The sequence below is a fragment of the Pyrgilauda ruficollis genome, unplaced genomic scaffold (genome assembly GCF_017590135.1).
Source record: "Pyrgilauda ruficollis isolate IOZ18807 unplaced genomic scaffold, ASM1759013v1 scaffold12, whole genome shotgun sequence".
NCBI classification, from domain to species: domain Eukaryota; kingdom Metazoa; phylum Chordata; class Aves; order Passeriformes; family Passeridae; genus Pyrgilauda; species Pyrgilauda ruficollis.
Window position 1 is genome coordinate 4,607,708 of NW_024510321.1, and position 71,912 is coordinate 4,679,619.

The 71,912-nt window shown below is 41.3% G+C and overlaps 1 protein-coding gene across 1 annotated transcript; it reads left to right on the top strand.

Annotated features, from left to right (window-relative positions):
• The first annotated feature begins 17,860 nt into the window (after positions 1–17,860).
• Positions 17,861–44,756, top strand: ACTR3B (actin related protein 3B). Its single transcript, XM_041489213.1, has 12 exons — positions 17,861–18,004; positions 25,407–25,462; positions 27,296–27,420; positions 28,348–28,458; positions 28,834–28,929; positions 29,084–29,191; positions 30,462–30,605; positions 31,198–31,371; positions 33,794–33,886; positions 42,635–42,760; positions 43,150–43,233; positions 43,816–44,756. Exons 1-12 carry the CDS (start codon positions 17,961–17,963, stop codon positions 43,909–43,911), a joined length of 1,257 nt encoding a protein of 418 aa, XP_041345147.1. The 5' UTR covers positions 17,861–17,960; the 3' UTR covers positions 43,912–44,756.
• The last annotated feature ends 27,156 nt before the right edge of the window (positions 44,757–71,912 follow it).

Below are 71,912 nucleotides of genomic sequence, written 5' to 3' on the forward strand. Positions count from 1 at the left end.
CTTAACACTTGTAAGTAATAAATAATTGATTGCCCAAGGAATTCTGGGAATATACTCAGCCTTAAATTGAGCACTAAACTATTTGCAAATGTGCTTAGGCACTAGCCCAAAAGATACATCAAAAGAATGTCAATGGATATTGGGAAGTGAAGTGCCATCATATGTTGGAATTAGGAAGCATAAAATATAAGTAGAGAGATAACACTGTCAGATCTGCTGCCAGTAGTAATAGAAAAAGGTATGTTTTTATAGAAGGCTATAAACTGTTTTTCAAGCCACACCAGACCTTTACCTCACTCCAGACCCTATTCAGGGAATGCCTGTTTTTGTCTGTTGTCTGTAAACTGGAACTTGACAGCGCTCTCATCCCAGAGATACCTAAAGCTGAGCCTGAACAGCCTGTGAGCTCCATCTGCCAGAGAGACCTGGGGTACACTTACTGCAGTGACTGCCCATCTTTGGCACTGCACATAGGTTTTCTGTGGCAGTCTGATTTCACCATGGCTCCAAGCCCCCACAGAATCTTGCTCAGTAAAGTGACCAAGTCTGTCCTACTGTGGGTAAACTCTAGGGTCTGAGCTAACCTCACTACCCCTGCACTGCTGTGCTTGCAGCAGAGTGATACCCCAATATCTGGATATCTGTGAATAAATTTAAGTGTTGTGTGATGTTGGCCTTGCCACTACCCCTGAAGCTCAAGTCTGTTCTTCATGGAGCACATCCTTTGGGAATCCACTTAGAAACACACAAATGATAAGATGGTAATGACAAGGAAGAGTGAGGATGGATTTATTTACCAAAGGTAAATTGTTCTTCACCAGCCTGATTGCTTTTTATGGTGAAATGACTGGCTAAAAAGATGAGAAAATGGATGTAATACATTATCTGTTCAGTAAGGCTTCTATAGCATCCTTATCTGGAAGATGAGGAACTACAGCTTGGATGAACAGACTGTTAGATCGGTTGAAAACTGACTGGACCATGAGGTTTGAAGAACAGTTATCAACAGCCCAAAACTCAGTAGTTGTGTACCCCAAGATTGGCGGTATTCAGTATTCTCATTGTGATCAGTGAGAATGCAAATTCTAAAAACCTGTGTATGATGCTAAACCAAGGGAAATGATTAGCACCCTGAACAACAGAGCTTCAGTCCAGAGGGACTGAATACACCTGTGGATTGGACTTTAAGACATTCAGTAAGGTGTGTGAAGCCTGGTACCTGAAGCAGAATAACCTCATGCAGCAACACAAACTGGAAACTTATTGTGAAATGTGGAAACTCAGAGCAAATTTGAGGGCAAGGGCCACAGTTTTCATCTTGAGAGATTGAAACTGGACATTAGCAGAATTTCTTCAGTAGGAGGACAGTATAGCACTGGAATACATTTTTTGGAAGAGTTGTGAAATCTTGGTCCTTGAAGGTTTTCAAGATTCAGCCAAATAAATCCATGTCTGGTTTGATTTATAGTTGGTGGCAGTCTGGCTTTCAGTGGGAGGTTGGTTCAAGTGGCCTTCAGCAGCTTATTCCTGTTTCTCTGATTCTGCAATCCTTGTTTCCACACAGCAGCCTGAGGAGTCTCAGGTGAGTTTGCCTGTGACCTGCCTGGGTCTGTAGGGTTTTCCTTAGAAGTTTCTCAGAAGTTCCAATCTGTGCAAACTGGACATCGGTGACCATGGCTGTGGATCAAATATGGCTTTACAATGGCTTTTTCAGAGTCTTTTCAGTCTCCTGGTACTGTGGAAAGCTGCATTGTCCATGATGGATGTTACATCAGCCACAGAGAGTCTCTTATGTAAGGCAACTGGGAGTACCTGCTGTGAAGTTGCACATGTGGAGAGTTGCAGAGAACATCCTGCACCCTGGCATGCTTGCAGTTCTTCTGTCACGAGGATGGAAGATGGTCATGGGAGCAACATAGAATTGAGTCAGCCAACAGTTTAACAATCTGTAGTTCTCCTATCAGAGAATAAAGTCTGGCAGAAAACAAAAATTCTCTTGTGGACTCTCTTGGCTGAATCAAAATGGGTTGAACGGATATCTCATCTTCAAAATCTCCAGGTAGAAGTGTTTTGGAAGTTGCTGAGACATCATAGGTTAACAATTCAAGTGTGAAAACTGACCCATGAAACTTTTTTTCTGCTCTTAATGTTAAATACACTAAGATATTTCAATGAAAGGAGGCCATAGTTAAAATTAAGGATTTAAAACATGTTCTTGTTAGCTCAGCTCACTGGTGAATTAGAGTACAAGACTTTGCTCTTTGGCTTTTGAAATACTGAAACTCCCCTAGGATGAGAAACCTCCTCCTACTGGTTGCTAAAGAAAATACCCATCTAATATTCTGATAGGTTAGATGGCTTGTCGTGGCCTGGGAATATTATTCTGTGTTTTGATTTCCTGTGTGCATTGTGTCCTGACACTACTGCAAAAATTCACTTTGGGATGAGTAGCATTTCTCTAATTTTTAAATGCGTTCACTTTGCTTGTGTTCATACCTATTTCAATGCATTTCTGCACATGCCCTCACAATTAACTGCTGATAGGAATGTTCACTGAAGCAGCAAATTTGTAAGGCAACATTCAAGTTTATCTGCAGAAAATTAATTCTCAATAAATAATTCCAAATAAGTATATATAAAAAATATATAAACCACATTTTTTTCCCATGAACTGTATGTTCTGTGTACTCACATACACAGTGATGGCCTGAGTCTTCTGTTGATGCATGTTGCTGAGGGACAGGTTACAAAAAGAGTTCCTCTTATAGAAACATTTGGAAAAAAAGTCAAAACTGTGATTTAGTAATTGTAGTCTCTGGAGGGAAAAGTGTGTGGTAACATCCTTTCTCTTCAAATGGGGTTTTCTGACATACTTTCTCAGCTTATGTAGATCATGAAAACACGTTCACCTCTTTCCCTGCCATAACCTGTGATAATCAGTGCAGCAGTGAACAGTGTTCTACCAAAACATTAAACACTTCACTGAGTCTTAAATTACCTGAGTAATTTGAAATTTTCAATGTGCAGGCTAAGGTTGCAATTGCCTGATTTCATTAAAACACAAACTCAAGCTGCTCCTGGAAGATGTGAACCCTCTTTGGGCTGCATGTTCTTGCTGTCTCCTTTGGGCTGTGCTGGGGTCGTGCACTGAACCAGGTCAGCCCTGAAATGCTGCTGGGACCTGATGGGGGTGAGAGGAAGGATGGTACCCCAGTTTTGGTGCTCAATTCCCTGGTGCAGAGATGGCATCATGAAACCAGAAGTGAGAGAGGCCAGGCCACACCTCTGTATGTAGGCTGGCAAAAAGTGACTACAGTTGCAGGGACATCTCAAAGCACTGTTAAATCTCAGAAATCAATTTATCCTTTGTGAGATTTAGTCTAAAAAAAAAGCTTGAAATTCTGAAGCATGCAGTGAAGTGTCCGGAAGAAAATACCCTGTTGCCAGACCACCTGGAGGTGATCCAAAATGGTTTTTGTGCCTGACCCAACACAGGTCATTTCTACCCTTTCATTTGTGAGGGAACTGTGATAGATCTGTAGGCTAAAATTATTTCTGGATAAAACCTCTGATGGCAGCAGAATTTCAACAAGAGTGATTTCATACATAACAACAGCAGCAACAAGTGTGCTACAGTGTTTCCCCCAAAGACCTGCACGCAAGCACTTGCTTGGATTGATTAAACAGATGGTCAATAACAAAGGAGATGATCTAGGACAACTTGGAAAGTTGGGAAGTGGTAGCAGACTTGTGGGAGCTGCACAACCCTTGACCATGGATTTCTGAGAACTTCTCCATGTCCAACAGGTATTTCAGAAGTTAACTGAAATATTAAAAATTACTACAAGGATCCTATGCAATAAGAGCAGGATTTCTGACACCTCACACCAATAAACAAAGGTCTTGGCTTTCTAAGAGACTTATCCGTATCTATGGTAACTGGAAAATCTGCTTCTCAGGATGCAGTTATAGAAGGAGAATGGGACATGGAAACATCTGTAAAATATGTGCATCACTTCAGTGGAATCACTGGTCTGACTGGTACTGAGGATGCTGAGAGCAAGGGACTAGGAAAGAATGGGGCTGGTTTGCAACAGAGGGGAAATGGGAGCTGCTGTGGTTAGGACTCTGAGATTAACACCACAGCTTCTAACTGAACATGACAGCCCCTAATATTGCTGGTTTTTTTCCTGAAATTAAGGATAACAGGGATTATTTAGAGAGTAACAGAGTTATTGGAGCCCAGCAAAGCTCTTCTACCCCATAATCTGGAGGCTTCAGCAGGCTATTGTGTTTGCCTGCTCTTCTAAAGTGAACCTAATTGTTCTTCAAAAATAAAATAAAATAGCCAGGATCTTTCTCTGTATTCTCTTTTCCCTCTTGCCCTTGGGAAAGCCTCAGCAGGCCAAAGCTTTCACTAAAGTAATACCCAACCCCACAAATTAATGTAAAGAGTAGCATGGAAATAAAAAATATAAAGGCATAATTTGGTTGATTTTACCCATTATTACAGCTGCAGGAGCAAGTGTTCTCCATGCTATCAAGAGATGAGGTGCCTCTGAGAAGTTAAATAAAGATGCCTTAGGAGCAGTAAAAGAGAGCACAAATAGGTCATTTGCTTCCTTTGGAGGCAACTCTGCTCATGCTTTAACACAGACATAAATGGGGGCCTGGAGAATGAACAGGAAACAGTGCTGATAAGTTTGAGTGATTGTGGAAGTATCTTTTGGAGGTAGAATTCAAACTTTATCTGTATCTTCAAGATTGCCCTCTTTCTCTTGGGATCCTGTCTTGGAAAAAAAAATCTCACTTCACATCCAAAGGAATTAGGAAAAAAAAAATTAATCATTAATTATAATTACATATGACTACGCATTGACCTCTATATGGCTAAATGGACTGTGCCACCACTTTCTTTTTTAATTTTATCACCTTTTATTTTCAGTCCCTTTTGTCCTTACGACATGTTTTCTTGCTGGGCTTTGCCTGTGGGATATTTCAGTCCAGGTAGCAGCCATGTGCTCCCCTCCTCACTGGCAGATCTTTCACTTGTGTCCTTTCCCACCACCCACTCGTCCCTCAGTGGCAGCAGTGACTTGGCACAGAAAATGATGCTTAGAGGATTACCAGAGCACTTTCTTTGCAGGGGCAGCCAGGTGTTGACCACAGGAGAAATAAATGCCCATTTTCTTTTTCTCAGGCTCACCCACTCCCTCTCAGTTGAAGAGGAGGTGAACCAGGCCCTGCCAATGCTTCAATGCCTGCTGACGTTCTCCAGCTGTGCATTCCTCATCTGCCTCTGTTCTTTATTTCCCCCCACCTCCGTTTTGAAGGATGAAAGTAATGACAATGTGGGATTCTAAATATAATCGAGCTGCTTGCAGGTTCTGTGATTGCGCTGTGGGCTGTGTGAAATCCGAGGCAACAGAACACCTGCTTAGAGCATTGCTTTAGGTCAGAATCTGTTCAGTGCCCTCAGACAAGGCTGGAGACATACAAAAGCCCAAAGGCCAACACACTGCCACAAGATGTTGGCAGTGGTTGCCTGAAACCCTCTGTCTGTTACAGGTAATGTCCCCCCTGGAAAACGTGTTCAGTGGCAGATCTCCATTACAGCAAATTAGGTATTTGCCAGCACATGAAGATTTGTCAAGTGAAGCATTTCAGGGAGTGAGCACATCCATCCTCACAAGGGCACCCCAAGAGTACTTGATCCCAGTGAGGGAGTTATTTTTTTAGGCTGCAGGCCTCAGAGCTGAAGAAGTCCCTTCTGCTCCCTCACCTCCTCCTACTTCCAGCCACTTCTTCCCACTCTCTTACTCCTCCTTCTGCTACTCTGGCACAAGCATTTGGGCATGTGGTGAAGTGCAAAGGGAGAGCTAATCTGACTTAAAAAAACTCTGGCTGAAAAAGAAGAGGTGGGGGGTTATCTAGCTCAGCTCCCTGATCTAATTTATTTGCATCAACCTAGGAGGTACAAGGAGAAACAATGTAGGAGCAGGGACTCCTTTAGCAGACAAAGCTGCTCAAAATATTGCTCATCAGCTATGATAGGATTTCCTTTTTGTGATGACTTCTTCCTGCCACCTGCAAGGAGACAAGACAGCCCTGTGGCAGTTTGCTTGATAAGGATGGGGAGGAAATAACCTGTACACAAGGGCTGGTTGCCAAACTGGGCATCAAAGGGGAATTTGGGAGAAACTGACAAGTGACAGTCAAGATCTATATTCTACTTTGACATATAGTTCAGTTTAAAATAAAAGTTTTGAACTAGTGAAGCTCTTCATGGTTCGAACCTCCGTACCTCAAAACAGAGGAACTATCATTTTTTTTCTAGCACCGATAAGAGAAACCACTGGACCATTAGAGAATCCTCTACTGAAAGGGAAATATATCCTTGGTTTATATTAAGGAGTTTTTCATCTGTACTCCAAAACTTAACAGTTTATGTAATTTGTAAGATATCTTTCTATGAATTTTTCTTGTGATGTTAAATGTTATCATTGTGTACACAGATATATTTATATATATCTTCTTGCCTCTGCTTTTCAGTCTTACTCACTTCTTGTCCTCTGGAGATAACTGGAGGCTGTAGAGAGTGTTTTCAATGAGTCAGTTTGAAAGTGACTCTGAGGATCTGAGGTTGCACAAGTGCTTTTGAAAACACAACCAAAGACTTGATATACCCAGTAGCTTCAGGCATTAGGTTAAAGTGAAATAATGCTTCAAAACTAATTCCTGGCCATCAGGCAGTGATTCCAAGTGAAGACAGATAGCTCAGAGGCCATGTCAGTGTGCTGGAGGCAGTAACTCTCCTTTTGTTTGTAATGAATCTATGGGATGATGAAGCCTGTGGGCTGAGGAAGAAGCTCCTGGGACAGATGATGAGAAGATGTGTCTGAGACCAGATGCCTGACTTGGGACTGCCTGGGGGTGTCTCTGTCCCTTGCAGATCAAGAATACTGAGCTCTAGGAAGGTAGGTAATGATAGGTGGACTCTTAAATGGAAAAATACAAGCAGTCACTGAGTGGGAACCAGATTCCTCCTTTCTGGAGGTGCTCATAATTAAGGAGTCAGATTGGTGCTTAGCTTCTCAGTGGCCCATTGAATGCTGTCCTCCTTGCAGCTCAGTGAGCCAGCTGTCACAGGAGATGCACAGGAGTGGGGCTGAGCAGTTCCTATTCTGATGGCTGGAAGATCTTGCTAGAGAAGTGGGAGCTGTGTGTGGGGAAAGAAGAGTAAAAGACCCAGGTCTTTTACACCCTGGGAGTGTGCTGCAGAGATTGAGTTGTGATCTCCACCCGTGTGCAGCAGTGAACTCCTGTGTAAGGCTCACTTGGATATACTAAGGTCATGTTTTATTTTACTTTTTTCCAGGGAGATCTTCAGAAAGCAAAATTATGAGGCAGCCTTTAAGGTCTCACTATGTTTCCTCTTTTTCAGACCTCAGGTAAGGTTTATTCCAAAGTGATGACAAAAGTTGATATTGATGTATATACATACATACACACACACATGTATATGTACACAGTAAGTTCCTCTGGGAGTTATTTGGTACTGCAAAAGTTGATATTGATACATACATACATACACACACACACATGTATATGTACACAATAAGTGCCTCTGGGAGTTATTTGGTACTGCAGTAAGTGGCCAGAATCACTATTTTGAGCTCCCTAAACTGGCTGATTTGCTGGTAATATAAATGGGGAGGATCTGACCTTCTGGCTACTAAATCAGCAGGCTTTTTTTTTATTTTTAAACTTAATTGTATTAGAGAAGTCAATATAGAACAAGCCCCCTGTATTTTGCTTTTTTCAAATCCCGCAGAAATGCTGGTGTCTGGGGTGTGGTGCACAGAGATGACCCATGACATTGTCATTAAAAAGTAAGTAAGGGTTCACAAAGTGATGATGCAGTGACTGTGTCCCTGCAGCGTGCCTGACAGACTGTGACTGCTGGATAATTTTTACTGCCTCATTCTATGGAACTCTCAGCTCCTGAATTACATTAGAATCTCATATTTCATCTACAAAACTGTGAAGCAGATACATTTTTCAAACAGTATGAACATTTTTCTTTCCTATTTTTTTCAGGCCAGTTCCATACCTTTCCTGAGGGAGCCACAGTGTCTGGCTAAGTGGAAAAGTAACAGTGCATCTGCAATGAATAGATAAGATAAAAACTTGCTCTATTGTAAGGGGTGCAGCTGCTTGATTGCATCTGCTTATTTTGTCAGTATGTGATTCCCACTTTCCTCTTGTCAGGTTTTGAGATTATTAGTACTGAATCTTCACCTCACTGCTTGCATCTGCTGATAGTCTTTCTTACTTTGAACCTCATGGTGTCATAGCCTGAGCTGCTGTAATGACAGTTTCTTATGTAAAAAAACTCCCCACAAACAACAAAACAAAACCAGCTGAGGAAAGGCATGGCACCCACACATGTCCCAAAGAACTCAGCTGCTCTGAAGAGTTGCTACAAGCCTTTCTCAGAGTGGGAGTGCAGGCAAGAGGAAATCTGATATGCAAGGATTTATGGTATAGTGGCCATGCATGTCTGCCTCAGCTGGGGGTCTGCTTGTAGTGTGGGTAAGTACATTTAATTTAACTTTGATCTGCTTTGCTTGGGCAACAGGCAGGGTGAGGAGATCAATGCAAGCGCCACCCACTCGGTTAATCACCCCCAGCCCACTCCGCGTGGCTGCGCCGTCACTGCTGCCCGTGGCTGAGATACAAAGATTAGCAATGCTTTGCATACGTTTACAGGTGCTGCAATTGTATTTTTATTTCCAGTTGCAGAACAGACCTGTTGCACTATGGTGTACATGAAGGTGGTGTGTGAAACCAGGTGTCCACAGACTCGAGTCTTTGTTTTCACAAACGCTGATGCCATGATACGGAGACTCGGGACACGGGGGTTGCCTCTGCACAGAATTTGTGTCAAAACGTTTTGTTATGCATTAGAAAAATTCTGTACTTTGTGGAAAAAGCCTAGGTTATCTGGTAGTTGATAGATCTTTCAGTGCCCAAAAACAAGTTTGGAGTTGAATGCAGGGAGGTATGAGTGGAGATACAGGAGCTGAGGGGGAAGCAGCAGCAAAACACTTGAAGAAAATTATCTTTGTCCATATAGGAGAAGATGAAAATACTGCTTTCGGAAGATGGGTTTCCCTTGATATATTATGTAGGGAAATAATAAGTTTTGAAAGTGACTGAGCTTATATAACTTTAAAATGCTGAGGCTCGCATAAACCTTGATGGTGCTTGAGGTAGAAAAGGAAAAAAAGGTGTAAATCAATGGACAATTACCACAGGTCTGAGCACTTTGCAGTGAGTGACAGCTGCTGGATGTTGGACCTGTGAACTCAGAGTCAAAACAACACCTCACACAGCATTTTTACTGCTAAATGGATGAATACTGTCAGTGAGTTAAGTCCAACTAGAGATTCTGGGGAATTTTAATATGCAAATGCCCAATAAAGATGTATTTGCCTGAGTTAGCAGTTAGGTCTAGCTTCAGTTTTTGAGAATATTTTTGTGGGAAGGCCTTGGAGAATGAAGCAGCCCATTTCACTTTTGGCAGAATGAATATCCCAGGATTTTCGTGTAACTGAAGAGAATTAGCCCCTGGCCTCCATGGAAGGCTGGGTTTCCACCTCCAATTACTGTATGCCAGTACCAGTCTCAGAGCCCTTCTGGTGTGTGACTTGTTGCAACCTGAAAAATTCACAAGTTTTTCCTCAAAAGCTTTTTTAAAAATAGTTCTGCTGCTTAGGAAAGTTACACACAGACTCAGAGAAATAGTTGGTCTAAATAGCAGAGGTTTAGGAGATGAGGAATGGCATGTTGCTTTTAATGGTGCTTCAGACCAGCTAGTGCCCTGCTCCTGCAGCAAAGCTGGGTCAGACCTCATTTTGTGCCTCTGGGGATGATCCTGTCACATGCAGTTTGGATGTCTGTGATTTTTGAACAGCTGTATTCAGCTACAATAAATGTTTTCTTAAAGCCTGATTAGATCAAAATGATGTTTGTGTTGTATGTGACAATGCTAAGGTGACTTCGAGAACCAAAGACTTCATCACAAAGAGGCTTCACTGTATCTCTGGTTTGGCTGATTAACAAATGCATTTAGCAACTGGAAAAAATATGTTGTTGCTTTGTTGATGTATCGACTCATTTGATGTATTTTAAAAGAAAACAAACAACAAACTGCTTGTCCAAACGAGTCTACTGACATGTCTGCAGAGGTAGGCTGGGCTGGAGGATATCGTCTCATCAGATTATTGTGATCTCTTGTTTGCTTCATGGGCTGTATGAAGAAATCACTTCTCTATTACCATCAGGTCTTCTGGGCCTCAGAGGAGGTTTCAGATGGCATCATTGTGACAAACACATCTATGCTTTATGAACAGCATGTCATGGGAAACTTAGCAAACCACGAAACTTGAGCAGGTTTGATATTGATAAAAACCACATTGCATAAAAGTTATTTGAATGGTATTTTAATGACTCAGCCAGTAATAGAAGAAAATATTCCATTCAGTGCACAGGAGACAAGATGTGCAGCTGTCAGTCTAGTGTAACAGAGGCTCAGGTCAGCTTGCAGGAGATTTTATTTAAGGATGGAACCATTGGACAAGAGGTTCAGCACACACGTATGGGTCATGCACTTCTCAGAGCCGGGGTGCTTCTGTATCATGTGGAGCTGGGTACCCTGAAGTACTCTGGGCACCCTGAAGTACTCCTGCATGAACTTAAATCTCTCTCTGTCTTGGTGTTTTTTATTTGGGTGGCCATACATGCTCCAATTTGTCGCTGTGTTGCTCTGTTCTGTGTCTTTCTGCTGGGTTTCTGTAGCTATTTCAGGCAAAATAAGCAAATAGTCCTTTAGAAGTGGCACCTGGGAAGTTGCCTCTGCCATGTTAATTTGTTAATGTGTTGTTGTCTAATAATAGAGCTGTGCTGATGCTGAATCTTTCTGTGAGGGTGATATTGGCCTTTCCCTGTAAGATTCTCAAGAATTTTCTTCACACAACTCCTGAAAATCTTTCAGGCCTCCACCCCTGACTCAAGTTTGGTTGAAATTGCCCAGTGAGTTTGTTGGAGGGAGGGAAGAAACTATCAGATAATATAAACTTTTTTCCTAAGAATACCAAACTGAAAACCCAAATGAGGAATTTGAAATGGAACACTACCTACAATTACTATAAAAACTTGACAAACACAACTGACTCTGTGCTATTCCCATGTTCAATATGGGCAGACCTATTTTTTCTTCCTTAAATTTACAATTCACAAGTGTATTGCTGGGATTGTTAAGCAAGATAGGATGAATGGAGTAGTTCAGACCTTCCCTAGGTACTGGCTAGACCTTCTGTTTTTCGCCAGAATTCTTCAGTAGTGCAGGTGTAAAATCCCCTGATGTAAAAATATGGCTTCTGGTGTACTCTTTTTAAAATTAGAGCTGCAATTTTTCACAAATTTCATGGTGCAGCATCACAAAGTACGCAGAACTGAGTATATGGAACAAAATTGGGTGTTCTGTTTTAAAACCATGTGACACAGCTATGTCATTATATATATACACCTCAATATATGCAGACTTAGACTGTACAATGAATAATCAGATTTTGAGGTAGATGGACACATTAACATAGGTGAAACTATGGAGGAACTGCTGCTTAATTAATTAACGATGAATGTTCTGTATGTTCCATAATATTTCTCTTTGAATATGAGAACTATAAGTGTAATATTTACATAGGTAAGAGTTGCTGCAGCTGATATTCTCAGCTAACACTGGGTCCCAAGTGTTGGACTGGCTTCAAATTACAGACAGTTCCTTGCAAAGTGCAAAAGGGCAATTTCTCAGTTGGGGTAAGATGAAGTTGAGAGAATTCAGTTTTAAAGGCAAAGAATCAGAGTGGTTTAAAATAAGCTTTGCATAGTCTCTACCTCAAAGGCACTTTCTAAGGCATTCAGCTACCATGGTGATGAATGTGATATAAATAGAAAATAGATTAGATAGAATCCAAAACGTTTCTGAGTAGATCTAAATTAACAGTGGCCATTCAGGAAAGGGAGGTAGGAAGTCACTGTGCAAAATTTAAGAAAATACACACCAATAGTAAATCTAGAGTGGCTTATAGAAAGAGGAAGGTAGGAAGTAGTTGATTATATCATGGCTGGTAGTACAATATCAACAGGAGTACTGGATTCTGATTCTGTTCAAACCTAGCACAGAAAAAGCAGACACAGGAGATGTTTTAGAAACTTGAGAAGCACTGAAAAATTTTTAGCTGGGAGACAAAAACTTCTTTTGAACAGACAGATGCCAGTAATGGCAATGTTCCCCCATGGATCTATGAAGCACACAAGGGATTCCATAACAGTGGGATACACAACTAGGAAAGACACTCAGAACTAAGACACTTATTCTGCAAAATGCATCTCTGTCCCCCATCAACCAAACCCTCTTTAACTTGTCTTGTATCATAAGACCCTGATATAATTTGAAGACAGCAAGTCCTTTTTTAGACCGTTTGCATAAGCAGCTTGTAGGTTTTTGCCACAGTATATTAAGGTCTGGTTGGCAGGAATTAAAGGCCTTGATTTGCAGACTTATTTAAAGGACATATAACTTCAGAGACATGGATGGTTCTGTTGTTTTCAGTGGGAGTACTCATGTACTTTAAATTACAGGTGGACTGAAGTACCCTGCTGAAGAATGGTCCTAGAAATAGCTGTGCACAGGTATAAATATGCAATAAGCTAATGTGTGCTTTACAGATTCATCTTTGTATGAATAGTTCACACCGTGTTACTGCTCTTTTTGGGGGGCTTTGCAACCAAGGGGAAGGTTTAGCTCCTCCATCCATTTACTTTCTAGTGACTGAGCAACACTCTGTGATTGCTGGTGTGTGAACATCATTACTTGGTAACCTTTCCTAAGTGATGACACTGTATGATGACAACTGTGTAACAGTTGCTTTTAAACCAGCCTCAAGTTTATGAAGATCAAGGGATTAAAGACCTGGTTTTTGTGCTGCTGCTTGCTGAGCTTCTGAAGTGAGTCTTTTTTGTTGTCATCACTTCAGACAGTTAGAGAACAAGGAGGGAATTCAATCCTGTATTTGTGACTGAAATGTCAACGCTGGTTTTGGCTGGTATGATGAACAAAATCAGAGGGGATAGTTTATCTAAGTCAAAAGTAATTCACTGAATATGATATAATAGTAGTTCTCCACATCAAAGTTTAAAGAAAGAACGCTGACTGGACATGTATCTAAAGATTGAAATTTTAGATTTGAAAGTAATTTTAAAAATACTCCAAAACATAATACTTTGGATGAAGCATGATAGCTGGACAGCACAGAAACTTCAGGGGACATGTGGTACTGTTTCCTCATTCTCAAGTTACACAATTCAAGATATTGGTGACCTCTCTGTGAAGAGGCAGAAGTGCAGGAAAAAGTTCTTGGGGCCTCTATGAAAGTGTCCACTAAATAAGAAGATGTACATACTCACAACTAATCCTTTCAACTAGAATTTACCATGAACATGTGGCCTGCAGGTAGGTTGTCTGGGCAATGTGAAGACCCACAGTGCCAGCAGCACAGTCCTTCAGCAGATTTTAGGTGTTATCAGTACCAGTGAGACAGCAGAGTGCTTTTACAGAGCAGCTCAGCAAGAAGGAAAAGCTGACTGAAGCGATCTCAAGCAGGGGAGAGGTTATGCAAACAAAGAAAACCTTTTTTGTAGTCTCATTGCTTTGAGGGTATGCAAACACTATGGGTTAACCTGCTAATTCATTTGGTGATGGCCCTGGACTCTGAGCTGCCACTAATCTTGTGCATTTGCTTTAAGAGCTCCTGTCTCCTCCTGGCAGATTAAGATGTAACCAAAGCTGGGTTTCCATTACCCCTTCCCTGAAACAGCAGCATGGCTGGGTATGGCACCATTACCTTTGGAGATGCACAATCTAGAACACAATGTGCAGTTCATCTTCACACAAAGCATCACAAGCATCCCCTTCTCACATGCTGGCTTCTCACAGCTAAGATGTGAATTTTCAAAGTTATCTGAGTTTCTTGGGACCTGCTTTGTTAGTGCTAAATACATTCTCATGGGAGTAAAGCCTTATCAAAGGTACACCACCTTCTACTCCCTTAGGTTGCTTTCTTTGTTGTAAACATACAGTAACATCAACACTTTAAGATAAAACCCCTAAAATAAAAAGTAAACCCCCAACCCTCTGCTGCCTACACAGTTCTGCCTTTGAGCCTGAAATGAAAGAGTGGCAGATATTCAGCCACATCACTTAACATATTCCTGGAAGGCATTTGGATGCTGTGGTGAAAAGGGGTGTAGACAAACCAACACAAGACAACAAAGCTTAAATTATGTAACTTGTGGTAGGCACTACAGAGATCCAAACCCAGAACTCCTTGGGTGTCCTTTTCCCTTCCAGCACAGCTTAAACTCAGCAACTGCAGTGACCTATACAGTGTTGACAGCAGAAGGAGATAATGGTATCTGTGGGCTTAAAGCATGAAATGACAATTACAAGGGCTGTGTTCCAAGGGAGAGGCCAGGGTATCCTCCAAACACTGCGTGATGATGAATTTGGAAGAATGCTACACCCTATATCTTAGATCAGGTGCCTCATTCTTCCTATTCTACCTGAGAATCTAGTTATTGTTATTGCCATTTAAATAATCATTACATACTGGGTTTCTAATATAGCACCAGGATGAATGAATGTTTTCACATTTCCCACTGCTCTAAGACCATCAGCTGGCATTTGTCATCACACTTTCATGGCACAATTTCTGTTCCACATACTCCATGGACTTGTCTCTATATTATTTAAACTACAGACAGATGTCATCTCCTGAAACAGCTTAAGATGTTGCTATGCTTTACCCCCTCACTTCTGCTAACAAAGCAACTTGTTTGAGTGCTCCCTAACCCACTTCAGGCACAATCAACACAGTTAGTGTATGGCTCCTATTTAAATTGTTTGAACTCAGCTGATTCTGCTTGAAGTGGGTTAGGGAGCACTCAAACAGCTGGGAGAGCTACCCGGGTAGTAATCAATGCCCAAGGGACTCTATAAACAGCTTGAAAAGAGAACAGCGGGGCACAAATGTTTGAAACCTCTGCAGCTGTGTGCAAATTGAATGTCTACAGAGAGCCTGTAAGCTGCACGTGAGCTATTGCAATATCCGTTTCCAGATGAGGTGTTCTCTCTCCTCAGCTGTAACAGCTAGGAGCTTCTTTAAAAAAATAAAATGAAATGAAAGTTGCAAATTATAAGAAAGTTTATGGTGATGTGCCCATATAGCATACGAGCAAATATTCTCTGAGCCCAGTGCAGCATATTGTGCAACAGCATGGGAGAGGGGAAATTTTGGCCAGGAAAGTCAAAGCATATTCTTTCTTTTATCTGTTGGATGCTAAAGCAGCGCCTTCCATGTGCTGTTTGATTTCACTGGCCAGACGAGGGGGGGCAGACAATTTCCATCTCGCTCCAATCCCCAGCTCTGGAGGTACTTATTAGAGTCTGAACATTCGCTGTTTCAACCCACCGATAAGGGAGCCCATCCAACAAGCAAATTGGGCTCCCTTCCATCATGCTCTGTATCTTCCAAAATCTCCAAGGGGAACAGAGTGAACAAATATGTTGAGCGAGTGTGCTCAGTTTGTGGCAAACAGCAGAACAACCCCCCCAGGACATATGCACAGTCTATAGCCATCACACCAACACTGGGTATGAGGACCAGAGGATGCATCTCATTAATTTTCTTCCACAGGCCTTCAGTCAGCACGAGCTGCTGGTGAAGTAATGTGGAGCTGGGAGTGGGGGATAGGAAACTGCCCCCTCATGGGAAACACGCTTGCTCTGTAGTTCATGCTCAGGCCAAGGCATCTGGAGGAGCTATTTCTGGCATCACCACGCACTGCACTCGCAGTGTGACCAGGGCTGAGTCACACATCATTATCCTGTATGCAAATTAGATGTCAACAACTTTGCAGGTGATGTTTGTTGCAGCCTATTTTTTTTTTTATTTTTTTTTTAATTTTATTTGAAGTGCTCAAGTGCACCAGTACATGGTATTCTGGGCTGACCTGGAGGATCTGTGGGCTGAAGGGCAGCCACCTGTGTCACATGTCCCGGCTCGATGGTGACGGGAGTGCGACAGAGCCCCCCTTTGAGCTCCGCTGAATCCCAGCTACCAGTGGAAGCACAGAGTGGAAACAAAAGAGCAGCACAGTCCTGGGGTGGAACTGGGGTAATTTTATTCAATGGCAAAACTCCCTCTCCCCAGCGTCCCAGGACCCTGAACTGAGGGCAGACAACGACTTATAAATGGGGGGAGGTCTCAGGGGACAATACGATCTTTAACTAATCAGGAGAACTAGGGGTGAAAAACAAGGTGGGGAATACAATGTATAAACCAATAAAAAATTTCAAGGGAGGAGAACAGCTTCAGTGAACTAATGGGGTTTGAAAAAATACAAAACTGTTAGGGAAGTTTCTAGGGGGAAGGCAGGTTCGGGGTGGGATTAACATTTAATAAAAGGTGGAGTAAGGAAGGTTCTGGGGAAAGGGCAGGTTAGCAACTGAGAAGGGGAGGGTGTTTAAAACTTGACAAGGAGTAGCTAGGTAACAAACAAAAAACCCCAACTCTTAACTAAAGCAAGTAACAATGAGAAAGCAAGTTTAGTTTTAAAAACATAAAATACAAAATGGGAAACCTGTGCCACTCTAAAGGCCTGGAAAGGACAGCATAAGGAAATTACAAATTACAAATCAAACAGTAAGCATACTAATAAAACAAAAAAACACATTACAACACACCTGCACCCAAAGAAAGAGTGTTTTGTGTTTTTACAAGTGATTGGTTCCACGTCGGTGTTTTTTTCCGGGGGCAAACCCCACCTTCACTGAGACGTGAAGCGAGGCAGGTCTTGCTCTGAGGGGCAGCTGCATCTGCAGCATTTGCTGGAGGGCAGTGAGCCTTTTATTCCCCCTGCAACCTGCGTTGTAGCCTTTGCCATCATGCGTGACTTGGAAGAACCACAGAATATCCTGAGTTGGAAGGGATTTACAAGAATCATCAAGTCAAACTCCTGGATCTTTACAGGACATCCCCAAGAGCCACACCACTTGCCTGCGAGCATTTCCCAAACATTTCTTGAGGTCTATCAGGCTGGTGCTGTGACCAGTTTTCCTGGGGACCCTGTTCCAGCACCCAACCACTCATTGAATGAGGAACCTCTGCCTAATATCCAACCTAAATTTTTTAATATCTGACTTAAGATGATTTTAAACTGATGAAATCCATCAGCAGCCTTAGCTGACATGGGTGAAGGAGTGTTCTCACAAGCAGGAGAGCAAGTATGGGAGCTGTGCACGATGTCAGTGGTGTGGAATAACGAGTGGAACATGTTGGCTTTAGCTGGGGTTATTTTCCTCACAGTATCTAGTGGCTGGCTGGGATGTGTGCTGAGCACAAGGTTCATAATACCCTGTCCATTTTAGAGATGTCCATTTTGGGGAACAGGACTCCAGCTCGGAATGGGCAACCCAAGCAGGTGGCAGAGTCACCTGGAGGTGTTTTAGAAAAGACTGGTCGTGCTGGGTGGTAAGCTGGACTCGAGGACATCCGAGCTCTTTCCCAACCACATTGACTCGTCAGTGCCGAGTCGATCACCGAACCCCTAGCACGGCTCTCCGCCACAGACACAGCCCCGCTCCGGCTTCTCCCTCACACCGTGCCCGCGGGTGGGCCCTGACCCGACATGGCGGCCCGGGCGCGGGCGGCGGCGCAGGCGCGGGGGGCGGCGCTGGCGGCGGCCGCTGCGGGCCCGCCCGCATGGAGCCCGCGCCGGGGGAGCCGGCGGCCGCCCGGATGGTGGCGTAGGGCCCGCACTGCCGGCCCCGCAGCATGGCGAGCTGCCTGCCGCCCTGCGTGATCGACGGCGGCACGGGGTGAGTGCGGGCAGGGGAGACCGGCTGCCGGTGCCCTTGTTGGGGACGGGGGGGTGTCTCCGCGCCGCGCCCCTCCGCCGCCTCCCGCTGCCGGCGAGCGCTCTTCGCACGGGGCCGCGCTGCTGCCGTATGTCCCGGTGGCCTCTCGGCTTGCTGAGGGCTTCTCTCCCCTCCGGCTTTCAGCGGGCTGGTGCCCATCGCTCTCGTCCTCCCTCTGCCCCTCCTGCCCTTCCATCCCGCCCGAGCGCGGAGCGGGGCAGCCCTGCCGCGTCCCCGCCGTGCGTGTTTCTGTGTGCCCTCTTCGCCTCTGGGGACCCGTTTTCGTTTGTGTGCTCCGGCTGTGAAGTACTGCATGATGCAAGTGCTAACATTGGGGTCGGCTGGTTTCAGAAGGGGAGAGGAGCCAGGAGCCCGCACTGGGAGCGGTGCAGGGGCGATAGCTGGGAAGGCTCTCGGAGGTGCCCGAGCCGGGGGCAGTCCTGTCGGTGCCGTGCCCGGACACAGAGCCCGGCGAGCCCAGCTCCCCGCCCCGGGCCGCTCTCAGTGCGGGCTCCTGCCTCCTCTCCCCGCTTGGAACCAGCCGTCCCCAATTTCAGCGTTTTCGGCTGAGGTGGGAGCGCGCTGCCTTGCTCCGGTGATGCGCTCGGTCATTGGCTCACCCCTTCACCTTTCTCTGATCGGTGTGGGGTTTATTCCATACTTAACCAAACCATAAGTTTTGTAACTCAAGTCTTTGAGGGCAGGAGTGACTCTGAATTTCAGAGGCTGTGCTTGGGAGGCATTTCAAGAGCGGCTCTGTCCTACCTCTCTGTGCTAGAGAAGACCTGAATGGATATTCAGCATCCAGTCCTGCTGTGCCTTAGCGGGGGTGGTATCAGAGGGAGCTGTAATTCAGCTGTAATACTGAATTTGTTGTGTGCTTTTGCTAATTAATACCTTTCCTTTGGCCCAACAGTTACAGACAGCTCTGAGGAGAGAAAGTGAAGCGCCGGTCCATGAGTAACTATTCGTGCAGTAGCTTTACTTGTCAGACTCGGTCTCACTGATTGCATTAATTTAGCCTTTCCTCTGCAGGGAATTTGCAACACTATTTTTATTTCTTTAGTACTTGGAAAGAAATCTTTAAAATTTCCTGAACTGAACAATCTTTAAAAAACCAAACCCAGACTAATCCAAAGAAATCAAGAAACCCCAATCCCAAGGTAACTGCAGGAAGCATTTTCCAGTGCTGTGGTGCCACGTTACCTTCTCCTGAAAAAGTGTGTCACATTTTGACATATGTCTGTATTAAACTGTCATGAAAGTTTTAGAAATCTCTGCCTGTTTCTACTTATACTTTAACTTACCAGAATCCAGCTCTGTTCCCTCAGTGGGGAATACTGGAGTTGACAGCTGGAGATGTTGGAAATAGAATAGAGACCAGGTTCTACCTTGTGTCTAATTCTGCTTGATCTTTAGATACTTCTTGGTAGTTTCCCAGGTTTCTTCTATGTATTTGCTGAAGATACTGTAAGTATCTGTTCTCCACAGATCTGTTGATATTACAGGATTACTACTTGATAGTTCAGAGAGAAATGGGAGGTCTAGGTGGATCCTTTAAAAAGAGTACAGTAGGAACTGTAAAACCCAGAAAATACATTAAATACCAAAGCTGCCTTTTGCAGGAGACCCCCCTTGGCTTTCAGTTTGTGGAGTAATTCCAGTGTTACATTAGCAGGAGATATTGCTGGCCAATAGTTACACAAAATAAATAAGGATAGGACATTGCTTATTGTGCCCTTTCAAAGAAATAATAATTGAAGTAGAATTTCTAAAATCTGTTTGGTGCTTGCATGGGTAAAGCTGATGGGTTTTGTGGAGGAGGGACATGTATATTGTTTTGTTTCAGGAAGAGTTTGGATAGTCCCCAAGTGATGCCCATTTGCTTTTCAATGCTTCCAAGTGATCTTGATTCACAGGAGACAACATGATATCTCTGCTCGTGGGACTTGTGCTTGACTATGTTGTAGGGCACTCAAAAATGGAAGACTTTTCAGCAAAGAGACTACTGAATGTGAAATAAGTTGTCTTGCAGAATTCAGGATGAAACAAGTTTGAACAAAAGCAGCCAGAAGAAGTAGCTTGACTCATTGATACACAGTCTCTGGAATTTTCCTCTGTGTGGGCTGAAAACCTTCTTATTGTTAGGATGAATCTGCTTTGGGTTTCCAGCTTCAAACAATTCATTCAAATTATTCATGAAAGGGTTTTCAGATGAAAAATTGGGAAGAGCATAGCAGAAAGGGAAAGGTATATGCAGACATGCACCGTGGGACATGGTGTAGATAAAATACACTTTTCTACTTAAATCTCTGGTACGGAATGGGATGTTCTGTCCAGCCACTAATCCATCTTTTTTCATGTAAGGGGTTTTTTAGAAGTTTGTTAAAAGAATGGTTTTGTTGTTGTTTTGTGCATAAGGAGGCTGGCTTAATTTACTGTAATTTGCAGGCGCATGGCTCAGTCCTGTAAATGCCAGAATTCCTCAAAAAAAGTAAGAACAGGGGTGTAAAAAATAGTTACAGACCTTCAGTGAGAAACATTTTTATATCAGGACAGGATAATATTCCTTTAGTCTCTTGGATGTAGGTGACTTGAATTTCATTCGCCATAAGCTGTTCACTCTTTATTCACAAATCTTGCAGAAATAGTTAATAATTTGCTATCATCTTTTCCATTAGTATTTGCAAATGACTTGACATAATGCAATTTTGATGCACTACGTCTTGATTTTCTCTGTGTGAGATTCTCCTCGTGATCAGTTTACACATTGCTGTCACTCTTTTTGTGGAGAAGGGCATGCTATTTTTAGTTTCTTAGGACTACCAGGCCTTTTTGTGTTGCTGTTTTAAATAGGTTTAGACTTCATAACTAGTTTTATTAATTGGCATTTAGCTGTGGGACATCAGAACAGTAGTAGGTGGGTGAGCGAAACAAAGGTATCTTAAAATACCCCTATTCAGTGTATTTGTAGATGCTGAGGAGTGCATCTGGTTTGGGTGTATTTTATTGAAGCCATTCCTTTCTAGTAAAGAGAAAGTACTTTGGCAAAGTCTTACAGCTGAGTTTAGAGGTAAATACTTAATTTCTGGGGGAAGTGAGCTGGACTGGGTCTTAAAACTTGAAGCTTAAGGTGTTTTTGATGATGTTGCTAATTGAAGATAGCTGGAGCCTCAGAACATGCTAAGTTTTCCCTCTCTTGCTATATTTCTGATGCCTAGTGAGTTGCTTTAGCCAAGTATTACCTCTGCTCTTCTCATGTGAGACATGTGAACAGGCATTATTGTAATTGCTGTTCTGGGTCTAAGGAGCTTGAGTTAATTAACTGTTGTTTATAATCACAGGCTTCAGTCTTGCAAAGTGCTAGACTTTCTCAAGAAACCCAATGGCTCTACTGTACTCTTTATTATAGTGGCTGATGCTCTTGGGTAAATTGTGCAGACAAAATAGATTTTTTTTTTCTTTCTATTTGATATTTTCTCCTTCATGTCTTCTTCATTCCCATCCCTTGATTTCAAAAGTGCTTTTCCAAATCTTCATGAAGAGCTCGTGTTGCAAGTTCCTCAGACATGTCTGTAATAATGATAATAGAGTCTGCTGTGGCAGCCTGGCATCACAGGTGTTCTGGCAGCAGTAGCCTGGTTATTCAGCCTCTTAGCTGTCAGGGAAAGTGTTCTATTTACAGAGGCTATTTGTTTGTTTACAGGACTTTCTCAAAGCATTCTGCTATTTTTAGTCACTTCATATTTATATTTTCGGAGGGTTTTTGTGCAAATGTAACACATTGTTTTAAAGATGTGGACCAAAAAAGCAATAGAGAGTGATCAAATGCTAAAATAGTTGCATTTGGGCTTTGCTCTTTTGCATACTTGTACAGAGAAAAATTGGATGTCTTGTGTTTTCAGATGGATAAAGCAACTGCTTGAGTTTGTGATTTGTTCTCCTGCTTTGGGAAGAATCTTCCTAAACACATCTCTTCTCTCTAAAGTGGTTGAGGGTGCAGCATCTGCTTCCAAGTGCAGTGCATTTGTATATCTTTGGAGTTGATTCTTGATGTAAGTTTTTCCATCTTGGTGGGACCTCAGAAGAGAACAGGGTTAGGATCACCCATCCTCATGCAGATGTTTGTGAAACTGGTTTGTGTATGAACTTGTCACCTGGTCAAAGCAGTATGAAAGAGACCACACTATTTTTAGAAATTGCTTGTTTCAACAACATGTGATTTCCAGAGATTTAATACAAAATATGTAGTCCTCCAAATCTTCTTGCATGAAATAGCCTTAGTCTATTGGATCAGTTTTCTGCTAATTTTTAGTGCAGTATCCTATATTTTGGCCTGTTTCCAGTAGGTTCCTATCTCACTGGCAACAAATTGCTGCTTTTAATGAAATTAAGTTGGAATACTGATTATCTACACATTCTGCTACAGCTGTCTCTGTAATTTTACAGATCACAAGATGTTGCATTACCATTAGTCTGCTAGGCTGTAACCCAGGAGAAAGAAAACTGTGTTTGAGATGCTTAAATATTCATTGGAGAAGGGACTGGAGACCAGGTACCCTCTGTAACTGTTGAAGTCCAGAGCCTTTCTGCTCAGTGAATATTTAAATACCATGTAGGAAAGGGAGTATTTTCTGTAGGAGGTGCTGGAAATGGTTCACCCAAACAATTTAATGTACCCTTGAGAGGTGGAATGAGTTTGGGTCCTGCTGGGCACGGCAGAGATCTGGGACCAAGTCTGCCACGTCCTGAGGCTCCTGGATAGCAAAGAGCTGCACAACTGCATCATCTATTTTCCCTATCTTCCTGTGTGGTCTTGGGAGAAATTTTGAGTTTCCCTTGCACTTGGTTTTGTCAAAAATACCTGAAATGTGGCTGCTTGTTCCAGTCTGTCTCTTGTTTGATCCTAAGTAGATTTTTTAACAGATTTTGTTTTTCTGCTTATTTGCTTCACCATTGAGCTGAGAATTTAGTTATTCTCTTTGTTTCAGTATTAGTCTTTCATGGATTAATGACATGCAATAGAAATCTTTCCATATGTTACCTTCTGTGAGATTAATTCTTTGGAGAGAATTTATTTCATTATACTGAGAAATAAACTTATTTGGTAGTTTTTTAGTAGGAGAATTAACCCAGGTTAAAAATGAATCTGTAAAATACTGAGCTGTAAGGGTTTGGTAACTTTACAAGTTACCCTGGCAGGGGGATCTGATCCATTCTGGAGAGGGAAGGTGAAGCTCTTGCAGACTGGTAGCCCAAATTGACTTTTAGAGAGTGTTTTCTTTTTTTAATACTGTGAGTGGGTGTGAGTTTAGCATGTGTGTTGAGGGGGAAAAGATGGCAAACTGAACTCACCTCTTGGCCAGACTTTAGTTTAAGGAATGAGTTCTGGTTAGGCTGCAGAAACCTTTTAGTTTATTCATGCACACAGATATATAAAAATTGTATGAAAAGTATATATATGTATTTACAAGTATGTATATGTAAATAATTGTCTTTGGGTTTTGTCACTGAGGCTTGAAAGGCTCTTTTTTGTGGTGTTTCTGCCTAATTGTCATTTCTAAGTCTTGAAACTAGGTCTTTTAAACAAATAAAAATGTTTTCCTTGGTTTTCATTATGTTCATTTAGCCATGATTCATTTCAGAGAGAGAAATAAGAGGAAGTGGCCTGTACTGGTCTTAAATCCCAGTGGAACTCCTGTTGTTGCTTGTTATGTTTTAACAATATTCCCTAGGTCGGCTTCATTCTAAAATGTGAGGAATCTATGCAATAATAATCATAAAAAGAGCTTTTACTAGTAATGTCCTCCTTTACAGTCAGTCTAATTTAACATCCTGATTATGTTTTTCTGAGAGCCACAGCAAGTGTGCATAAACAATTTGGGTTAGACTGAAAGCATATGTCTATAATGATGATTAAAAAACCCAACAAACCCTTGCCTGCAAAACACAGTCCTTGTCTTTTTAGCCTTGGGGGAATGGCTTTTTAACTATTGTTTGAAGTCTCTTGTAGCTATAGCTTTGAAGAGAAGTTGAAATATAAATATTTAAGTCCAAGGTCATTGATAATTCAATTTGGATTAATTCCTTTATCTATGAAAACTGTGATCCTTAATGAGTATTTTTATACCAAATACTCTGTAAAGAGGAACCTACTTTTCAAGCTGCTAATGAAGATGCAAACCTCTGCTTTGGCCATGGCATAATATTATTTGCAAATATTGAGAGTAGGATGCAGACAAAGACTTCAAATTCACTCTAGGACCTAGACTGGGATTGGTCTAATTTAAGAATATCATGGCTTTATGTTTTTTGTGTAAAAATTATGTGAACAGTGCTGATTCCCTCAAATCCTGCTGCTGCTGTACTTCTGTTTGAAGCTGATGGCAGTACTCGAGAATTACATCAGTCCCTGCAAGCATTCAATCAATTTAGTTGGGTTGGTTTTTCTTTTAACAGTTTCTGATGTGGGTTTTGTTGTCATTGTTTTTTTTTTTTTTCTTTTTTTCCACCCCCTAGGAAATAGAGTTGTTTTTCTTAGTCTGGGATGTTAATTATTTCTAGTTGCTAAAGACCTGGAGTAGCTTTCAGCCACTAACACCTGTAGAAATTCTTAAGTTTTAGGTGAAAATTTCTTTACTTTTTTTCCCCTGCTTCTTTCCTCTCAAGCCTTCCATTGTTAAAATAGATCTTATATGTATATTGAAAGAATTGATCAATGCTTTGTACCATCTGCTGCCCACTTCTAAAGCATTTCATCAGTGCAGGCTTGCTTTGGTGTAGTATTTGCCTTTTATCACACACAGATAATATCCCTATGACAAAGTGAGTGGTTTATTCAAGGCCTGAAAGGGAATTGTATCAAGATTGTAGAGTTCTCTCCTGTGGTTTACTTGTGACACTGTATTATTTCTTTTTTTCCTGTATTTGAGAATATTAAACAACTATGTCAAGTCTGTAGATCTCTTTGGTCATGGTAACTGAAGGGTAAAATTTGCACAGCCCTAATTTTTCCCAAAGGGTGCAATGTGACCTGCCTGTCCTTTGTCATAGCTGGTTAACAAGATGGAAAAAGTAAGAACTGAGTTTTCAGACTTGATAGTTCTGAATAACACTAGCAAACTTTGTAAGCTGAAGTTGTCTGAAAAATAAATTAACACCTAAAGTAAAAATCTTTGAGTTTTGTTTTCAGCCGGATGATACTTGAAAGCATAACCCAGAAAATGTGGACATGGCATGTGATGCATGTTTCACCTTCACTTTAAGAAGTGGAATGAATTTAAAGTATTTTTTTTCTTCATGTGTTTGCATCGAAGTGCATCTAATGACCTCTAATGACCTGGTGATCTTTTCTTTCCCCTAGGTATACGAAGCTTGGCTATGCAGGAAATACAGAACCTCAGTTCATTATCCCATCATGTGAGTTGATTTTTTTTTGTCCCTCCAAATTGTAACATACACTGCTGTTACTAGCACTTTGAGGATTAAATGACATGCTTCCAACTCCCAACTCAGCCCTCATAGTCCCGTGTCCATCTGGGAAGTGATATTCACCCTGTTAGCATCCTTGGCTGGAGTGTAGCTAAACAGAGCTCCTTGTCTGCAGTTAGCTAGGACTGTTGCTCATTAAACCAGCTCTTGGTTGCTATGACAAAGATGAAGAGAACTCCAGTCCAATTTCCTTTTTATCTCCATTATTTTTTGGCCAGGACTCTTGAGTAGACAGAATGTAATTTACCTCCTGTCTACCTGACACCATGGTTACTGCCTGGATAATCTGGGGGAAGGCTCCCAGACAAATTAAGTACTAAAGTGCAGGTGGTGTCTGCCTTATTTACATTGTCTGGGACTGTAGACAGTTTAATATTCAAAAAAGTTGTTCCTATTAGAAAATACTCCTTTTGGGTGTGTGTTTACCAATTAAAATGTTCTTGCACATTTAACATGCTTTTGTTGAACAGATTTACTCTTTAATTTTTGTGTGTGTGTTAAACTTGTTTAAAATGTTATACTTTTCTGGTGTTCTTGATTTTAATTGACATCTTAATAGTTATTCTGAAATGCTGTGTGTGTATATATATATATATGTATATATAAATAGTAGTTCTGTGTATTTACATCTATAATGGCATCTGTTACCTCCATTTATGTTAAACACCGCTTTTTACTTTTTGTAAACCTTTGCCAATTAACTCCTTATTAATGCATCTAGACTACCTTGTAGCTACTCATGGGAGAAAGTATGAAGATAAGGAAGTTTTAAAGGTAATTGGTGGCCAGAGAAGTGAAGAGGACACAGTTCTTCACCAGGTGTAGCTGCAGTACTGCTTACAGACTCACTATTTTAAGTGTTGTAATATTTGAAACCTAAACCACCGGTAAACATTTAAATGTCTTGTGTTAAAGAAGTGAGATAGCAGGGGTTTCCTGTGAATTTGCTATAACTCCTGTTTTATACAGCTGTAAACATGTTGGGGGATAGATGTTTTTCCAAAATAATTGCTCGCCTGTGAGTCATTTCTTGGTGCTAGTAGGATTTCGTGTGTTTGTGGATGATGCCTGCCTACTCTGCATTTTCTGCTATGTGTTATTTAGACCCTGATTATGACCTATTAAAAGAAAACTATATAAATAAGGTTACATTTTAGCAGTACTTCATTCCATTTTTATTTTTAGCTTGCCCCAGATTTGATTTTTGCTGTCTCATCTTCTTGCCTACAGCAGCCATCATCTAATAATTTCAGTGATAGTTGAAGGCTGCTAATGGGAAGCATAAGTGTCTCCAGAGGTTTCTCTGTAGCCCTGCAAATTGATTTCTCCCCTCCCTCTTTCCTCTTTTCTCACCAACCAGGATAATGACTCCAATACTTATTTTTGAATACACAGTTTATTTTCTTCTTCTCCTGTGCTCATCCTCTTTATTTTAGAGTTGGAACTCGGAAAATCATGTTGCTTCCAGGAATGCTGCACTTGTACAGGTTTAGTGACTGCTGTAGTGTGTAACAAAATGCATTTTCAGTATTTTCTGTGAATTACTAGTACAATAATGAGGGATGGATGACCAGAATCCTGCAGGATGCAGTGAGAATGAATTTGGCTCTGTAGGCTTGTTAGTAGATCACTTACACGATTTCTACTTTTTATATCCCAATTTTTATTTTTGGAAAAGAATCCTTAAGTAAATAAACATTAATTGCTTGGCATTTAGCTGTTTTAATTTTGTTTTGATTTGTTTTTTGGGTTTATTTGCAGGTATTGCAATCCGAGAGTCAGCCAAAGTGGGAGACCAGGCTCAGAGGAGGGTAATGAAAGGTGTTGATGATCTGGACTTTTTCATAGGAGATGAAGCCATAGATAAACCTACCTATGCTACAAAGGTGAGCATTCAGGAGACTTTGACAGCCTTTTCCAAGTCTCACATTTTTATGATAAAATATTTTAGGACTTCTGGATAGCCATTCAAAACACGTTTTCATTTTTTGTGAATTTTTTATTGCTTTTTAAGAACTTCACGATTTGGTTCATGGCTTTACCCTTTTTTAGATATCTGTTTTACTAGTGCTGTCTTGTGTGGTTGGTGTTTGTGTAAATATTCATTGATACAGTGCAGCTGTTCAGTTTTCAAAATTCTGAGTTATTAAAATAGTCATATACACTGAATATTTAAATTCTTGCTAAAAGTGTACCCTTTTAACATGGCATACAAACTGGGAAATGTGTTGGATACTTTTGCTTCAGGGAAAGTCACAATTGTTTTGTGAAGGGCTGTCTTCAGTGCAGCTTTTCTGTGAATCATATTTTCCATACCCTAGTAAAGGACTTCTTGTACTTGTAAGCGTTACTGGCTTATGAACTATGTGGAAAAAAATCATATTTTATACATCCTTCTGTGTTACTTAAATGTCAGCTGTGTTCTTAATGTTGAACAAAATGTAAACATCATCCCTGCCAGAAATTTTAGGTGAAAAATATATAGCCTATATGGTCTTTATTTCTTTTTATAATATAGAAAGCCATATTGAAGCCAAGTATGCTTCTCAACTTTTTAAGTGATAAAAATTATACAGAAAGAGGTTAAAACACAGTTCTGCAACAGACTAACAGGAATAGAGTTTGGATTCTGGCTGCAAGTCCTGCAAGGTAGAATTGGGCTTGGGAGCAGGAGGTAAATTTGAATTGTGCCTCTGAATTGAAGTCAGGATGGAGGGTTTGATGAGATTCCTGTGAGATGAGGTGTCAGACTGTTCCTGTGGCTGGGTTTCTTTGTCCTTGCATGATCCAGTGCTGATCTTCTGCTGTTGCAGTGGCCTATCCGACATGGAATTGTTGAGGACTGGGACCTCATGGAGAGGTTCATGGAACAAGTAATTTTTAAGTACCTTCGAGCTGAGCCTGAGGATCACTATTTTTTAATGGTGAGTTAATGAGGCCTGGTAAGGAAATAGTTTTGTAATAGGAAAGCCAAATACCATTCCAAGCACAAGTAGCTCTGCTGGAGGATTTTTCTCTGTATATTTTATTTCTCTAGCAATGACAGGGTTTGTGTTGGGAGGAGAAAACTAAAGCTGCATTATAACTATATTCTGTTAATTTTGTGATGCATGCTACTGAAGGTCAGCTGTTGCTTTTGAAAAGCTTCAAACACTGTTTAAATTCTGTTGGAATTTCTTTTATTTTGGGTGCACTGAGGATTTTAAAGGTTTGATTTCCAAAGTTTGATTAGCATTGTACCGAACTAATCAAGGCGGGATCTTATCGAGGTGATTTTTCAAAACTCTTTGTTTTTGCAGACAGAGCCTCCACTGAACACACCAGAAAACAGAGAATATCTTGCAGAAATCATGTTTGAATCATTTAACATCCCAGGACTTTACATTGCTGTGCAGGTGAACAAAGTGAATGCGTTCTTCTAAAGTAGAAAACAACTGCAGTGTTTTGGTCTTTCGTAGGCACGTGTGTAAAATGTTTGAAACAGTACTTTTTGGGAGTGTAAATTAGAACACTCTGCCTGCTTCTAAATATAAACTCTCTGTGCTGTAGGCAGTGTTGGCCTTAGCTGCCTCCTGGACGTCACGGCAGGTTGGGGAGCGGACTCTGACTGGAATTGTCATCGACAGTGGTGACGGAGTGACCCACGTGATCCCCGTGGTAAGGAGCAGGATGCACTTTGAAATCAGCCCTGCTTTGGACAGGCTTTGTTTACTATAAATTTAAATAAGAAGTGTCAAATGAAACCTTACTTTTAAATTTTTTGTGTTGTCTGGGACTTCTTTCGTTGCAAAAGTATGCTTTTCAGTATGTATTAATTTAGCTTGCAGGCTACAGGAAAGTCACAGTTAGGAACCATCAATCCAGCTTTTAAAAGGCTATTTCTGTGTAAAACCTGTTTCTGTTATTGTGATGCCTCAGTTCTCTTAAATATCAATTATTATCATGGGTTTATGCCAAGTGTCTGACAAGAAATGTCCTAATAGGAGTTGTGGCTCTGAATTAAAGAGGAACCCTGCATTTTGACTGTTTAATATATGTGGTAATGTGTGCTTTTTATATGATTTATTGTATTTTATTGTTTCCACTCTGCTTATGTAGAAACAACTACAAATTTATATAAGTACCTGTTGGTATACATAATCAATTTCATCAGTTTAGTTATGTGAGGATGTTAAAAATACAGAGATATCTGTGCATACTGACAACATTGATGACATTTTGTGTATTTTTGGACCATACTGTGTCCTTGAATGATCAGGTATATTAGAAATGAAAATTTGATTCCCTTTAACTTCATCTTGCATTTTGGTGTTAACTTGATCTTCTCAGTGTTTTGTCATATGGGCAGTGCTGAGAACAAGCAGCATTTACTGAGTGAAACTCTGAAAAGTGTAAAAAAAAAAGCAAGGGAAGAAATAATGTGGCTCAGCAATATCACTGTTTCCAGTAAATAAATTCTAAAAAAATTCAGCAAGTAGATTTCTTAATTTTATTGTTCTTATTGTAAGATCCTTTTTCTGTTTGAGTTTTCTATTCCTTTGTGATTTTTCTTGTCTGAGAAATTTAATTTTATACTTTCTTCCTATGAATTTTTCACTCTCAAACAGAATACTGGTAGTTTATTTATATTACTTTTCTGATGATACCATAAAGGAACCATCAGATCTGACTAATATGTACAGATATGACTGGTATGTTTATCACTTGTATGTCTATTAGATAATCAGTATCTGTTTAGATGTGGTAATCAAGGTCTTTAAATAAAAATCATACCCACTTTGCAATGGAGTGCACATTTTTACAGTGATTTTGAAGTTTCAAGACTTTACTTTTAATAGAAAATCAGAGTATTATAAAAATGAATGCTAATTATTGGTACACAGTAAGTTTTCCCCTTAAATATGTCTTTTCCTCTCCTCCTACATAGGCAGAAGGCTATGTAATTGGAAGTTGCATCAAACATATTCCTATTGCAGGTAGAGATATTACTTACTTTATTCAACAGCTTCTAAGGGAAAGGGAGGTAGGAATTCCTCCTGAACAATCTCTGGAGACAGCAAAAGCCATAAAGGTACATCCTCCTTTATCTCTTAATAAATACATAGTAAATCTCCGTGAGCTAATTTTTTTGGCTCTAGCAAGTTGCCAGTGGCTCTCTTAAAAATGCAGATGTAGGCAGTGTATTATAATTACACCAGCTTCTGGTGGTTTATCCAGTCAAGTGTGGGGGAAGGAGAAAGAGGAAGAAAATATTCATGCTAGGCTGTTTGGAGTGAGTATGTTCCACAGCTTAAATCAGCATTTCAACTTTTTAAACTTCGTTTAAAATTTGCTTTGTAATAGAACTTAAAAAAAAATAAAAAATATAGGGTGATTGTGTAGGCTCTTGCAGTGAAAGCTTGCCCTTGAAATTTGTTGTTGGTGATGTTTTCATTTTGGGAGAGGCAAATGTGGCTGAGTCAGCGTGTGCAGCCCTTTGGGAGCAAATGGGCCCCGTGCCTGGTGGGGCTGAGGCTCCAGTAGTGATTTGGGTGAGAAAGTCCCTTGAGCAGCTCCATCTGTAAAAATGTTCTTTTTTTTTTTTTTCCTGATTGTGTTGCACTTGAATTGCACTGATGTACTAATGATTTCAGCTATTTTTAACACCTGGTGTTTCTTACCAGGAGAAATACTGTTACATTTGCCCTGACATAGTGAAGGAATTTGCCAAGTACGACGGGGACTCTCGCAGGTGGATCAAACAATACACGGGCATCAACGCCATCAACAAAACCAAGTTTGTTATTGATGTTGGTTACGAGAGGTTCCTGGGGCCAGAAATCTTCTTCCATCCCGAGGTAAGAGCCGGGAATAGCCGTGCTCAGTTGTGCCATTCCCGGTGCCTGGGCGCCATCCCGTGGCAGTGAGGGACCACTGAGTCTCCTGAACACGAGCCAGGTGCACCCACAGGTAACGTCAGCACAGCAGAAAACAGTGGTTTTGTGGTGTCCACTCTAACATCTTGTTCTGTTCCTTTAAAGGCGATCTGAACTTGAGAAGAAACTCTTTCACTTCACAGTTTTTGTATAGCATTTTCTTCTTTCAGAATCACTTTAAACAAGTCTGCCTTTATACTTTGTATGCTGCCAATCCCTTTGGGCACTACTGAGCATGGCATTGATGATATTCTAAATATTGGATGCAGAATTTTGATACTGAGTCGGTTTGTAAGGCATGGATGATATATTTGTCCTTGAAGGAAGTCTATTGAAATCTCTCTTGGTGTAGTATGTAAGTAGTATGTACAATTCTGGGAAAGATTACCTCATCTCTCTGATTTTTGATAGTTCAGTTTGAGGGAGTTTCAGGATATTGTTGAGAGGAAGGAGTCAGGTTTTAATACAGGTCCTCTCCATTCCTGCATACTTACTTGAACTAATTCAGGCACCCATAGTCTGTAATACTGTTAAAAACTTCTATTAAAATCCATATCAACACTGGTGAAGTTTCCCTTTTTCTACCCTCCTCCTTGGAGGAATATTAAAAAGCTTCTCTCTGCCACCTTTTGTCTGAATTCCAGCCTTAATCTTCTGTGATCAGTTAGTAGCCATCTGATCTTCTGCCAGTATTAAATCTCTGAGCTAAATAGTTTTTCTTCCCTGCTGTATACCAGTGTGATTCAGCAGAGAAGCACTGAATCCCATGTCAGACATAATTTCAAGAGTTTCTTTTTCCATAGTCTCTAAAAAGACTTGGGAATGGAATAAAGAACCAATTTCCATTTTTTTTCATTTCTTGGTAGTTTCTCGACTCTGTATTGAAAAAACCACCCAAACCTGAATTGATTTCCTAGACAAGAAAAACATAATAGATGATGTGTACTGCATCCAAAGAGAATTTCTTCTTGTGTTTCATTAACTCCTCACTTGAAAGTGTAGCAGCTTATCTAGGTAAAAAGTGCCTTTGGTAAAGCTGTCTTGTCATCTTTTCGTATTTTCAGTTTACAGAATTTGTTCTGAAGTCTTTAATACTCCTGAAGTTAGGTCTTGGGGTTTGTGGCTATCCAGATTATTTCTCTACTTTTTAAATTAGAGATTTTATTCACTGTTCTCCAAACATATATTGGCTGGCAGACTGCAATTTTACATTCAGTTCTCTTGTCCCTATTCTGGGAGATGTTATACCCCACCTCTCATTTCTACTTATTCCTTTTTCCCTGCTGTTTTATCAATATCTTTATGGAGAGCTCAGGAGTTTTCAGGCTGTATTTCATTCAGAAGAAAACTTGGTGTGCAGCAGCTTCTCTTTTGGTTTATGTGGCTTCGTTTTTTTGCTTCTTGCATGATTAATTCTTACTGTGGAAGTTAGTTTGAATTCTTGGGAAGTGCCCCCACCATTCTTAGAGCTCCTGAGCTCCAAGCCTATGCTAATTTTCTCTCAGTTCAGTGTATATTTGCTATGCTTGACTGTTGTTATTTGTTCATCCATGTAGATACCTCATCTTGTTTTGAATTTAAATCCCACATACGTCTACACAAAAACTTATAGCTGCAATAATATATTATTATATATTGGTAATTGATTTAATGTTTTAGAGTTTAACCTCTGAAAGCAAAAAAACATGGGCTATTACCAGTTCCTTACTTTAAAGCTTATGTTAAGTTTTAAGTGGAAAATTTCCACTGGACTGTTTTGTAGCATTAGCAGCTCTTGACTCTCTAGTTTTATAAATGCAGAAATTTACATCAGCATTGTGTTCATGTTTGCATTGATGGGGGCTTTCACTCAAAATCTTGGACTATTTGTGCTTTTTTGAACATTAGATACTTCCTGGGCTTGGGAAAAAAAGTAGGACTTTTTGGTGGGAATTTAACTGAAGTATTTTAGTAGCATTAAAATGTTTTTGCAGGGAAACATTGTGATTTGCTGGTGTTTTTAATCTCACTTGAAAGGAAAGGCAGGACCACAGTGAGTGGTAACAGTATGTTTAATACTTCAGGGAAACTCAAACTCATCTTGAGGCAATAAAAGTGCATAGTGCATAAATTGTAAACAGTGAATTTCTGACCAAGGAAGAGAATCTGAGTTTCTTAGCAGAAAAAAGAAATTCTCATTTCTCTTGCAGAGAAGTGTTTGTTTTAATGTAGAGTAAGTGATGGGCAGGACTTGAAACTCCCACTCATCCCCTATTATAAAGTCTCTCCACAGCCTTATTTCTGCTTTTTTTTCTTTCTCTGTTCTTTCAATGAAAAATCTAATCCCTGTTCTGTTTCATTTTAGTTTGCTAACCCTGATTTCATGGAATCCATTTCTGATGTAGTGGATGAAGTCATACAGAACTGTCCCATCGATGTCCGGCGGCCGTTATATAAGGTATGGCCTTTCTCTTGTAGGATTCATCTCGTTTATTTGAGGAATAAATACCAGCATCATGGTCAGAAGCATGTGCATGGCTACCACTTCCTCTGCAATGAGAAGTGTGAACTTTGGGTAGAAATTAAACAAAGTGCCACTTCTGAATGCCACTAGATATTTGCTGCTTTTTAGTTTTGAAAGAAAAGTTTCTGTAAAGGCTCAATACGTAGGTAAGTATTGTCACTGAGGAGCTGTGGCAGAGGGATGTTATTTGTAATGTGAATTCTTATGCATGAAGGACTTTTAATTTTGCCCATTTTAAGGCTTATACTTATGTGGTCTTACCCCTCTCACTGCCCTCCTTTTCCTGCTTTATTAAGTAGTGGTTTCCAATATTTTTTTTCATAGTCTTGTACCATTGTACTTGTCTTGCCCATTGTCTGCAGTTTAGTCAGTACTGCATCACTTATAAAGTACATGAAAACTGAAAATATTTTAGGAGAGAACAATTAGGCCAACTTAAACCTGCTTAAACCCGGGGTGTAGTCCAGAGAGTACTTTCAGTTCCTGATTGTTTAAGGAGTGAAAGGTAAGGTACTGACATGCATAGTCCATGGCAAGCTTTGTCTGTATTGGCAGCACATCCCACATCCCATGGTTCCCTTTTTTCAGTTTGTGCAGAAGCAGCACAATTTTGGAAATAACAGCACAAAGCTATAGCATGGAGAGATTTGTCTGCTCATGTAAAAGGTGGTAATGTTCCTCACCTGGCAGAATGAGTATTAAGTTCCACCTAAGTCATGTCTCAGGATAATTTGTAACTATTAACATTTTACAGTCTCTCCTTGCCTGATAAACACTCTCTGTAATCTCAAATGAGATGGAGCACTGCAGAGCAGGTCTGTGGGGCAGGTTGAAAGGGGAAGTTGGGCTATTTAACAGATTAATATGTCAGTTCTGCAGTAGATGTCAGTTCTGCAGTTCAGGCTTAGGTAGCAACAGAGTTTAGGAACCCCTTAATGTGTGGTTGTGCTTAGGGGTCTCTGCTTTTTATCTGAAAGACCAAAGCTTCCTCAGAGCAACAGATTCTCTGCTTGGTAGGGTAGAGTTTGGTACTGATTAGAAAGTGGTGTTTAAAATTTGAGGTTAAGTTAATTCTGCCTCATCACAGTCAGTAGACAAATAACTTTCCCTTGGCTTGCCACTGATTGAGACTTTGTTTTTCCTTTTTCTGTTTTTCATTATACTTGCTTAATTAAAATGAAGTTTCACAATTACCTGTGCAATGTACTGAGAGATGTCAGTAGTTATTAATGGTAAAAGCTGCTATCTTCTTTAAGCAAGGTCACCTCAAAGGGATGAGCATCCCTTGTTCTCGTTGTTTAGAACAGTATATGGATGCAGAAATATTCCACTCATGCTTTCTCTCTGAGGTTTATCAGTTTCACTTGCCCATGGTGCTGAGTGGTGGCCAGCCAAGGGCCTGTGCTTTGGAGCTGAGTTGCCATCAAATGTATTTGGATTCTTCCTCAGTGTTCCTGCAGAAAATACCTAACAAGTACCCTTATGCAGGTTTTATGTGGTGTGTAGCCTTGGAATGATGGTTGTTCCACAACCCATCTTTTGATGTCCTGTGGTATTTCTGAGTTTTACTGCCAGTATCCCTATCTCCTAATCTGATCAACATCTCTCTCACAAGGCTCTTATCTTACCTCACGTTGATGTTTGAACCAGCAGAACCTTGATAAGACTTTAGCCAGATCTGTGACAACCCAGCCTAATGGGAAGAAAGCATCTAAGGTTTGTAAATGCTCATTGGTCAAAAGAAATTAGAAAATTCAGAGAGTCTGAAAGTTTTATTAATGAATTACACACTTGGCATGGAAATTGGTCTATTAGTCCCTGACCTGCTATCTAAGCACACAGCAGTAGGTTTTGGGTAAAGGGGTAGGGTGAAAGAGAAGACAGGAATTAAAGAGTGAGAGATGGATTAAAGAAAGAAAGAGAGAAAAATGGAGCACCAGTCCTGGTTTCAGTGTTGATGCAGCTGCATCAGTCTGGCCAATGGCATGTCCAGTGTCCTGGGGGCACCCCCTGGGCTTGGGGTTGGGGGTACCTTTTTATGGAGAGGTTTCTCTGCCCCAAATATGGGATTCTTGCTTTCCATGTAAATTAGTTACCACGTGCAGTCTGTTCTTTCAGGCCTTTCTGGAAATGGGTTGGAGGGCTTTGGGGACTTTTGGTGGCAGTAATCCCACCCTGTAGTCCATGTCAACTCCCTCCCACTCATTCCTTGTACTGTGTTGTGGTTTGTTCTCATGGACAAATGCCCTACAAGTGCCTGGCCCCTCTTCTCCAGCCAAATCCTGTTCTTCCTCACAGTGTGTTAATACCAATAGTTCCTGGTTATTACCAGCAATTCTTGTCTGCTGTTTCCAGCAGTTCTTGGTTGGCTCCACAGCAGTTTAGTTATTGGTGTTTGAGAGATACACATGAGCGAGCGCCTTTATTTTCTGGGAATTGAGAGCTCAAAAGAATTCCTCTTTGAACTGCTGTTTACAGGACCTGTAGAGAGTGGGCTTTAATCACATTACTTTCCCCTCCTGGCCACAATTTGAGTTGGTAAGTTTCTTTGAAAGTTCAATAACAAAAATACTGTTTCACTTGAGTTGTTATTTGGGCAAGAAAAAAGTTTCTAAGGCTGTTTGTTAAAAGACAGGTTCTCACTTAACACTTGTTAGTTCTGGGAACAGGCAGTGTTTCTGTTAAGCTCAAGAAGGGCTTAGTCCAAGAGCAGTTTGTCAGGGCTGAGGCCTTATGAGCATTTTTCAGATCCCACTGGGGCCTGGAAGTGGGGGAGATGCACCCCTGAAAATCCATGCCACAACTGAAGTCAGCTTCTCTGTGTCTCCACAAGATCCTATAACCTGCAGCTGTTCCATACCAAGCACAAACATCCTTTCACACATGATGAAGCCTTTTTAAATTGTACAATGATTGCCAGCAATGCACTCTCTAATTCCCATGATTACATCATCTTAATGTGATTGCTTGGAAAAACTGATTTGTATTCTCTAACACAGAGTTGAGAGATCTGGATTGCTTGGGATGAATTGCTTTCTGCTAAAACAGGAAAAGATAGGTATGGGTTTGAAACCAGGAGACTTGGATTGAAATTTGAAGAAATGAGGTGGGCTTTGGTGAGTTTATTATTTTTTTTTCTTTCAAACGCAGAGCTTCAAAAAGTAAAATGAAATTTAAAATCAGTGCTCAAATGAAATGAGAAATGACAGAGGAGATAATTTTTGGATCTTACCATATGGATGAAACAATTTGGCATCCTGGCTACATTGATCATTCCTGTGTGTTAAATTCCACTGAAAAATGACCCATCCTGCATGCAGCTAAAAATCCTGCATTTGTGGAGCTCACTGAGACATTCCATCACCCTTAGAGTTCTCTAGGAAGAATGGTGTATAGTTCATCTAGTTCTATTTTTTTTTTTTGAGAATTTCTTAACTTCCTTTTTTCTTAAAATACTGATCCATAACCTTTCCTTGTACTTACCTCATAATTATATTAATACATAGTACAACTGATATCTTAGAAATGGAGAGAAAGTACAGGAAGAGTGCAGTAGCATGATGGTGGTCTGTACAAAAATGAGACCCTTCCCCAGCTTTCAGATTCCACCAGTAAATTCTGTGTAACTGCTACACACCCAGCTTGGATCAGTGCTGAGCATCTGCCCCTGTGGTACAGCCATAGCAGATGCTGGTGTGGGAATGTTTTCAGCACTAGTTGGTGTTTAAAAGTCTCTTTTCAACCTGAAAGTGCTCTGAAACTTGTCCTAACATTTGTCATTTAGGACATGAGTTTTTGACACTTAGTGTCAAAAACCAGTCTCCTCCTAAGTGTAGTTATAATGACTTCAGAGATGGACAAAGGGCTTTGAAAACTGCTTGCTATCCTAATAAACAGTATTTTTTGTTAGTAACAGGTTCAGAAACTATCACTTTTATTCCACGCTCTACTTCATCTTTCTTTTTGCTTATCCAGGGTCTCTCCCCAGGTACTTCCAGAGTTAAATGAGAACAGTATTAACAGTTCTGAAGTCCTTGCCTTCTCCAGTACAAAGGATAGAAGTGTAGGGTCACTGACTGTCTCAGCAATTGATTTTTTTCAACTTTTCTCTGCTGTGTTTTTAGCACAAATACCTGAAAGTAAGAATATAAGATAAATAACATCTGAAGCCAGGTAAATTCTGTCAGAAATACCTCTGAAAGGTCCTAGCCAAGCATGCTTAAGTATTCATGCTGAACATCATGCTGAATCAAATGACAACATCCTTGACCTCAAACTTCTAAGCCAACTTCTCAAATTGAAAATTCTGCATGAGATGGGGGGACTGTAGGATATTGCTAAGTGTGGTGTTTTGTTGGAGATGAATTATCTGGGTTTTCCATGGAAACACAGGCGCATGGAGAGAAGATTTTGACAAATTGTCTCTTTTCCTTAGAGAAGGTGACTTCTGCAGCTGTTGTGGACCCAGATTAGTCTCTCTCAAAATGAAAACTTAGTGAAATAGTAAAGTCAAGCTCGTTGCTACGTTTTAGATTGGGCTGCCCTTGTGTCAGTGTTCACTGAGCAAGTTATATTGCCTCAGACACGGGAGAGGTCCTGGGTGCAGGGACAGACGGGGTGCTAAAAACCCCCTGACATCACTTCTGACTTCAGTTGTGGAAAATAGAAACACCTGGTGTGAGAGCAGCTCCAGCTGCACAGCATGGTGGGTAGATGGCACTGTAGGACTGGCTTTGCTATCTGTGCTCCACAGCACAGAAATTCCCTGTTACTGACCCAGAGCACAGTGGGGAGGCTCTGGGGTGAGGGAAGGGTGGAGAAACTGCCAGGCCATGGCATCTGCTGGCACCCTGACAGGACATGGGAAAGGGAGAAAATTCCTGCTGAATACTGCAGTATTCCTGTGGTATTTAAATGAAAGCCCCAAGAGATTAACTCTGTCATTGTAGCCCAGGAATACTGAGGAGAAGCCCTGTTTATTCCTATCACAGCTGTAAATAAATTTGTAAATTACTCCTGCTAGTTGGTTTAACAATAGCTCAGTGCATCTGCAGGATTTTCTGGTTCCTTTTGTGTCTGAGGCGTATTTCTGCAGAATGGCACCACCATAAGTCATGCTGAAATCTCTTGCTGTGAATTGAAATGTGAAATGAATGTTAAATTCATGATTTTAAGGAGAAAGAAATGATTTCTTTATTATTAGAAGTAAATGTATTTTTAAAATAGTGTTTCTCACAATAAATTTACTTCTTTGTGCTATATTTATTGTTTGGTATGAACAATATTTATCCTTACACTTTCCATACTGTGTTGGCAAATAGTGCCTTGTTTTAACCAAATTAACAGAGACATGTAGCTTAATTGATTCACTTGCTAATGAAGTACTTGGCTTCAGCTTATGAACCTTCCCGGTTTTTCCCATAATAATTTTTATTAACAGTCATATATTGATCTCATTACATGTCTCTGGTGGTCGGGTCACGTCATGTTAACTTTAATTTAGGCTGTCAGCTGGAAAGAAGGGAAAATGGGATGTGTTCTTACTTGTCAGAAAAGTAGGGGATGCTTTTCGGTTTGGTGCTGCAAAGTCTGCTGTGTCCAGCTGAGAGTGTGCTCACGCCACAGTGCAGTGTGAGGATGCACAAACCAGTTCAGCACCTTGTGTTTGGTAGTGCTGAGTTCTTCAGGAGCTAATTTCCCTCTTTGGAATTTAGATGTGAGCTTGATTTAGTCAGAGATTTCTGTTGCAGGAGCTGGGTTGCTTTGTTGGGTAATTTCATGTCTCTGCAGTGTTACATTGTACAGGCATAATACCAGAAATGGTACAAGGAGAAACTCAGCACCACAGAGTTCATAAGAGAAGCAAAAGGTACAGATGAGAAGGGAGAAATTTCTTGCCATCCCTTTGAGGTGATCTTGATGATCTTAGAGGTCTTTTCCATCATAATGATTCTGTGATTGGTATCCACTCCCTGGTCTCCTTCCAGAAATAGCCTACTTCCATTTATTTGCTTGTTGTGGTTAACTTTTTCAGGTGTGTGGAAGGGCTTTGTCCCTCTCTGCTAAAGGGAATACATTCTTTCAAAACAAGTTGAATGTTCAGCCATTTAGCTATAAAAGTGAAACCAGCTGGAGGTTCTTTCCATCAGCAGGTATGATAATTGGTGTTAGCTGAGAAACATGTGGGCTGCTTGGAGCTCTTAAACCAGCTGAAGTGTGTTTGAGCAGAGTAAGATCAGAAGAAGTCTTCCTTAAAGGAATCAGCTGGAAATAGATACTTAAAGCCTAACTTCTTTGATGTCTTTCTCTGGGAGGCCAGAGGATTCTCTGACAAGCTGAAAACCCAAACATCACTAGTAAGCTTTCTCCACAGGTGTATTTAGCATGCTTTATTTTTATGATTTTTAAGTAGTTATTGGAATTACTCAGATTTATTCTAGAGAAGATATTTGAGAGGTCAGGGTGGAGGGAGGTGGGTGGTGCCCCCTGGGTTGTTTTTTTGGTTGTTTTTTTTTTTTTTTTTTTTTTTTTTTTTTTTTTTTTTTTTTTAATCTGACCATTTTATCTTACTTTTATTGTGTCCTTTGTAAGTGGTGGGTGTGGTGTTTGAGGGGTTTGGAATGGATATGCATTCTGCTTTCATTTTAAGTGGGAATTACCTGGCTTCTGACCTGAGAACTTGCTGAAGGCTGTATGACAAGTTTTCTACTAAAGAGTAAGCATGGGTTTGGTCTGGCGCTGACAAGAGTGCAGGGAGCAGGGGAACTGTAACTGTTTAATTAAACAACTTCTAAATGCAGTTGGTGTCACCTAGTTACTTATATCCAGAATTTTGCTTAGCCTGGCTAGTCCAGATACATGATAATGAGGTGACTCATCTTTTCAACATTTGTACCTTGGTGCTTCTGGTCTCCTTGGGCAGTGTTATTGTTGAACTGATTTTGGTGTGTAGAAGTACTTGAATAGTCATAATTTGAAGAAGATGTAACTTCTTAGCCTCTAACTCTGGAATGATAACTAGGTGGAAGGATCCTCTCAATGATGCTGCTAACTCTGTAGTTACACGAATTGGTCTTGGATGTATTAAAAAAAATATTTGTGAGTTTATTCTGGAATCTATTTGTAGTGATAGCATTGTCCACTTTATGGAGTATGCTTGAAGTTTAATTTGCTTCAAATAGAATTACTGCTTTCACATTCTTTGCCAACTTCATTATCTCCAGGTAATATTTTCTGATGACATCTTTTTAATTGCTATTTCATCACTCAGGTTGGTTGTTGTCTTTTTTTGCCCATTAGCAATTTCCTTTTCCCAAGTGGAGTACATGACCACTTTGATGCAGGGGAAGATATGTTCTTGTGTATGGGGAGTGTAGGGGGAATCCTTCCTACTGCTTTAACTTCAGGCTCAGCTGTGATTTCTGGCTCCTTTCCTCTCCCCTGTCCTCCTCTTTTCCTTTTGGAAGTGTTTCACTAATGTTATGGGGACTTGTACTTTTTTTTCTTTAAAGCACACTTGCCTTGTTATGCATTCTTTTGTACTGTAGATAATCTGCAGTTGTGAAGAAATTACTTTTTCCTACTGTAATGGTTTTATGATGTGCAGGGATCTTTTTCCCTCATGAAAAAACAAACAGCTTTCTTCTCACTTTACAAGGTACAAACAAGATTTCCCTGATTATTTGTTGCTTAAAATCCAAGCATTTCTGCACCCTGCAAGTGTGAACACTTATTGTACATGTCTTTGACTCTTCAGATCCATGTGCAGGCTGAAAGCAGTGGGTCAGGGATTCTTTCATTATATGCACAGTCTTGCTCTGGAGTGTCAAAAAATGTTACTGAAATGTGTTACTGTAATCCTTGGACCTGTGTACAATGAATTCCGGATCCAAGTTCCTTGTGGACATGTGCCAAAGGCATGTGAGTGCTTCCAGCACTGTGCAAAGGCACGTGGGCAGTTTTGTCACGTTGAGTTCTTTTTCCTGACCATGAATTGCATTTTTGCTGCCACTGATGTTATGTTCTAGGGGTCCTGTTTTGAATCCCCCACCTTTGAAATTACTTCTGTGTTAGTCTGGGATGCTGGAATATTATCAGAATTTGGGATGGGAAATTCTAAAATGTCTGTTTAGAATCTAAGTACAAGTCCAGGCTAAGAGGCATTTAATTCTGCTCTGAAAACTGAGTAATACCAGACCAGCAAGGGAAGAGGCATCATACCTTCCTCTGGTGCAGTTCTTTGTGAAGGTATGATGCCTTTTTGAAGAACTCTGGAAATTAAAAAAAGAAAATAGTATTCTAGGTAATTTTGTAGCTTTTGTAGCTATGTAATATGGTTAAACTTGAGCCTTTAGTGTCAGGGCTAAAACTGCTTGCTGTGAACATCCCCAGAGAAACTTCTTGATGTAGTGTCATATTTCTGCTGCTCTGTGTATGTAGGGTACTAGCTCATGGTTTTAATGGAATCCTCCTTTCTAATAACCCATTCTACATAATTGTATTTAAAGGAGAAAAGTAGGGGAGCCATGAAGTTCCTGTGATTTGCGGGGTGCTGAAATTGTTCTACCTGCCTTGTCAGCTTCCTAATGATGCTGAAATTCAAATAGTCACCTCTGCAGTGTTGGCTGTTGGGAAACTTGCTTGAGGATGGATTTACAGAATGTGTTTTTAATTTCTGCACAGAATGTGGTCCTCTCAGGAGGCTCCACGATGTTCAGGGACTTTGGACGACGACTGCAAAGGGATTTGAAGAGAGTGGTGGATGCGAGACTGCGGCTCAGTGAGGAGCTCAGTGGTGGTCGGATAAAAGTGAGTGTGTGTTTCAAGTGCATTTATTACATGACTAATGGCTGAAGTCAAGTTGAAAGTTCTCTCCTCACTAGTGAAAATATGTTATAAAGTCAGTAGGATTTGTTTATGTGTTGTTAAAAGCACTGGTAGCCTTGCAGTATATGACATCTTTATAGGAATCTTAAAATTACTGTGAGCAGTTCAGGTTTTCCTTCTAGGACATATGTGAGCAGTAGACAAGAGGGATTTAACTTTGTGTCCATCATAGTTATCATGAAGAGTTTTATGACTTAGTCTCCTGGGGGGAGCATATCTGAGTAATAAGTGATGTGAATGGAGGGTTGAAGCTGTCTGGTTCTGACCATGTTAAGTTTGAAAACCAACTAAATATGAACTGTTTTCCTTAGCCCAAACCAGTGGAGGTTCAAGTGATAACACATCACATGCAGCGTTATGCAGTTTGGTTTGGAGGTTCCATGCTGGCTTCAACAGTAAGTCTTCATTAGAGTTATTCTTAATTTTTATTGTGTGTTGAATTTTGGGTATATTTGACCTGAGTACTAAATTCTAAACTTTGTCATTGTGACAGCCTAAACTGTGTCACATTCTGGAATCCTTACCCAAGTTTTATCTCAGTAAAATTTGTAAGGGACAAATGGGAGCTTTGCTTGAGTAAGGATATCATGAGTTGACATAAAGTTTTGGTACTGTAGTTCCAATATAGTGCCTTTATTCTTTAAATCAGCACTAGAGATTAGTTAGGAATTCAGGAATATAGAATCCAAATCAGCGGTCTTAAATGCAAGAGAGAAGCAAATACAGGAAAATGGGAGCAATTGTTGTCTGCCAAGTGGGATTTCTTATTGCTGTGTTCAAAAGCAGTCTTATGACCAGACAAACTTCTCTTGATTAGTTGTATTAATATCCTAATATTTCTCAGTTTTTTATATTTCAAAATGTAGTGCAATGTCGTAAAGCTGCAATCTACAAAAATGTCAAGATGTTTTTTATTTGTTGGTTTTTCCTACTTATGTTCTTACGCTTTTGGGGGGATCTGTTTTATATTTTTATAGCCAGAGTTTTTCCAAGTATGTCACACCAAGAAGGACTATGAAGAGTATGGCCCTAGTATTTGTCGTCATAATCCCGTTTTTGGAGTCATGTCATAATGTTCATCCAGTGGAAATAAGATCTCTGATACTGTGCTGGTGAAGAAACTCATGCAGTGCAGGGGAAGGCAGCAGATACTGTAAATACTGAAACAAGATGTGGTTAACTCTGAGGAATTTGGATCACCATTGTGCACTAAAGCACAGCTTACAGCCCCAAGTCATTTCAGTACGAGCCATTTCTCTGCTGACTACTCAGAGCCTTTCCTTCTTTCTTCCTAAATGTGAGGTAATTGAAAATAGGTAAGTCTCGGTTTAGGAGGTTGTGCAAATACTACTGCAACTGAATCTAGAAGAATAAGGCAGTGTTTTACTGCTTGTGGAAAGATCTAAACCTTTCCCACTTGTGCCCTGAGTTTGCAATCAAACCTTTAGCAATGGAGCACTAAATACCACATTGCCTTTAGGGGAGCTGGAATGGATACAGGTACCTGCCCAAATGGAATAGATTGCAGGATTTGGGACAGTACTTTGTAAATGTAGGTTTTCATACCATTTTGTATTTTATGATATTGGTAGGGTGAATTGATGACTAGTTCTAAGCATGAACAGCTGTCAATGTAATGGAATGGTGTTATGCATTTCCAGGTGTGAGGCATGTATTGGATCAATGCTGGTATATTTTTTGGGGAAAAAAAAGCCATGTATGATAGAAATGGATCTGTTCATGTTTGGATGATACAAAGTGATTTACAGTATTGTATGAAGTTTATTATAGCCACTGTTCCTTTGTTTTGAATTTTCTGAAGCTGTTTTTTAGGAGATGATGTTTTGTTTTGCTGTTGGTGAGTGGTGGATGACACATGGGCCTTGCACCAGTGAAATAAAAGCTGTTAACATCTTTATGAATGCTTGTGGTAGTCCTGATTTACTCCCCCACTTCACCTCATGGGGTTGGCTTTGCATTTGTATGTCAGTCTATGTGGGATCACATACCCTGAATGTAAAGGGACCTCTGGAGATTTCTGGTCCAGACTCTTGTTTAGTGCAGGGCTCACTTCAAAATCCTCTCTGTTTGCCCAGGGCCAGTCAAATTTCTGTGAATGGAGGTTCCTGAACACCTGGGAAAGCTGTTCCAGGGCTTAACTATTCTGTGATGAGTACATGTTCTTATGTTATGGACAGAGCTTTTGTTCTTCTGTGGTTTAAATCCAACAGAGTAGGAAATCCTTGCTTGCCCCTCTGTCAAAAGAGGTTTCATACAGTTTGTGTAACCCAATAAGAATTTTGTAAGGCAAATCATTTTGATTTTAGCTTGCATGGAGGGATTGAGACCAAGCAATTATTTCTTCAGCATAAGTTAGAAATTGGGCAAAATGAGACTGCAGGACTCAACCCTGCTTCTGAATGCTTTTGAACTTAAAGCTCAGCACTCAGGGGAAGAACACTGAAGCATAATTTGCTCAATCCTCTCACTAAGAAAGAAATGGATATCCTATTACAATGTGTACTGTTTCATTGTGTTCCAGTGTCACATCAGCTTGTGTGTGTTTAAATTTACATTTCAAGTTTGTCAATGCACTGCTGCCTGCTTAGGATTTTGACCTGTACAGCAGAATCCAGAGCCATGAGCACAGCATGGCTGAAGTCAGGCTTCAGAGGAAGAGTTAAACATTTTGTGCACTGAGAAAGTGGCTGCTGAGGTACCATCACACTCACATGGTGCTACCAAATTGGGAATTCTGGGTAAGTAGCATGGGAAATTACATGTGGCTTGCAAACAGCTCTAACCAGGCATTAAGGCATCTTGAAATTTTTAGGAGGCAGGTAATTTTTTGATAAAATCTTCTGACACAAGACATGGGCACCCATTTTGTCTTGGGGGGGAAAAAAAAGCTTTCAGAAAGTGAATAAAACTTGTATTGAAAACAAACCAGGAAATGTGCTCATGTTTGCTCTTCATGAAAAAAATAGAGATTGTAAGAATGTTCATGATGTTTGAATGATCTGAAGCTGAATTTCCCTGTTCTTCAAGTTTTTGGAAGGCTGAACTACCTGTCACATGACAGACCCTGTGAGTCTATAACAGTCATTAGGCTGAAAAAAATCCAAGATGAGATTATTTAGGGGACCAATGCAAATGTGAGTTATTAGCCCCTTCTCTCTTTCTGCTGTTGGAATAATTTGAGCTTCAGAGCAGGTAAGCTTGCCTTTTCAGTTATATTTTATGGATTTGTTGCAAATAGTTAATAAGTAGCCACAGTGACACTGAAAATGATCTCCTCACTTTGTGTTTTGGGTGCTAGCCTAAGAAGGAGCACTTGGCTTTGAATTCCTTTGGACAGAGGAAGGAATTGAGCCCAAGACTCATAAACGAGAAGGTCCAGCAGGTACCTAGTCCAGTTCCAGGCACTTACACACCAGCATGGTTTCCTAAGGAGTGCTCTCGCTGAAGATAATACATTCCTGGAGCTTGGTGAGGGTAAAGGTTTGCTGCTCTTGCAGCTGTTGTTGAAGGGGTTGTGATCCTGCTTTGTCCCTGGTGATCACAGGTCACTTCTGTGAGATGATTTGAAGTGTTAACCTTGCAGGCAACTTCACCCCACCCCTGTTTTCTTGAGCACAGTGATCTGTTAGAGTGCTTCACCATGCTTGTGGAAACCGCAACTTTATGACTAGAACAATGAACGTAGAGCTAAATTGGTCTTGAGTTTTGCTGCTGCTTTCTAAATGAGTCTTGTGAAGTTAGGTCCTCTGGCTTTTTTTGTTTGTTTAGTTTTTTTTAATGGGTTTGTAGAATGCCTTGAAAGTCTTTCTAAAAGCTCTTCAAAGATTTAGATCAGCATGGCTCAGGTGGAGGGCCTGCATGGACAGAGAGCTCAGGTAAGCTAAACTGCAGCAAAAAGTTCAGCCTGATCTGCACAGCTGTAATTGGGGATTATGGCTTTGTTGAAGATTTATGATTAGAAAAAGGGATTACCTGCCCTCTTCAGCCAGTTAGCCGGTGATGTGTTCTACCTTTGATTAGCTTTGACTTGATTTGAGTCAGTGCTCTAGAACTGGAAGGTGTTGTTTCCTGCTATCAATCTTCTGAGCCTTTCCCTTTTTTTCAGTAGTATTTAAAAACACTTGAAGCTTTTATGAACCTGAAGAGCACTGTGCATATGTTCAGTGTGGTACTTTCAATTAACTACAATTAATGAAGTCTTGACATGTACTGGAGTACTGATCTTTCTGCAAATAATTCATTCTTTATGATTGCTGGTTTCTCTCTCATCTGGAAAAATTGCTGTTGTGTCAAACAAGTGTTGGAGATGGAACAAGCAAAAACCTTAATAAAAATCACCAGGGATATTGAGCAGAGATATGCAGCCTCCAGCCTAATTGGAAAGTGTGTTGCTTGATATTTAGAAGTGCTGCATGGTGCCTTCAGTTAGCTGCAGAAAATGAAAACTCGGGTAGAACTGTGAAATAGCCACTCTCATTTTCATACACTGGTCTCCAGCAAGAGCATTTTTGTAAAAGGTAAAGAAAAAAAAGCAGTGAAGGGGAGTGTTTGTATAACTTTCCAGCTTCTTAGGTTTCTTTTCTGCAAGCTAAACCTATGTGATGGAAGAAAGAATCAAATGGGTATGTATTCATGTCTTGCTGTATTCATGTGATGGGAGAAAGAATCAAAACGGTATGTATTCATGTCAGGTCACATTTGTTCTTGCTGTTTCACCTCTGGTGATTCCTCTGTCAAAATCCAGAGCCTGATCCAAAGTCAGTGGAAAAGATTTTTATTTGGCATTACTCATTCTGTATTGATATTGATACTATTCTGTGTTCTTTTCCATTTATTAGAGCCACTTGCCATGTCAGTCTTGCCCATGCTGCACCACTTCAGGCAGGTTGCTTCATTCCTGTGTGCTTTTTCCTGACCTTTTCCTAGGGACTGCCTCTTAGACAATACCTTAGCACCCAGTGTGTGTGCTCTGACATAATTGACAAATCCTTGGGTGCAGATGTCTGACATGGTCACTTGGGTTCAGAAGTAGTGTAATTACATTCTGAGGACAAGTCATCTCATCCTAGTATGTATGCATCTAAAAGCAGTTGGTTCATTCATCCTTTGGCAGTGATTTTTCCATTCAGGTCATGAAATTCTATGATGTGATGCACAGATGCTGCATTTAATTCTTAAAGGCTCAAAGTTTGAGGAAAAATAAAAAGAAGCCACCCTGATTTTGATCTCTGGGCACTGTTGGTGGAGCACACTGAGGCAGTGTGGCTGAGGGAGCTGTGGAGGGGCTGCTGCACTTCCCAAGAAAAATGCTGAAGGATGCTGCTCTACTGCTTTGGCTTCCAAACAACATGAGAATTTTTACCTTGATGATGTTTAAATGAACAACCTGTGTGGTCCTGCTTGTGTGTTCACAGCTTGGCTCTCACTGTGCCAACCTGTTACACTTCCTGCCTGTTTTTATGGAAGATGACTCCTGTGAGCTGCAGCTTTCCCTGGTGCAAGGTAAGGGTGAGCTGGCACAGCTGTGCCCCTGTGCCTGGGGACACACAGAGCTGCCATGGTGTGATCTCGCAGCACAGAGCTCTCAGCAGCTTTCTCAGCTGTGCCTGCACTTGTCACATTGTTCAAGAAGGAGGTTTTGTCCCCTCTAAGCAGTGCTTGTCCAAGTGGCATTTGTGCCTTGCAGCTTTCTCCTGCTGGGCTGGTGAAAGGCTCTGGAGGAGCCTGAGAACCCATCTGCTGCCTTCAGCTATTGCTGAGGTAGAGGTCAAACTAAATCAGGACATTTGGATTATTTTTCAACTTTCCGTTAAGTGAAATTGGGAAGAAGGAGAATTTGGTAACTCTTTCAGGGGTTTAAATGAGATTTTATATTTTTACCAATATATTACAATAAAAGCCTGCCATACTGAACAGAGGCATGGAGTTCATCTAAGTACCTGTAAATAAACAAACTTCCTGTCACCTCTCCTGCTTTTCTAGTGCTATTTCCCTTTAAATCCTCTTGAGTTCAGCTGGTGAATATAATAAAGCTTTATTAGTAGTAATTGTTTCTTACTTAGGCCTAGTTTGAGGGTGGGTGCTGCTTTACTTCTGATTCCAGGAATGTGTTACATCTCCCCAGTTGCTTAGACTGTTCTAAAATTAAAGACTTTACATTTCCCAACAACCATGGTATCTTGTGTTATTAATGAATATATGGAAAATCATTAATTAATTTCCCCCCTCATTTTCAATTTATCTTCCAGTTTAATCCAGGCAAGGAAGTGACAGAGCTGCCAGTCAGGGGAGGTGTTTATCTGCATAGGAAACAAAATGAGTGGATATGGATTTGAAAAGTCAGTAAATAGAGGATATTTATGAGAATTATTGCCTCCATATATCTTGAGTTTGTGATGCACTTAAAAGAAGTGGTGCTATGTGTGTTCCTATCAGTAAATAAAGGAGCAGAATGGTTTAACTGGGAGGCTGTGTTCCTCTCAAGCAATTTTTCAGCAGTTTGCTGTGCTATTGTTTTTTCCAGCACCCCGTGGGATAATGACAGGAGTTGCAGCCACTTTTACAAAGGGAAAATTGTTCACTGCCTTTGACAGGTGGTAAAAGGAGAAATATATTTTTAATGTAAAGGTGTATTGCTTGTAATTCTATTGCTGCTGATAAGTAGTTGGGTGTAGTTGGGTTAGTTGCAATGAGAATTAGTTGAAACACAATTGAAGATGTGTTGCTGAGGTGGTGGGCACCTCCCTGGCCCACAGAGGAGCACAGACCTGACAGCTGGGTGTGTGCTGTCTGGTCTGGGTGGTCTGTTGTGGTTTCACTCCCTTTTGCACTGAGTCAGCGTCTGCTGCAGTGTAAGTCCTCATAACTTCTTCCAAAGAATTGCTAGAAATCTATTTTTGCCCTTTTCTTGGTAGTTGAGTGACTTGAGTGGCAATTTATGACAGATTTTTTTCAATAGTTGTGACTTGTGTTTCTAGTCAGCTGCTCTTGGACACCAACTACTGATGCAACAAATCTGCAGAGCGTAGAAATCCTGGTGTTTCTAGGTTGGTTGTTGGTGTTTATTAGTTGTTCCTGTTTAACAGCCTGCATCCGTGGCTCTGCTGTTGCTTTTGCTGTGGCTCTTGCACAACTTCTCAGCCCATTTGCTGGTGTGGTTGTGTGCTATGTCTGTAATGCATTAGATGATATTGGCAATTAAAGGATTACAGCCAGGATCTAATTATGGCCCTGTGGAATAAAGTTTTCAAATTATTCTGCTTCAGTCTATAATTACACTGTGTGTGCCCTGATGCCAAGGATTAATAGGGGGATTACAGGCTGTTTTCCTGTAACATGCAGCTCGTGGATATGCTGGTCACAACTCACTGGCTTTAAGGAGCTGGTGACCTCTCGTGGGGAATGTTATTAGAGGATACAGTCCAGGAGAATGTTTTGTGTCATGTTCTGCTTGTATGCTTCCCTCGCCCTGAGTTTATCTTGCAGGGACTGGCCAGAGTAGCTCAGATCTTGAGTAGACAACCCTGAAATTGAAGTATTAAGGAAGTGAAAGCGAACAAGCTTCAGCAGCCAGCCCTGCACTGTTAAACTGACTCCTCTTTTGCACTCTTCCTTCATACCTCAGCAAAAAACTGTGGATTCCCCATTGCTGTGGAATGGAGAAGAGAGCTTTCATCATATATTATTACGTACTTCACAAGTAGTAGGATATAAACATTTTATTTCTATATATCTGGAAATTATGTACTCCAAGAACCTCTGCAATCAACATTTCTTTGAAGAACTGCAGTTGTTTTGTTGTAGTGAAGACAAACCAAATGCTGGTGCTATTTGAAATGGATGAGAATGTAACCAAGCACTGTCTTTGGAGTAGCAGGAGAGTGCTGAACTGTTGTTTGGAAAGCTTAGGCTGCTTTTTTTTCCAAATTACAACACATTAACTAAATGACATTTAACTTTGTGAACTTGGATGACTCTCCTAAAGGGTAGTATCAAACCTCCTAAAGGGTAGTATCAAACCTTAGATTAATTTTGAAATGCATTATCTTGCTTCCCATGTCAATTCTGAGTGGTTGAAGCCATACTTGTAAACTGAACATGCTCAGAGCCCTTCTGTGGCACTGAGACCCACTTGCATGACACAGCCTGTTCTTCCTCAGCTCCCTGACTGTGCCAGTGGAGTGACCACATCTGGGCTGCTTTATGGGCTGCTCTCTGCCCTGTGTTGATTCCTGAGCTGTGCTCTGCCATTTCTTGGCTCACTGACAGTTGGCTGTGGCCAAAATGGTGCTGTGATTGCAATTTAATGGTGTAGTTGATGGCGCTCCAGCACCTAGTAATGTTCCTTGGCAGTGTTTAATTTGCCAGCATAAATCAAGCCTGTGTCTTTTCAGTAGCAGAGTGATGCTAAATATTTCAAACAGGATGTTTTATTTTCCTAAGACCCCATATCTTTGTCATTCTGGTTTTTACATGAATCTGATTTATGGTTTAGGAGAGTGCTTTTGCTATAGTTGCTGAAGAAATGTGAACCTTAGACTGTTAGATAACAATGATGAAAAAAGACTCTCCAGTTTATTTTTTTAAAACCCCCATAGTTTCAAAGACATTGTTATAGTTCTTTATGTCAGAATTTAAATTTTTATTTAAATACATTTTATGTTTTATTAAAAACATAAATCTTTATGTCAGGATTTAAATGTTTAAGTTGTACATATGTAACAATACAGGTCAGCTTATACTGCTGACTTTTTGTAGTTTTTGCAGTTTTTCATGGTTAACAGGATTTTTTCCTTCATCCTTTAATTTCACTGTTTTGCATGAGTTACCATCGTGTAACCTCAGTAAAGCTGTCATTACAGAGGTGTATCTAGCACCTAATTTGTCTTTGAGAATCTTTCCTCCTGATGGGAAAATGTGAGAAAGGAAGAACCATCCTCCCTGACTTTCACATTTCTCTGGATGGCTTTACAGAGCTATCAATTGAACAATTTGTTCTGGAGTGTTGCTGCAAATAAGGCCTGGCAGCTGGAGCCCGCCTGCTGTGTGGATGGCATGAACATTAAAGCTCTTCTGTCTTTCTCTTCAAGCAGAAACTGCTTTGAAACTAGTAAAAATTCTCCTTTGTCCTTTTGTGTCTGTATGGTATTTTTTCCCTCTTCCCTCTGCCGAAGTTTTCTTCTGTCTTGGTCCTAGAAAGTTGGCATGGATGTTTTGATTAAATGATTAATTTAATGGAAAAGATTAGCTGTGACAAAATGTGACTTTTCAGTGGAAAGGGGAAGACTTTTTGGGCGATTCTGCTACCAATAGTAATTTTTGAGAACAGGGAATACAGTTCTCAGTATTTGGCAAGATGCAGTCTTGTGAAGCTGTGCCTTCTCAAATGGATCCTACTAGTGAAATATTAAAGCAGAGTTAGATAACACTGCTAGATGCAGTTGCTTGTATAGCAGCAGAAGAACAGTGAAAAATCAGCTGTTAATATCAGCAGATAACATGTTTAGTGGTGTCATTCTTTTCAAAGCCAAGCATTGTTGCATACAGGTAATATCTTGTAAAAGAAAGGCCTTATAAAATCAGACCTTGCTCTGCTGAATTATGAGCTAGCCTGTAAGTTCCCGTAAGAAGGGATCAGAGGAATGAGAAGCAGTTAGCACAACAACCTGTTCTGGTACGAGAACTGCTTGCACCTGTAAAAACAAGGAGTCTTTCCCATGAGAATCCACAAAGAAAATATGTAAACACCTGGAGAAAGAGAGAATCTTAGCATGGACACACACAAACATTTTTTAGCCAATTGATTGAGTGGCAAGAAAGTTATGAACCAATTAGAGTTATACATGAGGTCTTGAAAAACGTGTAAAAATGGGCTGTAACATTAAAGATTGGCTTTTCTGCATGAAGAAACTGAGCCCTGTCTGCTTATTACTGCAACAAAGCATTGCCTTCTTTTTCACAGGTTAGGCTGTATGCTCACAGTTAGAGCCAAAGAAAGGAAATCTTTCACAGAATAGTAATTTAAATCCATCCAGTGAGTTAGAGACTCTGGGTCATGAGTACTCCAAAGTCTTAATATCTGAAGGTAACAGTGAAATTAATTCCCCTTTCCTCTCCTGCTGCTGAATGTAACTGGGCAACAGCTTGGTACAACCATCAGTTAAACTGCAAAGATATAAACACCTGAAACATGAAATGAAGTGAACTGCAGCACAGCCAGCTCAGTTCTTTCTGAGGGGAAGGTCTGCTTGTCCAATCATGATTTGTGCCACAGGCTTTTATAGCAGCTCTGCAACAATCTTATAAAAATTGTATTAAAGACCAAACACCCTTAAACATATTAGGCTTCCAGCTGTGAGCAGATTTGTCACAGAAGCCCAGTGAGTTTTGTGTGAGGTTCCTGATTTTATCTTTCTTTAATTGTGTCTTTTATAATAATAAAGCTATTTCTTGCTCCTAGGTGTGTACAGAGCAACAAGCAACTTGCAATTAAATGCATGTTTGGGTCCTGGCTGTAGCACTTTGTGATTCATGAGGCATTGTGTTTTCAAAGACAAAAAGAAAATTTTGCTCTAGAGAGCACACTTTAATTGTTCAAATAGGTACATTAAACTTTTATACTTGAATAATAAATTATATGGAAGAGTTGCTTCCTCCTTGCAGGCACTTTTTACCTGTTCCAGCCACCACCAGAAATCATCAGGCAGACCAGCAGCTCCCTCAGACAATTCAGATACTTTCTGACCTGGGGGGTTGGTGTTCCTTGTTCAGGATTTCTCCCCAATCTGAGGGATGGTCTGTAGCTTCTGAAGGTAGCTGTCACTCTAACTAGACACCCAAAATTAAGTACTAATACTTTTATTGTTGTTTTTTGGTTATTTGGTTGGGTCTTTTGGGTTTGGTTTGGGGTTTTTTGTTTTGATTTTGTTTTTTGTTTGAAGGAAGGATTTGTGATGGGCTGCTCAGCATTTTCTCAGCCAGAGCAGGTTAGTCCAAACACCAGTTTTCATAAAACACTTTTTCATGACAGGCATAATTTTTTTTTTTTTTTTGGTGAGGAAAATAAAGTATTTCAATCCCTAAACTGAAATTGTTCTTTTCCAAATGATGCTAATAAAAGTATTACACATCAAATGATGATTAAACTGCACTTTTGCTGTTATTTGGCTCTGGTTGGGATTTTCCTTTCCTTTTGGACTACAAGCAAGTGCTTTCTGGGTTTCTCTACATTTTTTTTTAAAATAAGTTTTCATTTGAATCCTCTCAAAAGTTTGACCAAAGTGCTATTTTGCTTTTGTTAGCTCCAAGAAATCTAATATTTTGACCAGTATTGTGTACTGCCAGAGATGCACTCAGTACTCTACCAGGCCTCCACGGTCGTAATTAACAACAGATACTAATTTTCTTCAATCCAGATGATCTCTGATATCATCATGGGAATGGTGAGTGCTGACTAGGAAGGCAAACATATGGCAGCCTGGCACAGCTGCTCAACATGAGCGTCTTTTGCTCTGGATCTCTCAGTTTCTTGGTCTTGTTGACCATTCTGTTGGGTTTTCCAGCTCTGTGAAGGGCAGCAGAGTGGAGCTAGATGTGAGCAAATCCTCCTGGAAGAAGGGGGTATTATGAAAAATTTACTTTTCAATTCTTCCTTCTGAAGATAACCAGCTCTTCTGTGAGGAAGGTATTCATCACATTTGATATTCCTGATTCCTTAGTGGATATTCAGGTAGCTGACTGTTTTGTGCTGAGAAAACAGGCTTATAATCCTGAGATGATGTGCTGTGTTTTAGGACAGAGTTCATCTATTTCACTTTATAATTCTCAGATACCTGAACCTGAGTCATCAATTTTGGTTCTCTTTGTAATCCAAGGAGGGAAGTGTGTGCTGCTGAGTGCAGTTCACACAGGTCTGAAATAGGTCAGAGCAACAATTCCATGGTACTGCCTGTTTCTTCCCATGCAGTGAGATCAAGACATGCAGCTGGAACTGAGTGAGAAGAGTTTTTTTCAACTCAAATCTGTGTCACAAACTTGGACTTAAATCTTCCGGTGGTATATCCAGTCTCTGACAAGGACAGACATGTGCTAGCCCTTCTTCAGAAACAGCAGTTTTTTTCTGAGTCCTGAGAGAGTCAGGTTAGGACTCTGAAAGGCTGAGAAAAGCTGTTTACTTCTAGAAGCAGAGAAAGAAACTGCATTTCCTAATGAAATTTCTGGTAATGTTTTCATGCTGCCCTGAATTTTGAGTTGATTCAGACATCCATTTACCAATTACCAGCTGGTGGTAGCACTAAATTGAGTGTAACCGTCACGATCAGATGAACTGTGAGTGTTTATTCTTTCCATGCATCCTTTCTTCATTATTCAGTGGTACTTTGTGATGCTGTACTTCAGCTGCCCCATGTAATTTGTGTGAGTGTGAATATTACATCTTTTCAAAGGCATGGGGTTGATGTGCAGTGTCAGAGCTGAGAAGGTTCATTTCACATGGTTGTTGTTTGTGACAGTGCTGCTTATGTTTAAAGACCTTCTTTTGATGTCTTTGAAATCATTTTACTCCTGGACTGTAGCTATTCTTGGGTCCTTCCATATTTGTGTTTCATGAATCTGTTTTTAATGTTATTTTGCTTCTTATCTTCACTGAGCTGTCAGCATCTCTTCCTTCTAACAAACAGGGCAGCAGTGACTTGCTATTCTGTCATTTATTGAGGGCTGGGGACATCAAACAAGGCATTTATTATAGCTTTGGAGTTCAATAATAGGGAGTTCAGACACAGGGATTCAGCCTTCTTATCTTAAAGGCAACCGTTAGTTCATCAGTGACTGTAATTCCTGTTTCTGGGTCTGCATTTTTTGCCATTTAAAGCAAAGGACAAACTCCTAAATAGCCTTATGAATTCATTTCATGTCATTTAAAATTGCTTTAACCTTTCCCAAACCATGAGTTTCTAAGAAGAAGCAGACAGATGAGGAGGAGGAGAGCAATGTGTTAAACTGTGAGCACACTGAAAGAAGATTGGGACTGAATCCTGACCAATCCTATGGGGGAAGGAGGGCAGGCAGTGGAGCCTGTTTCCATCAGTATTTGTTTGCTAAATGGATGTTAAGATAGGAGGTGCCAAAAGGATACTGTTCCCTTGAACCTGATCTTTTGTTTTGATGATAATCTTGATGGGAATTCCTAGACCTGAGACAGCCACACCATGGCTTTGCTGCATGGAGCCTTTTGAGCAGCTGGCCTGCTCCTTTGGACATCTCTGGTTACCTATGGTATTGATGAGGAACGTGGCAAGTATTGGCAGGGCTTTGAATGACAATACCCAGCTCAGTGGTCCTTCTCTTGTCCTTCCACAAAGGTGATGTGGTGCCAAGGGTTCTGGTAAAAAAGCTGTGCTGTGGTTCCTGTGCTGTGGGCTAAAGTCCCTGTGTGATCTGGTTGCTGTTGGTGTATCAGGAGAAGTAAAGAACTCTGAAGTCACAAGCATTACCTTTATATAAGGGTTAAACATATCAAGAGTGCCCAATCCATTGGCCAGAAGTTCAAATAATCCCTTTTAGCCAGTCTGAAGCATCTCAGTGGTCAGTCCAGTACTTGCTGTTCAGGACATTTGGACAAGTCCAGCTTGGTGGTGTTTTCATTGGAGCTGTAAAACTGAATGTGTGCTTCTGTTCCCTGCTCTGAGCTGCTGTGTGATGGCTGTTATTATAGTTAGTTATATAGATAGTGCCCATCTATCATCCCAGCCATTCAGCTGCACAGTATCCAGCTATTTGTCTTGCACACTGAAAATTACTGTCAAGTGTCCTGTTGTTCCAGCCAGGTTTGCTCCTCAGCAGTGAACAACAGCAATTGCCTTTGACATCAGACATTGTGTGTCAGCTGCCTCAGCATTTTGAGGTGCACCCCGAGTCTCTCATCAAAAAGATGTGATTTGACTGGTGAAGGTAAATTAAGCCATTAGGATTGACTCCAAAGAAGCAAAAGGCAGGTGCTCTTACCTACAATTATTTGTGCCGTTCTACCTGCTCTTCAAGCCACATCATGAATTGTGAGGTTAAAAAGGGCAGGCTCATAGCAGAGAACAAATTCTGTGTCACAGGAATGACACCCTCCACTTAGATGTGGGTTTTATTGTTAAAGTCAAGAATTGTGCAAGGTGGCTAAATTTTGATGGCCTCAGGTGGGGCAGCAAAAGCACAGGACAGTAAATGACTTGCTGATGGAAGCACAAAAGGTCAGTGGTGGTGGTAAAGTTTCAAAGTAACCTGTGCAATCCCACCAGAGCATTTTCCCTGCTCACACACAGGGCTGTCAATATTCTCTTGCTCTGGGCTGCCATTTTCCTAGGACATTACTCTGAGCATAGCCTTCTAATTAAATTGTTTACAGACAGGTGATTTGCTGTCTTTCTGCTGCATTGACTAGGAGTGCTGGGCACATCACAGGGCCTTTAGGTTCTTTGCAGGAAAATTTTCCCAGTGAGAACACCAGGGAAAATGAAGCAGCTCAGTCTGCGCTCACCTTTTCTGAATCAACATAAACAGCTCAACAGTCTTTCTGCTGCATTGACTAGGAGTGCTGGGCACATCACAGGGCCTTTAGGTTCTTTGCAGGAAATTTTCCCTGTGAGAACAACAGGGAAAATGAAGCAGCTCAGTCTGTGCTCACCTTTCCTGAATCAACATAAACAGTTCAACTATTTTCAGGGATTTTGAAGATGATAAAAAAAAAAAGCTGTCATACACCTCAGTGATCTTTGTTGAAATTTAACTGGGACACTTAATGGAAGTGTGGAGGCAGCCCCAAGTCCTGGGCTTGGTTTGCTGTCTCCATTTTAGAAGTGAGTGGGAATCAGAAGAGCAGAGCTTTCAATAGAGATGTCAATAATTGGGAAACTGATGGACAGTTGTTGCCATTTTTATATGCTTTTATACAGTCAAAATATTTCTCATCAGTCCTAGCAGGATCCCCAGCTCTCAATAATGATTCCACCTGTCACTGTCCAGTGCTCCCTGTCCCATTAGAGATCAAATGCAGAATATAATGTTCAGTAGTGATTTAAACTGGCTCTGGGAGGGCTGCTTGGTCCTCATCTTGTAATTTTGTCATCTTCAGAAGAGCCTGGTTTAGGAGCAGAGGTGGGATAGGAGGATTCAGTATCCAAGGGGATCTTGCAGGTTGTCTGGGACAGAGGGGTCTCAGCTCTTCTCTCCTGCCTGTGTAGAATCCTGAACCTGGCAGGTGTTAATTAGCCACTTCACCTGATTGCCAGCGCAATCAGGAAGAGCTGGAACACACCCCAGTGTTTGATGCCTAGCTACAGTTCACATCCCAGTGAGGTCACATATACAATAACACTGATGTATAGAAATGCTACAGAGCACATAGCCCACTGACCTTTTCCCAGCCACAGGATGATGCATAGCTGTTGTCTTCTATAATTAACATTTATGTCTTTGGTTAGAACACATCTAGTAAAAAACCCCTTTCAGTAAATGGTTAAGGTAGCAGGATGGTGTGTTTTTTCTTTTTTTCAGAAAACTGATTTTAGAAAAATTCAGCATTCCAAGGCCAAGACATTTTGCAGTGAGCAGCACCAAATGAGCAGGGAGAAATAGCCCAGTACATCTGTAGAACAACATGTCTTAGTTCTGCCTGCATGTACCAGCCAACAGCTCTTATTTACACCTGCCCTGGAGTGTGTTGATTTTGCCACAGACAGAACATGCTGTCCCCTGGGCTGAACGGTCTCTCTGCGTTGTGTGCTTACAGTCACCTTGTGCCCCTTGTCACCCCACAAACCACACTCACCTAGCCCCTCATCAGCATCCAGGTCCCATGCCAAGGGGCCTTCTGTCCCAAAAAAGATCTACACTGCCATCAGAATTGTGCTGCCCCTCCTAGGATCCCCTCTGGCTTTCAGTAAAACCAGTGAACTTTGGGAAAGCTGCTGAGTGACAGGAGTTTTCTGTTTGCTTTGCTGGGCTGTGCAGGGAAGGAGTGGGAAGAAAGAAAAACAACAGTGAGTGTGAATTTGGGTAAGATAGTTTCTAGTTTATTGCTTTTTTTATAAGTTTGACTTTTTCATAGTTGGGTACTCAGGAAGGACACCTGACCATAGCATCCCTGAATGGTTTGGGTTGGCACTTTTAAAGATCATTTAGTCCAAGCCACCTGCAATGGGTGGGAACATCTTCTATAGATGACTTTGCCCTTCTGGGGTGCTTGACTTGAGAGTCTCCTGTGTGGATTTGATGCAGTAAAAGGAGACTAAACTGAATGACAAGAACCTGCCCAAATTTCTTGAAGACCCTGTGAGTAAAGCAGATATATTCATGAAAGCCTTCTCATGTATTTGAATGTCTTACAAGAGCCACATTGTTTTCAAAATATTTTTCTATTTTTTACCTACTTCTTTTCTCCTCTAAAAGTACTGTTCTAGATGGCAATTGTAATGGGTTTAATTTTGTAGTAGAAATACTTCATATGGCAGTGTTTGTCCATCACTGCAACACAGTGGTTTACCCATTTGCCCAGATGCTCACTGGTAGATCTCTGTGACTGTGTGAATTAAAATAATCTATCAGCCAGCCCTGGTTTGTTACTTATGGAAAGGGAATTAAGGTACTAATTGGAAATGGAGTGCATAAATTTGACTGGCATGAGTAGGAAATGCCTGAAGAAGCTGACAATCTGTCTCCACGATGTGGCTCCTCAGAAATTCTAATTAGAGATAGCAATTGGGTCCTTTGAATTTTTTTTTCCATATGCACTCTAAGAAACATGAAACCAATTAACTTCCTCATTGCATTGATACATTACTTTATGTACAGTACATAGTGATAGAAGACATTTCCATTTGAATTCTTGCCTTTTGGCCTTTAACAGAAAATCAGATAGCTGCAATTTATTGGGCAATTACAGATGATATTGGAACACAATTTTTTATCTTTTTTCTACCAGAAAGGAAACCCTAGACCTTTCTACTTCTAGAAACTTTTTTTGCACAGAGCTTGTGACTTCTCAGCAATTTGGTAAAACCTGATAAGGATGCACATTAATTAAGTTTAGATGAAGGAAACTTTTTTGCAGTTAATCTCTAAGTCTGACTGCTGTTCTGTCTTCTCCTTGGCTGGGAATAGGTATTTAACCAGGATTTTGTTTGGAGGCAAGGCTGGAGTGTGGGCACTGTGCATGTTCACACACAGGATGAGCTATTAACTAAAAATAAGTGTATTGATCCAGCTTGGGATGATTAATAAATTCAGCTTTTCCTCTTCTGACTTTCTTCTGTTTAGATAGGACTTATTTCTGAGGGAAACTTGTATAAAGCTAAAAATGAAAGTTTTATGGTGATTCTAATTACATTGCTCTAGTGAAGAGAAATACTGAACTGAGGCTGGTGGGGTGTTAGGAGGAGGCAGGAACAGATCTGTCCCAAGACGTTTACTCCCAGCCTTACTTCCATTTACTTTATCAGTCCTTCATTCAAGGCTCATAAATCAAGAAGAACCACCATGATTTCTGTGAAACAGTGTCTGTTTGGGGAAACTCAACAAAGGGTGAAAACTGGCAGAAACTGGAATACCTGGCACTGTCTAAATGTGGATTTGTGGTCTAAGGGGCCTCCAGTCACTCCCCATCATGGTGCTGCCTGTGCTCCATGATGCAGAAGGAGGAAGAGGCTTCCTGCTGCAATTGTTGGACCCCTCCCAGTTGTTACCACAGCTCTGTCCAGCTCTGACAGATATCCAGGCCTAGCTCTCTGTTCAGACATCACCCCCAGACAGATGCAGCTGCTGAGAAATCAGTTTCCCTATTGCTCAATGAAGCAGAGCAGGGCAGCTGTATTTTATTTTCTGCATAAGCTGTGCTGAGGTCCTTGGCAGTGAATTAAAGCCCAGCATGAGCTTCCAGCAAAGGTGCAACTTTGCAAGTGCTGGCTGTGGGGAGTGTGGCCCCATCCCTGTGATCTCCAGGGGGTGACCTTCTTTGCCCTTTGGAAAATCAATTGTTTTCATCTCCTCCCTCATCTCCCCTGCCCCTCCAGCAGCCACTGCAACCACTCTGTGGTGCCAACTTCTTACCTGGGCACAGGGAGAAGAAAGTGGGGAAGGTGGGGTGGCTGCTGCTGCCCAACACAGGGCAGGGGAGCTGCTGCTGGGCACGTGGGTGTTGGAGAACCACCAGGGACAGCAACTCAGGTGCTGCCAGGTGCATTTCAAGAGGTCCTGCCTGCAGGGGTTTCAAGGAAATCGAGCAATTTCTATTCTCCCATCTCCTCCTAGTGAACCTGCAGAGCAAAATCAGCTGCATTACAAAGATTGGCAAAACAGTATTGAGAGTTGTGGGGTTTTTTTTTTTGTTTTCTTTTGGTTTTTTTTTTTTTTTTTTTTTTTTTTTTTTTTTTTTTTTTTTTTTGGGGGGGGGTTTGTTTTTTGGTAAGATTCTGAGAGTTTCAAGAAGGGGCAAAAACTCTTCTAAAGCCAGGTTGGATTTAACATTAAGGAAAATGAAAGTCTTGGGAAACTGAACTTAATATCTTACTGGTTTGTATTTATTGTTGTTCTCAATCCTATGGGAGTGATGAGAAGTGGATTTTCATGCTGTGTATATTCTGTACTGCAATACTTTTCTGCAAATCCAACTTGCATATGTGCAGTGTTGCTCTGTGGTGCAAGGAGTAGTTCTGTGGTACTGAACACTGTTTGATGAGCTAGAGGGAGCTCTTAGACAAAGATATGTGCTATTTCAGCCTTGCTTTTTCTCTTCAAAACAGTAATTTTAATATCACTACCCTATCATGACTATTGTTTTCCAAACTTATGACAACACTTAAAGACTTAGAATAGGTTTTCTGTGTAAGAAATTGGGTTTTGTTGAGCTCGTTTGCCTGTCCAATCTCCAGAAAAAATTTGGGCATCTTGACAGAGGAATATTTCAGCTTCCCTTACAATGACTTCCTGCTACAGTGGAAAAGGAAAAAATCTGCTTTAGAAAATTCTCATTTTTAATTTTAAAGTCAGGAGAGCTGTATGTAAGAGGTGATTTCTAGTGAGAAGCACATCTGCTCATGGGATGCTCCTGTGCTCAAGGGCCTGCTCCTTAACAGCCTGCCCCGGAGCTCTTTGCTCTCTGTGGGGTGGCACTCATTGACTTCAACTATTTGACCCCAATTATTCCTTGCAGGGACTGTGGTTTCACACAGGAAGAATTCTGCTTCTTGAAAAGTTCATGAAGACTCTGTAGGTTTTCTCTTATCAGAGCTTCTCCCTGCTCTCACGTCTGGGTTTGGTAAAAAGGTTTTGGTGCTTCGTGAATCTTGAACTATCACTTTCTCATGTTCAGATTATCTTCCAATACTTAGTGAAATAAACCCTGCAGGATCTCACAAGCCCAGCAGGGCTTAGTCTACAGGTGGAAGAACTGAGGTGCACTGTGAGCCAGCTGAGGAAACATGCAGGGATTTCTGTGGCAAAGCCACCGAGCCCCCAAACCTTCCTGCCTTTGCTGTGTGGCTTGGCTTAAAGGGTTTGCAGGCTTTTAGATGTTTACATATGTGTCAAGACTAAACTTGCAACCTTTTTCCCCTCTGGTCAAGAACTTTGCTGGTTTATTTCTAATTATCAGTATTTCAACAAAATTCAAATTTCCTGGCTGCCCCATGCCTCAATGTCCACTTTGTTGAGCCAGAGCAATAATGAGATGTCTCAGCTGGGTGTGGTGGATTTACACTTGTACATCTCTTACAGTGAGCTGGTACCTGGCTACAATAATGTTACCTCTTAAACCTGGACTACTGACATTTGTAATTCAAGGCAGGATACATTTTTATGTGTGGAGATAATGGAGAACAAGTCTCAGAGATTCCTGCACAAAAGCAGCACTAAAATCAAGTGGAGCATGCAGTCCTTTTCAGTACAGATGAAATCAATGGCTCTTTCAGCTCCAGTGCCACACGTGATGTCCCAGCCAGGTCTGTCTGTGCAGGAAGCTGCTGATGCTGGTTAGACTTTCACAGGCAGAGGGTTAGGTCAAGTGTCTGGTTTTGTACCTGGAGGGTCAGGAAGAGCTGTCTGTGTAGCTTCACCATTGCCATGACCTTTCTTTCCCAGAGAACAATTTGTTCTGGGCAGGACAAGACATCATGGCCAGGTTTTTTCATTTCAAAATAAATACATTCAGGGTGAAAAGTAAGGAGAAAACCCCCCACAATAAATAATTTAAAAATACTTTAGAACCCTTGAAAACTGTCTTATTTTTCCATTTCAGGCAGTTTCAAATAAACTCCATTCACCACCACTCCCTGGGCCAGGCCATCCAGAGAGGTTTTTACCCTGTGAGCAGAACACCCATCCATGCCATGGGAAGCCAGTTTCTCCAGGAGAATGCTGTGGGAGACAGTGCCAAGGGCTTTCCTGTAGTCCAGGTAGACATCCACAGCCTATCCCTCTCCCACTAAGTGTGTCACCTTGTCACAGAGGGAGGTAAGGTTGGCCAGGCCGGACTTGCCTTTCCCAAACCCCTGCTGGCTGAGCTGATCCCCTGTTTGTCCTTGTGTGCCATGTGATAGCACTCCAGGTGATCTCCATGACCTTCCCTGGCACTGAGTCTCTAGTTCCCTGGACTCTCCTTCTGGATTTTCTTGTGGATGAGCATCACATTTTCTGGCTTCCAGTCAACTGGGACTTCCTCAGTTACCCAGGACTGCTGGTAAATGATGGGAAGTGTCTCAGTGAGAACTTCCAGCAGCTCCCTCAGAATCTGTGAGTGGATCCCATCCAGCCCCATGGGGCTGTGTGTGTCTTTAGTGCTGTACCAAGGTCCCTGAGCTTTTCCCCTTGGATTATGGGGGCTTCATTCTGCTCCCCATCCCAGTCTTCAGGGGAGCTTCAGCTTGAAGCAGGGGATGCTGAACCTCAGCTCTGAGAATCTAAATCACAGTTTGAAATATTTGCTCTGAAGAACCTGGAGAGACAAGGTGTGGTTTGCCCTTTCCTCTTCCACAGGTGCCTGTAGCAGGACCTGCTCTTTAGGTGCTCTTTAGGAACATCAGTCAAGTAGGGGAGCACAGATAAAAATGAAATTTCTTTATCTACAGTCAAGGATCCTTCAGTTGGCAGCTGTTGCTGAAGTCACTTCCAATCTCCTCTTGCAGAAATATGCTGCCAGTTAACATGCACTGGCTGGCTTTTCTTCCATTACAGAGGCAGCTGCCAGGAGCTGGGGCCAGTCCCAGTGGGCAAACTGGCCAGGGAGCCTGCAGGGCAATGTGTGTATAGAACAAGAAAGGGAGAGTGTGGAGGTGCAGGAATGGTTTCTACACCTGCATCTCAGCCCAAACTGGGGACCCTGGACCTGGCAAGGTTTTTCTCTGTTTGTTTGTTGCTGCTGAGTCTATTTTGCCTGTGAGTGCCTGCCCAGGGTCTGCCCTTGGTGTGTGTTTGTGCAGGGCTCTGCGTTTCTGCAGCACAGGGGGTGATGGCAGCAGTCTGGAGGCTGCTCAGGTTGTGTGGGTGGCAGTGTCCACATAAAACCCTTCCACAGGAGAGAGAGGGTGATAGAACATTCCTCAGAGCTTTCTCTGGGGATAAGATTTAGAGGCACCAGGATCAGCACCAGATGCTTCAGCATATTCCCACATTCCCTGATAAGGACACAGCTCCGTTGCTGTATGCTCCTCCTGCTTGCATCATGATACATCTGGCACCATGGAGAGGTCAGGAGGATTGCCAGTGTCACTATAATTGTTTTCAGGCTGGTGGAGCAGTGAAATTGCTCCCCAACCCCAGATTTAATCTTTTCTAAAATTCTGAGGCCTGGGATATCTGCCATTAAAAAATCCCAGGCTGAAAAGTTCCTGCTAATTTAGTGTTTTCAGGTCAGGACAGGAGTATTCTGAATTGTTTGCCTGAGTTATAAATAATTTATTATACATATATATGGTGTAAATCGCTAATTTTGGGGAAAACTCTTTTGGGGAATGCAGTCATTGAGATACAAGTGGTGACGGCTTGAAACTGTCCCAGAGGTTTGAGTCCACCAGTTCAGTGGAAAACAGTGAAAATTATATGGGGATCATTTGATATCTGGTTTAGATTCCTAAGATTTTGTGGCTACAGTGTAAGCATCTGCAGGCAAAGCAGATGTCTAAGCTCTTATAGCTGATGAAGATGAAGGCAAAATATTCACTGGAGATACCTGCTTTAAGCTGAATAAAATCCTTCTCTAAATTCTTGTTGATTGACTGTTAACTATATTGGGATCTTAGACACCTGGATTCCATGTACAGAGCTATAGGTAGGTGCTTACATAGAGGTTCATTCTCTGGAGCTGAATTCTGCTGTAAATTAACAGAAAATGCAAGCTGAAGAGATTGAGATCAACACTTGCTCAGCCTAAATATGAAAAGACTGAGAAGGAGTAGTTCTAGTCTTCAAATACACAAAGGACTGTTACCAAGAATAACTTGTTTTTCAAGTTCCAGCAGAATGTGATGAGAAATGATGGATTTTTGTTGCAACAAGGAGAATTTAAAATCGACATCACAAAAAACTTGGTAATGAAACACTGAAAAGAGATTCACTGAGAAGGATGTAGAGCTGTCAGCATCTGAGGTATTTGTCATCAAATATCTGGTAGAGGAGGCTGGTTTGGATTCCTTACACTTCAGTAACTGAAAGATAAGGTCTCTTGACTATTGTAGTGCAATTGAAAAACAATGTATAATACACTACACAAATCATGGCTTCATTTACAGAAACATTTCCTGCCCTGGAATTGAGGATGCCACCAGACTGGGAAGTTCCCCATGTTATTGGAGGTTATTGACTGTGCTTACTCCTTTGGGGTCACTAATGTGTCAGCAAGAACAAAAGAATCTTTCTGGAGCAACTCAAAAGGAGTTTTGTTTTGAAAGGCTTAAGCTACGTGTAAAACAGGTGGTATGAGCGTTTCTGCAAGCATTAAAGGTATCCTAGCCACCATTTTGAACCTGTCAAAATCAAAATCAACCTTCTGCATGTCCTGCAGAAGCATCTTCTGAAGGTGCAAAAGTCCTGTTGCAAAACCTGTGAGCTCTAGAGCACACGGCACCTTTTTGCTCTGTATTAAGACTGAGAAATTGCAATAGACACATTATAAATGCTTGGATACTGGGTTTTTTTTTGGCAAAAAATAGGGAGAAATGAAATCTTCAAAGGCATTTGACACAAAGTAGTTTAAGCCTTGTGGACTGCTGAAACAGCATGTTTGGGTAGGGCTATCTACTGTAGCTATTATAAATATCAAGCACTACATTACTGTGGCTGTGTTATCTCTGACAAGATTAAGTGCATTCCTGTCAGAGAGAATTTCCCGATAAAGATTTCATTGCCTCTTCCTCACATAGAAAATGATAAGTGACCCTGATATTTCTCTGCTCCACTTTATCAATAAAAATTGTTCTGCTTGGATTATTTCTGTTTGTCTCCTAATGAAGTGACATTTTGTGATGTGTCAGTCAATCCTGGACTTGAGAGAGACATATGAACTCAAGAAGTTGTAACCATGCACCACACTCTGAAATATGCTGTGCTAGGCTTTTAACCTGCTTTGCTCATAAAACCATAAATCACCAATCAAAAATAATTACTGAGGTGAGGGAATAGATTATTTGATGAACCAGATTGCTCACTGTGAATCATTGCATCACTTGCTGAAGCAGACATACAGTGGCAGGGACTTGGAGACATCGAAGCTGATTTAGGAATCGACACCAGCAATGTTAAATCAAAGTTACTGCTTAGAGAACAGAATTTATGGTTTGCTGGGTAGACATCCTGAGGACCACATGGAGTCCCATGAATATTAAATATTCCGTGCTGCATGTGAAAAGTGCAACACAATGGTCTAAAATATGCACAGGGACCTGAACTGGTGACAGTGCCATCGTGTCCTTTCCTCACTCCCTCATCCTAATGCATCCATTTCCAGGGAATATCAACTGTGCTGGAGTGAGCCCTCCACACTCAGTTTGGGCCCAGCACAACCAAGGGAGCTGGGATTTCCATGTTGAGCTTGTCCAGAATAAAAGTTATCCTTTGACACTGTGTGGGTTGGAGAACCTCCTGTTGGCTGAGGCTGCTTTCCAGAGCTTTCTGGGAAGTGTGAATGCTATTTTAAGAATATTTTATCAATGGAGGTGGCTTTGGGAATGATAGAAGGAGTCAGTGGCCGAATAGGAGCTCAGAATGCCTGCCCATTCCTGGCTTGGAGCATTATGGAGCTGCTGCAGGTGGTGTCTGGTGGAGATGGAAACCAGTTCCACCTACACTGTGAACAGACAAAGGACATTTTAGTCCCCAGGAATGAGAGGAAGGAGGGGGAAGAGCAGTTACAAAAGGCTGAGACTGGCGAGATTGCATCTGATTTAGAGTGTGGAATTTGCTAACTAAACTGAGGCGAAGAGCCAAGTGTAGAGCCAGGAAAATAGAGAAAGGAGCTGCGTGTGGAGAACTGACATCATGGCATGGGGGGATCATTGATTCCCTCCATCCCAACAAAAAGCCATTGGTTCTCCTTACACCCGTGGCTGTTGTGGTGGCACAACACCTAAGCAGCAAGACCAGACACTGGGCAAGCTGATGTGCATCTGCAGTAGTCCGTGCCAGTGGTTGTAAAGGATCTGCAGCTGTTTTCATAGGTGACATAGTTTTTATTGCCCATTATGATGTCAAGTGTGTTAAATTTATGAGGCAGTGTGTTTATTTTAATGTGCAGTGCCTGCATCTCACCAGCCACATACATTTCAATCTTTAATGCAGCCATCTCTTTGGATTATAACACTCTTGCATATTTACTCACACTCTCTCTGAATGGAGAATTGAGCAGTATCTCATGGCATTTTACTAATTAAATAGATTGTGTGTTTTGCTGGCAGTGTGTTGTGAACATTAACTTCTGAAAGCTTTTTCATTTGTCATTGTCTCATTCCTTGGCATTATGATTACTGCAGTTTTATATGTGATAAGACTGTACAGCAAGTTAGGCTGTACGTCAGAAATTCCTGCCAGCAGCAATCTGCTCTGTGAGATAGAAGTGTAATGGGATTCATAATGTTCACTCACACTCTCTTCATCAGCATTTCCTCCCTCCTCTTGACTCTGGGTGTTTTATTTGTGTCTCTCCCTGTTCCATTTGGACTGTGGGGAGGGGGGCAGTGCTCTTTTTTGATTTTCTGCTTTAACCTTGACTGTGAAACACTTTCTTATCAGGAGGCTGTTAGACGGGGTTTCACAAAGGCCAGGGTGCTGGAGGAGCACATGGCTGTGAATAGGATGTGTGCTCTCACAGGTGCTATCAGCTCCCCTGACTCTTTGGCTGTGGAAGAAGCTCTCCATCCCTAAACCTCCAGCTCAGTGGCACTGCTCTGGCAGGGTGTGAGGTGTAAAACCCCACTGCTGAGTGCTGGCTTGCTCCTGGCACTGAATGTTGTTTACAAGTTCCCTTGTTGCCTTAATGTTTGGGGTTGCTGTTGCAGCACAGTGGTGTTTGTACCTGTTTGGGCCCATTTTCTACTGTAGAAAAGCCATGGCCATCAGTGTGAATGTTGTTTGTATCCCCTAATTTAGGATGTCTCCATTATTTATCCGGTAAATAGCTTATCTTTGGAGAAATATTCTAGTCCTGATTTCAGAAACTGCTGGTGAGATGCAGATTTAAATTTAGGGATTGGTAAACTCTCAGATTGAGATGGCTGTGTGTGAGCCACGTGCTCACGTTTTATTCCATGAAGAACTTGTTGATGGAGAGACCAGATTGCAGAGAGTTGTTCAGCTCTGTATAAATTTAGGATGAGCTTAATGCTTCCTAGATTTCACTAACTGGACAGGTTGGATCTCTTTGAGTGTAATGTGAGGTCATCTGCAGATGTCTCCATGTAGACACTGGCAAGATGTGCCTGGAGGTGACAGTGCTGGATGTCAAAGCTACTGTGATGTCTGCCCCAAGGGATGGCAGGGACCTTGAAAATTGCCTTCTCCAGACTCCTCATCTGAAGAGACCCCTTCTAGAAACGCTGTTGAAGTGATCCCAAGCTTGGAAATGCTTCTTTCTTCTTTGTTGATGCTTCCAATGGCCACAGCTGCCTCCCACCTGAGTCATGAATTACACACAACAGTGAAGGTGCTGTGCTGCTGTTTTTGCTGGATTATTGTTCCTTGATGCCTGCTCTCAGCTGCATCTCCAGGAGCCATCAGCCTGCTCCAATCTGATGAAGTACATCCATCTTCCCCTGTCTCCTGGTGGCCTCATCTCCTGATGACAAGGCCTGTTCTTGTGTGGATGTGTTTGGAACCCCTCTAAGCACACTGATCTCAACAGTTTTTTAATGCTTGTTGGGCTCTTCTATTTCTTTAAGGTATGGAGCTGCTCTTGTAAGTTATACCTTTTAAATTGATCTTTTTACTGGGGCAAAATAAGATCAATCAAATCATATGGCTAATAAAATTGATAAAGAACCAATAAAAGCCCGATTACACACCATCTGGCCCGCTGAAGATGAATGAGAAAACCAAGCCACTGCTCAAATCTTAACCTTCCCTATCACATTAGAAGCTCATTCACACTTCATAATAGCCCAATATTTCATTTCAGCTACTGAGATTAATGCCAAAGAATACATAATCAGACAATAATTCTCTGTATCTTTCCATCCAGATGCATCGAGTGGAGTCATCAAAATAAACAGATCAACTGTTTATTCCTTCCCACCATATTCACTAGCACTGTAACAGCAGCAACCAAAACAGAACCTCTGCAGGAACTGGGGATCCTGCTGTTAAACAGAGGCAGCTGGAAACAACAGCTTTCCCAAAGCATCAAAATTATTTAGGAGGAGAGCCCCTGTTGAAGTCCACAAAATTTCAAGTTGTAACTCATGGAGCCTCCTGCTGTGGAGGCATCAATGGGCTTTTGAAATTTTCACCTGACCCTGCCAAGAAGGGTGTTACCACAGAATATAAAGTAGAATGTCAGATGGGGAGATGAGGTGAGAGCACCACAGTGGAGCCAATGGAGTTGTATCTTACCAAGGTCTTTAAAACATCAGAAAGAAATAGAAAAGCCAAATAAGGGTTATTGGAGGTCATAGCTCTGAACAGGCACATCTATGACATTGAGTGACCTTTCAGAAACTGAACATGCCCTTAACATGTATTGTGATCCTGATGCACCCTGAAAATAGGGGATATTTCAGCAAATATTGACAAATTGTCAGTGTAATCCTATCAGACAGGGCTGGAGATTTAACTGCACATCTGAAGTACAGATTGCTGAAGGCTTCTCAGCTCCTCCTCCCCACTGCTGAGCATCCCTCTTGTAACACAGGGTGTCTTGTACAGGTCTGCTGCAGCACTGTGAGCTGTTCACAGTCCCAGTGGCAGGCTTTGCTCATCCATCACCCCAAGTCCTAATCAGAGCTGCTCTGCCCGTGATTTGTTGGTGCAATGCATCTGCCCAGAGACAGGGCTGGATATTGCAAACCCACACATCTGCAAAGCACACGTCCCACGTGGTTAAGGATGTGTGTGGGCACACACACTGAGCCTTTGCCCTCTTTGGTGTTGGATTAAAACTGTGTTGATGTTTGCAGGGTAGCACAGGGCTCCCAAAAGAGAGGTGTGCATCTCTCAAAATGCCTGTGGGCCAAAGTAATCCTGGTGTACCTGCCCCCCAAGGGATGACATGAATTGGGAACAATGACTTTGGTGGGAGGATGACAGCAATTGTGCTCAGGGATATTAAATGACCATTAAATGACCATCTATTAAGCCCCACAATAAACGGCATACTGAATCACCTGAACAGTGCAAAATATCTTAAAGAGCTGACTAACCAGGAGAACTCAGTGAGTAGTTACACACAGGGTGTAGCTCAACACACTGCATTTATTAGTGATACACAGGAAAAGATAGGCTCATTGCTAGCAGGGTTTGGGGTTTGGAGCAGCAGCTGGCAGTGGTGAATAGTGGTGAGGGAAGGACAGTCATACAGAGCTCTGTGATGTGGAATGATTTAAAGAACCAGCACTTTTAATGCACCCAAATGCTAACATGTGCCCCTAGGAAGTGGAGCTGGGCCTGGAGCTGGCAGGATGTGGGGCTGCCTCCTGGAAGAGGAGAGGATGGGAGGTCATGGTCAATAAACAGTGTGCAGTGATTGTCTGATATAATTGTGTGGCTCAGAGATCTAATGGGAGCCTCAGATGTAAATCCTAGAGGAAATGGAATGAAAGAAAGTGATATTACTGCTGTTTGCTGCTGTAGTGTACTCAATGGCAGAAAATATCTTGGAGTCTGAATGAAGGTGCAATGTGCTTACTACAAGTATAGCCACTTACATTTAAAAAAAATTATCTGAGTTTAGGCAAAAAGCCTAATTACAAGAGGAAGGTTACTCAGAAATAAATGTGTGTCTTACTCACAGACTGTAAGCACCTATGTGGGTGAAGGCAGAGGGCTGGGGAAATGAACAGGCAAATACATGGTGAGATGCTGTGTCAGAACTTCAAGATGGATAAATTCAGGGTAAAGAAACAAAACTTTTTACAAGCTAGCAGCCCTGGTAATATTCCATGTAATTATTTTGTGGATTCTGCATCACTGCTGGATTTCTCTTGGTAAGCTTTATTCAGTTCAAGCAGAAATTATGCAGGAATTACCAGGTGAAATGTTATGCCCTGTGTTACGGTGCTGTCATACTCACTGATCCTGATGTTCCCTCCTGGCATTACAAATCTGTGAACCTAAGAAACACATGACTGAAGGGCAGCCATGGTGCAGCTGCTGCATTCTTAAGTGGAGAAAGCTATCTGGGTCATATCTTGGGGAGGGAGATTGTGCTGTGCTGGGGAGACAGGCAGAGGTGAGGACTGACCTTTGGCTTGTTCTCAGTGACAAGAATTGCAAATACAGGTGCTTTGCAAAAATACACCTTTCCCTGCCAGTCATAGGCAGCCTTGCTTCTGCAAAGGCTTGTTCTCAGTGACAAGAATTGCAAATACAGGTGCTT

What these genes read in the sequence shown, in the direction of transcription:
- ACTR3B (XM_041489213.1), top strand. Translation starts at nt 17,961, where the DNA reads ATGGCGAGCTGCCTGCCGCCCTGCGTGATCGACGGCGGCACGGG. An exon ending in TCAGTTCATTATCCCATCAT is followed by an intron (nt 25,463 to 27,295) that starts GTGAGTTGATTT and finishes GTTTATTTGCAG; the next exon opens with GTATTGCAATCCGAGAGTCA. An exon ending in GTTCCATGCTGGCTTCAACA is followed by an intron (nt 43,234 to 43,815) that starts GTAAGTCTTCAT and finishes ATATTTTTATAG; the next exon opens with CCAGAGTTTTTCCAAGTATG.